Source organism: Polypterus senegalus, chromosome 9 (assembly GCF_016835505.1).
Source record: "Polypterus senegalus isolate Bchr_013 chromosome 9, ASM1683550v1, whole genome shotgun sequence".
Classification (NCBI taxonomy): domain Eukaryota; kingdom Metazoa; phylum Chordata; class Cladistia; order Polypteriformes; family Polypteridae; genus Polypterus; species Polypterus senegalus.
The window spans coordinates 57,254,118-57,326,206 of NC_053162.1; positions in this window are offsets into that span (position 1 = coordinate 57,254,118).

Sequence of the window (72,089 nt, forward strand, 5' to 3'; positions counted from 1 at the left end):
ATATATATATATAATATTAATATTACATCTGAATTATTAAACATATGTAATTATGTACACTGATTCAGAAAGACAGGTAAAGAGTAATTAGTTACCATGTTAATATGAATAGCACCCTCTGTATAATGTATAAAAGTTTTAAAATTTATTGAGGGAAAATTTCTAAAAGGTGAATTTACCTGTCCAGGGTTTAGAATTAAAATTTGTGTAGCTATTTAATTTCTTATGATCTCACATAACCTTATTTTTCAGCCCACTTAATCCAATACAATTTTATGAGGGGCCATGGCACTGGGCAGGGGAAAGGGAACAGCAGTGGCCTGGGCACCGGTCCTTTGAAGAGCTTGTTTCAGTCAGGCAGTCTAAACAACAGATACAATGATATGGATAAAGAAAACTATATTTCAATTTGAATAGAATACGTCTTTGAAAACAAAGACAACATCTTGGTAGCAATGTCTATTTATCATCTTGATTAAACAATGCTTTGGATTTTGTTGGTTTTTGAGAGATAATAACACCCATAATAATACAATTTTTCACAGCTGTGTGGCAGAACTGTTCATCCAAAAATAAAAATGTATTACATGAATGTGTGTAACATTATTAGGAGATACATATTTAAATGATCAAAGCAGTACAGAGAGCAGTTTAATGGACTGGCTACAATTTCTATATATTTACATTTATTTGCTTGGCTGATATTTCTGTCTAAACAACTTACAAAAGAGGACAATATAATCAAATAGCATCAGTCTGGGGACTGTTTGGAAACAAGTGGCACAGGACAAGGTTCCAAAACTAATTACAAAAAGTGAAGAGCTCAAAATAAAATATAAGCTACTTTCACTTTCCAAATTTACAAAAAGTGAACAGCTAGCATCACTTAGACAGAAATTCACCTAACATGAGAGTCTTCAAATGCTTCCTAAACACATTGAGGGAGTCAGAGTTTCAAATGGAGGTGGGTAGCTCATACTGCCAGTTAGAAGCTTCACAGGAAAAGAGTCTTAATTGAGATTTGATACCACGCAGAGGTAGCATCACCAGGCGCCATTCAATAGAAGGCCTGAGTGGTCGAGAAGGAGCATAGGACCTTATAGATGTCTCCATATTTATAGGTATAGACCCACTGACTACTCTGTAGGCAAGCATCAAGGATTTTTAATACATGCTGCTACAGAGAGTGTAGTACAGCGAACTGAGGGGTGGAGTGACATATTGTAGCCTTGGCTGGTTGAACACCAGATGCATGGTTGAATTTTAATTCATGTGCAGCAGCTTGATGACACATAGAGGTGTCCACCTGCCAGCAGAGAGTCCAGATGTGATAAGACCAGCGTGGAGTGGTGCTGCATACTCTGTTAGATACATTTTGATCTTGCAGATATTTTATAGAATGTACCTGCATGCCTGCAAGATTGTTATGACATGGTCAGTAAATGACAGCTGGTCATTGATCACCACCCCAAGGTTGTGTATAGACTTGGTGGTTGTTAGTTATAATAAAGAAGAGATATGGGGTGCTGAACAGACAGATGAGCTGGGATAACAAGCAGGTTTGTCTTTGCCAGGATGAGCTGGTATATGTGTTCCAACACCCAGATTGAAATATTACTGAGACATGTAGAGAATCTAGCTGATACCGCTGAGGGGAACAACAGTTATAGTTGTGTATAATGAGCATAGATAGCACTGATAAGAGAAACCACAAGACTAGACGAAAGTACCTAGAAATGTGTAGATGTTCGAGCACCCTGTGTTCACCTGGTATATCCTTGATGTCTCTCCACACCAAGACACACAGTAGGATCTGCCCAAGAGATATTATTCAAACCATCTGAGGGAAATCCCAGTGATGACAAGATCAAAAAGTGTGGCAAGTAGGATTTGGTGGTTGATAGTGTCAAAGGCAGAGGAGAGATCTAGTAGGATGAGCACAAATGACATGTTGGTAGCTCTGGCCTGCATTAACATATTGCCAATCGTGAGTAAAGCTGTCTCCATGCATTGGATGATTTAATGATTAGGATCAAGCAGTCTGCTCTGTAAAATGTTGCATAGAACATGAATTGGCACAAAATATTGAAACAGAAGTTACACTTGACATATTTTTAACCATGAACTTCCAAGGTTTACACTTTTGAAAGTTAAGCATATTAATGTATTAAGATTCATTAAGTATGTTGCCAGTCTGGTGTGTGTGGAATTTCTTTGTTATAGACATGAAGTTTTGTATCTGTTGGCACATGTGATAAAGAGAGAAGGTGCATTACTGTGGAATTTGTATTGGTGTAAGACGGGTGTATCACATCATCCCTAAAGCCTTGGAAATCTTACCAGGCTCAAACTTGTCACCATACGTGTCACACTTAATGGTTGTTATAAGGATAAGTGCATATTGCTACAGTATTTGCTGTGTGTGTCTGAAAAGATATTGTATATGGCTATTATATGTTAATGCCTAGAATTGTGCTTTGTTTAGAGTGTCAGAATGGCTTGCGCCAACACTGATCATGCCAATCCCAGTGGTTGTATTTCATCAAAAGACATAAAGGAGCATCTTCTGGTTCTTTGCCACATAATTAAATAACGGTATCCAGAATATATATAAAAAAGTTAACAAATGCATTATTACAAGTTGCTTCATATTTTTACTTGAAGAAATTACTTCAGTATATGCTTAAAGTGAATTAAAAATTGCAAAAAGTATATCTGCTTGTTGTAAGCAATAGAGTATCACCATGTTCTTATACATTTCTTATGAATGTGTCAGTTGATTGTTTCAAATAATGACTTAATTATCAATATATCAAATAATAGTATCTTTTTTGAATTCTAATTATTAAAGAATTTTATAAAAAATATAAAACTCAATTTACCCATAATATCTACTGAGTCTACTATTTGTTTTGCCCGGGTTGTTATTATTATCAGAGATCTATTGAGTAATAATAATGTTGAAGTCTATTTAAAGTGAGTTCATGAAATAAAAACGACAGAACTGTAACTGAATGTTTAGTACAGACTGATGCTTGGTAATTATACAATTGATCTAGTGTAATATAACTTAGACTTTTTATTAACGGTAGTCTAGATAGCAAATAGTATTTTTTTATTTGTGTTAGTATTAATATTTAATTAGAAAAGAAGATGTGTTCCATCAGTATGAAAAATGATACCTTAATTAATGTAATATACAGAAGAACATTCATTCACACTTGTGCATATGCTGACTAAAGTAATGTGGGGATCAAAGTTCTTGGAGTTAATGGGCATGAGCGTTGTTATCACTCATTAAACTATTGACAATGTAAATCAGTAATGATAAATTTACTAAACCTACCAGAAAGGCGATAGGTACCCACTGGTTCATTCACGTGGAACTAATAAATACAGATAATGCCTGTTCAGTGAAGTGATAACAAACTAATGAGATAAAGCTGTGTGCATCATGTAGAAGTCTTCTTTTCTAAAATTTTATTTGATTGTAGTTGAGACAATCTTTACAACCACAGAATTTCATGATTATTTTTTGAAGTGGAGGCCCTCATGTCAGCAAGATGAAAAGGCGAGATTACCTCATTACTTTCTCATTTCAAAGTGAGTAATTAAAATTTCAAAAGCATGACGGTTGTTTTCTGAATGCTTTGTTGCAATAGTTATTGTTATTTCTGAATTGTGCAATGGTACTTTGAACCAATTCCAGGACAGAGATGAACATTTACAGGCCCTTGTCCGCAATTTTCCGCCCCGATTAGTTACAATGAACTGCAACTTCATTCGGACATGTCAGCTAAAGTGCACAGACTTCCTGTCTAATTTTAGTCTGTGGTTTCTGTTAGAAAAATTGTATCAAATTAAATTTAAAATACAGGTATCCAAAAGAGCTCTTTATTTGTTTTAGATAGTCACATAATTTAGTATAATACTCCTCTTTTTATTTATCTAAATGTGAAAACTTGATTTTATTCAGGGCTACTTTTCAAATTTAATTACTTTCCCTATCTTATTATTAATCTTGAACCCAGAAAATATTTCATTTACCAATTTCATTATTATTAGACATATGTCTCCAAAGTATGTAGATAGTATATTAAAAATACTGGTTCCTCACTCATGCTAAGTTCTGGAAGAAAAAAAAATTCCCTTCCTAAAAATTTGACATTCTGACACAATGTCCCTACAGTTAGCCAAAATGTTACTAGACACATCTTAGATTTATTCGGTGTATAGATTGCTTCCATATGTGTATTCTGAGTACGCAAGTCAAGATAACCCAGTTACAAATAAATTGTTGGAACCTGAGTCCTAGAATAAGCTAAAAGAATGTTTCACAGTTGAAATAATACAAATAAAAAGTGCAATCCCTTTCAGTAGGCTTAAAAAACATTCTGTAAAGATTCAGAGTACTTCTAAACATTCACAATCAGAAGTCTTCATATGACAAAGAGGCTACTTAACCTTCATCTAATCAGTTTCCACAATACCTTAAATCTATCAAAGGATTAGTGCCATAAAAGAGCTTACGTTTCTCATCTGCATGGAACTAATTAGCCTCCTGCTATTCAATGCTAGCCTTGAATTAAGCAGTAATCTACTGAACACTGACAGAGATGTTTCAGGTCCTGGGTAGATGTTTACTATTATTTTTCGTAAGGAGTTGATGCTATTGCATGGCCTCAGACATTAATCCGGATTCATTTAATTTTAAAGTGTTCTCATTTAAAAGACAGAGTCATTGAAACTTTGTAACTGTTAGGTGCTAGCTGCCTTTTTCATTTTATTTTTGTACACCTTGACCTTTTTGAAGTTAATCTTCCTTCCTCCGAAAAAAGCAAAAAAACAAACTTTTCTTTAGAATCACAGTACTGTGCTTCATTTAGTCAGTAATGCAGTAACTGCTGTCACACACATCTGGCTGAGTTTATTTGCAGTATCTGCTGATCTGCTAATTAACTACTGATGACAAAAGTGTTCCAATCTCTTCTTTCATGTTTTTGTTTTAATTGAAATTCACTCTTTGAAACAATGATTATCTACTGCCCATTGAATAGACCACCCCAAGGCAAATAATACTTAGCAGGTGATAAGGAACAATCTGATATCCAATCAGTAAATAAATCTGTATACTTCCACAGATATTATCTTTAAAACCCACAAAAAACACTGACATCCAAGAAATAAGTCTTTGTGGTGCGTCATATGAGCATGAATAAAAACAGTTTAGATTAAGAATGTATAATGCTTCATTGTTAGGCCATCCACAGGGTGAATTGAAATTCTAAGTACTGCTCTCACCTATCACTCCTTATCTTTGCTTTTGTAATAGCTGACACTTTTATGATTAAGTAATTTGAATAATAAATGTTTGGTCATGATGACAATCCCCTCCTGTGCTTACCTAGAGACTATGGCTCTTTCATTCGTTAGTTTTCTGAAACTTTTCGCTCCATCTTAAATGCCGTAGATGACATTTACAGCGATTTTCAGTTGTGGCCTTTATTTATGCAATCTTTACGATTTGAAGGCAGTCAGTAGCACACTACTGTGAAACATATAATGTGACAAGCCCAGCAACTCAGTCTAAAAACTACACAACTTGCCCTGACAAAATTGAACTGGTTATATTTTGTCTTTAGTGATAGGAACAGGTGTGTGTGCTTGAGAGCTGACAACAATGAATGGTCAGCCAGAAGTGCAATGCATATAATGTATTTATATAAGGAATGCTAGGAAAGAACACTGCAGACATGATGTTTGCTCTGAGGGTGTTGATAGAGAAGTTTTGCAGTTCTGAATGAGGAAGTTGGGAGTGACAGAAAAGGTTGTAAGAGTAGTACAGGATATGTACAAGGGAAGTGAGAAAGTGGTGAGGTCTGTGGTAGGAGAGACAGATAAGTTTAAGGTTGAGGTTGGATTACATCAGGGATCAGTTCTGAGCCCTTTCTTATTTGCAATGGTGATGGACAGGTTGACAGAGGAGATTAGACAGGAAGCCCAAGGACTATGATGTTTACAGATGACATTGGGATCTGTAATTAGAGTAAGGAACATGTTGAGGATACCCTGAAGAGTTGGAGATATGCTCCTGAGAGAAGAGGAATGAAGGTCAGTAAGATCAAGACAGAATGAATGTGTGTGAATGACAGAGAATCCAGAGGAATGGTGAGGATGCAGGAAGTAGTGTTGGTGAAAGTGGATGAGTTTAAATACTCGGGTTCAACAGTACAGAGAAATGGGGAGTGTGGAAGACAGGTGAAGAAGAGAGTACAGGCAGGGTGGAATGGGTGGAGAAGAGAGTCAGAAGTGATTTGTGACAGATGGGTACCAGCAAGATTGAAAAGGAAGGGCCTACAAGACGGTAGTGAGACCAACTATGTTATATGGGTTAGAGACAGTGACACAGGCAAAAAGACAGGAGACAGAGCTGGAAGTGGTTTAGTTAAAGATGTTAAGATTTGCATTGGTTGTGATGAGGATGGGCAGGATTAAGAACAAGTACATTACTGTAGAGGATCAGCTCAGATTGGAAAGTTTGGAGACAAAGTCAGAGAGGCAAGATTGCATTGGTTTGGACCCATGCAGAGGAGAGATGCTGGGTCTATTGGGAGAATGGAGCTGCCAGGGAAGAGGAACAGATGAAGGCCTAAGAGGAGGTTTATGGATATGGTGAGAGAAGACATACAAGTGTTGAGTGCGATGAGCAAGATGCAGAGGACAGGAAGATATGGAAAAAGATGATCCACTGTGGCGACCCCTAACGGGAACAGCATGAAATAAGAAGAAAGATATAAGGAACACATTTATTTTGGACTTCACAAACAAAAGAGAACCTTGTTTGTCTCATGTTTGTATGTTTTACATACTACAGCAGAATGGAAATAGAAAAAAGGCGTAGAGACTCGTCATACTTGTTAAACCTCCGTAAAATGCCTTCTCCATCAGGCAGCACACTGCTAGCTGTCTGAAAAAGGGGCAACCAAGACTGTTCTGTAAGGTACAGCACACAGTTGTTAAATTAGAAATATCCAGCAGTTTTCATTGAATTAAATCTACATGGTCTTGTGACAAGATCAGCAAATATGGTCAGCAAGTCTGACATGCCCCATGACTAAAAGTTCATGGTAGTGCGCTGCCAACTGCCTCTGACTTGCTAAGATTTTGTAAATGATGGCTATGACCAAAATTGCTAAAAATGTTGTCTAATGTGACATGACCCTTAGGGTTGCAGCAGCAAAGTATATAATGTAGCCCAGGTATAACGTGCTATAATTGAGTAGCATTGAGTTCAAGGCAACAACCCTTTCCAATCTGCCAGTCAAATGCAGGGCACAGTCATACACTCACCTACATTGTTTCATTTATTATCTAAACCCACTTATGTAATTGAAACTGCTGAAAGAAGAAAAAAGGTGCAGTGAGAGTAACAATGTTAAAGCAGTTATGGTATCTGGAATACTATGACTATTCCCTGGACCATTATATTGTTACAAGTTAATTACAATCAGATGCATTACACTAATAAACAATATGCGGTTAGTTTCAGTGTATTTATAAAGCCGCGGCAGGAATGTGGCTCTAAGAAATAAAGTTAAACCACACAGTAACAGTAGCACTGCTTTGACACTGGGTGCCGTCAGTCTGCAAAACCGAGTGGAGAACTTGCATACGACATGGTATGAAGTACCGTGGAAAAGTGTGTGGCTTTACGCCAAGTGTAGGTTTTATACATTGCGATTTGAACGTGGAAAAGTTCTTACGCAACATTTCTGTGCGTACGCACCGTTTATACATGAGGCCCCAGGTCTGTGTATGTTCATCTATTTGTGTCCAGGTTTTTATAGCTTGTATGTTTGCTGCCCAGTAATAAAACTGAAAGTTAGGTAGAGCCATGCCACCTTCTGCCTTCGGTCTTTGTAGTGTCGCTCTGTTTTGAGTTCCAAATAAATGAGGTTATTGTTGAATCTAATTGCTTAAAAAATTATTTATTGATGTATATTGGAATGTTTTGAAATAAAAAAAGAAGCTCAGGAAGAATATTCATCTTAACAATGTTAATTCTTCCAGCTAGAGTGAGATGAAGGGTTGATCATCTATGCAAGTCTTGCTTAATTTTTTCCATGCAGATGGCAAAATTTTGTTGATAAAGAATTTTATATTTACTTGTGATGTTTACCCCTAGGTATTTAAACTGATCTGCAATGATTAAAGGGAAGGTGTCCAATCTAATATTGTATGCTTGAGAATTCACTGGAAAGAGTATACTTTTATGTGCAAACTTAACCCAGACAGTGACCTAGCCCAGGATTTGAAGCCAGTAGCTGTGAGGCAATAGTGTTAAATTCTACAAAACTGCAAACTAAATATTTACATTACATTGAATGCTTTTTTCACTTTAAAAAAGCTGGAGAACTTACATTTACAGAAAAGTTGATGGCTACTAAATCAACAGCAGTGGAGCAGGTGACTGTAATTTAAATTAAAATCAGATTTGAAAAAAGTTAAATTGGTTAATTAAATCAATTAATTATTTGATGAGTTGAATTCATTGCTCTCTAAATCCAGACAGTGCACAAAGTGCTTCAGAAGGCTAACTGGATAATGAATTGAGCCAGCTTAGTCACCGTTACTCTGTGAATGTCTGATAGAGGCATAGCCCCGTGCACACCCTATGTTATGTTATTTAAGTTTAACTTGTCAGACGTTCTTTGTAATTTAAGTCTAATTTTATATGACTACTAGGCTGACCCACTTTTTAAGGCGACCGACATTTAAATTGACCACTTCATAAGGCAATTCAATATGTAGATCAATTTGATATTTTATACAAACTCATTAATTTGGTTATATTGCATTTGAGCGGTATTACTTTAATACTCGTAGTTTCTGTTATTTTTGTGATGAAATTTAAACTTTTTTCTATATTGAGGTTGCCCTTTTGAACCCCCCTGATATTTACTACGCAGTGAGGCATTTGTACTCCTTCAACATTAATTATTTCCAGACATAATTTTGTCTATTTTTCCAGCGCATCGCGCACAAAAGCAAGGGAACGATGGGAGCACCAGAACTCTGCTCACATCATGTCACTTCGTACCGCAAGCTGCAAGTAGTAAGTCTGTGATAAGCGGAATACCGCTACGCTTTCCACTCATGGGACGGAAGGCTAATCCCTTTTATATAGTAAGAAAGAAGAAGAAGATATCGCACAGTCTGGATTAGAAAATCATCTTTTACCTGGAAAAACGAAACTACAAATCCCATCGTGCTTTGCAAAATGGACGGGGCGTGTGTGAAACTCTGTGCCTGTGTAGCACTCATGGGACGGAAGGACAATCCTGACCACTTTTATATAGAAGGATTTTATGTTTAAAAATGAAATAAACATGCTGCATATAGTTAATATCATGTTCTTGATTTATCCACTAGAGCCTTTCCTGTTAATACCAGGGAAGATACACATAAACTTTGGATGGGACAGTAATCTATCACAAGCCTATTTCAAATCTGTTATGGTAAAATAATAGTCTTTTCAAGTGACGTTCTTTGCCATTTCTAATACAATATTGTAAAGTTTGTGCTTCCCACAGTTAGTAAGGCTCGCCATTACATAGTAGCTTAGGTTCAAGAAGAGACATCTAACTATTAAAGCAACACACAAACTATTTTTAAAAAATTGGTTATATTGCATCTATTATACTATAACATTTTTACACAGATTTAAAGTAGTGATGATCACCTTTTAAATATGAAAATTTTAAATGAAACAACTATCATCTAAAAATGAAAAAAATATATACATTTAAACAAAAAAATGTAGTCCATCTACCTTGCTAGTACTAAAATATCAGCTGAAATTTTATCTCATGCATATGAAGTGTCACATACAGTTTATGACTAGAGCTTCCAAAGAACTGCCTGCCCTCCACTCACTGCAGCATTTTCCTCCAATTAGTATCTCAATGTGCTCCTGAAATCCAGGGCTAGACTTGCCATAAAGTAAATCAATATCTAAAAAGAAAATCGAAATCCATAATTGCAAAACCCAACTGAATTTGTTTCAATCCTATCCCAAAAGTTCCTAGTAATTTGCAGCACAGGAAAATGGCCACTATTCTTTTCAAGGGTCAAGCAAACACTGAAGCACATGCATTACTCACAGAACTCCACATGTAACCTTATAATGTATATTTAACATAAATTTTAATAACACTCTTAACAAATATTCAAAACTAATTACAAATAATAAGTGAAAATCATAATTAAAAAATAAAATATGCTTTTATATTATTATCATTTTAATTTTATGTCACATATATTCTTATTAACAAATGCATAACTAACATTCAGAACATAGATAGATAGATAGATAGATAGATAGATAGATAGATAGATAGATAGATAGATAGATAGTGTGAGACGAGCCCCAGACACAGACAGACGGACAATGTTTGGTCTCCCAACACACACATATTTATTTACACTATTTACAGTTTAGTTTGTGCACAACCCAGTGCCTCTGCACCAATCCCCAAAAGTCCAGGCCTCTCTCTCCAGTGCTTTTCTTCAGGCTGCCTCCACTCCTCTCTCACAAGACTCCTGTCCACTTCCGCCCGACTCCAGTCATGTTTTATAATCACCAGATGTGCTCCAGGTGTTTCCTGACAATCTTCCACCGACACACCCCAGTGTGCTGGAAGTGCCGGCTGCATCCCCAGAAGCACTCCGGGTGTCCCTGCTCTTCTTTCCCACAGCACTTCCGGGTGTGGATGAAGTGCTGAGGTCCAGGGCTGTCCAGGCACTAGGGCACCCCCTGGCGGTGACCACGGGTCCCCACAGGGTTGAGCTTCAAAGCTCTGTACCCGTGGTCCCCATAGCAACCAGGGTGGCTGCCCCCACGTGTTCTGAGATGGGTGCACGCCCTCTTCTGGTCCTCCAAGGCGTCCCGGCCGGGTCATCGCCCCAGGCATCTGCCACAATAGATAGATAGATAGATAGATAGATAGATAGATAGATAGATAGATAGATAGATAGATAGATAGATAGATAGATAGATAGATAGATAGATAGTACTTTATTTGTTGCTTTTTAAAGGTTGGGAGCATATACTGATTACAGCCCATTGCTGCACGTGCCACATGACGAACCACCCAGACTGGAGCCCAAGTGCAGCCAAACAAATGGTGACACCTCAGCACCGCACTGGAACAGGTAAGGTTTTTCACAGTGGCTGGAGTGCCAATCCTGCCACCAACCCCTAAGTTTTTCCTAAAAGTTGGAGGACTTGCTTGCAGGCCTGGATGCAGGTTAATGTCATACCCAGTACGATGCAACTGCACATTAAAGGCATTGCTCAAGGGCCTACTCTGACGTTTAAGGAATTTGAACTGGCAACCTTCTGAATGCCAATGCAGATCCCAAGCCTCAGGATTCGAACCAGCAACCTTCAGATTGCCAGCATAGATTTCAAGCCTCAGAGACAGACAGCAATAACAATTTCCATTAAACATCCATAAGAATTACAAAAGAGAAGAAAAAATCCTTCTGACTTGGCTAAAGTAAGCAGTCACAGTCACAGTGAGGCTTTAAAAAGGTGTATTGGCACAGGTATGAAGGAGCTGCAATGGTATATCTTGACAAATGTCTGCTGAATAATTTGTTGGATAAAATTACCTAATGATAGTGTGTCATAGAGATAATGTGCAACATATGTCAAAATAGCCATCAGTTTTGTCTATAATAACCAAGTGTCTGAACTTTAGCCCAACAAAGGACACACATTTAAAATAATTCAGTGCTCAAATAATAAAAAGAAAAACAAAAAACATTTATCACTATTGTTACAATTTCAACCTTGGTTCTGCCCCTAAACAATTTGTTGAATCTCCTTTGATTTAGGTAACGTCTATTCTCCTATTTACCCCTAGATCTTCACTGCTCATTAAACCCTTTCATTATGTCCTACTCACACATAATACTGTGGTTACTTCACTCTGAATGCTCACATTTCAAAGGTATTTGAGCTAAAAATGGAGCAACGTCACGCTCCAATGATATTTCCTACAGCACAGCTTGTTGGAGTGGTGTAAAACACTATTTATTTTTTATTTTATATGAATTATACGCTGCTGGTAGCCATGCACTGGCTGGGAATGAGTGAAAATGGGTGTGTATATACATTTTTCCTGTAGTAGATAGGCACCCCTCCTGGGTTTTTTGTTACTTTGATATGCTCAAATCAGCATAAAATCCAACCAGAGTTGGATTAAGTGAGATCAGAAAAATAAATGGATACGTGTAAGTTTGACCTGTGATGAATTGTCATTGTTTAAGGATTATTTCCTGCTTTGGATCCTATGCTGGTGGATTCCAGGTCTATATCAGCCTGTGATTAATGGATAACTCTTAAAAACTGAAGCAGATACTTAACCTAATAAATAATTAAAGTCTCATTCTATAAGAGTTAAATGAAAATTTGTAATGTAGTCTGTGAGTAGGATAAATATTAAGTACGCTGTCATATTTTCACTATAAAGCTCCATGGGAATACTTTACAAAGCCTCATATAGATTCGAGATATTCGACATGGTGCTAATTGCATATTTTAGTGCAATGTCGGTTGTTTTTTTTTTGAAAAGCCAATATAGAATGCCGGTGGTTTATGTTGTTTTGAAGACCAAAGCTTTCAGATTTCATATTTTTATTTTCAGCTGCAAGTGTCTATTACCTGGAATCTATGTTCCTTGTTTTGAATGAGTGTTGGTGCATTTTAATTTAATAAATTTTACACTTAACATGATATCTTCTAGTTCTAGAATTGTTTCTTGCGTTATGTTTGGCTAAATATTAATTCGGTCATATCTTTATTTCAATTAGCTGCTCACATTTTAAAACCAGTACGACACCTGGTAGGATTCTTGGTTTGGAGTTTTTCCATATGAGAATTTTCCTAACTTAATAGAGTCCTGTGGATATAAGGTGCAACATTCTGTAAAGATTTTAATATGTCTAGAATGTGGTGGTAAAATATGTCAAAAAGGATAATTATCAGAATTTAGCAGTTGTCTCTCACAATGTTAAAAGAATGTCTTTTCTTTCATTTGAAAAGCATTTGGCAACTAGAAAAATGTTAAATCAGCCTCCTTTACTGGTATAACTCTGGACATTATTACTCTCATATAGCGAACCCCTATTACTAATAAAATTCCATTGCTTTTTGAGATTTTAACTTAATTATGCAAAATGAACAATAACACTAAAATGTCTAATCAGCTACAGAGAATATAATCTAAATGTGGGATTCTTTTTGTATGCAAGCTAAATCTTTTAGCAAAAACCCTTTAGTGTAATTGATGGGAGTTCCAGAAATGTTTGTAAATACGAGATCTAAATAAAAAAAAAGTAATAAGAAAATCGTAATAATTCATTATTAAATTGTATGCAAACTATATGTGTGAATATTCAGAATATTGTCTTTAAATATAAAGGAGTACATGTTTCTTAATTCATTTACTTCTGTAAGAAATGAAAATTGCAGTACAATTGGAGACTGTTGAAAGATTATTATATAAATGTGATTCTGCCTTGTGTATGAGTGCCAAAAATGTGTTTTTTGACATTTTTCGGAAAGAAGCATATAGACTTATTTTGTGTATTTATTTTTCACTCCCTCAGCACTTTTCATCTCACTCATCAGCTGTGGTTGGGGTGAGAAATGGGAGAAGAAGAGATTAATGTATATTGAGGCTAAATTAGGGATTGTGGATATTTTCAATCTTAACAATGCGTTTGGTGCACTTTTCTGACTCAGATGACTTCTAGGTTTTTGCCACTTGTTTCCTGGTACTGGCTGTTGCCTCCTTGACATACTAAACATGACTTTTTTTTTTAATATTATTATTGTGTATATAAAGATGAGCTTTACCCAAGCCTACTTGATAACTGTTCATCCAGGCAGAAACTCTGTTAACACACTAGCGTTTTTGTGAAAATTAACCCAGACTTTGGACTAAGATATTATTTAATTAAGTACATCATCAAGCACCAAACTCAAGATCACACCTTTCGTTCTATGTAACCCAAAATTAAGTCTTTGCAGTTTTTTCTCTTTGGAAATACTTACTGTAGAAAATATCACAAATGGGGAAATGGTGGAAGACAATAGGCATGAATACAAACAATGTTCAGTAGATTGGATATTACTAATAGAATTTGATCTGCAACCTACTTTATCAACAGTAGCATGCAGACTAGCAGAAAGCATGATTTATCAGTTTATTTTTAATTTGATTCACATGCAGTTTGAATTGATGTTCCAGCATTAGGAGCTCAGTCCAATTCAGGCTTGAGTTGGATAATATTTTAGGGTAAAGTTTAATTTTTTTTTATGGACTGAATTCATACAATGTTGCAATGTGGTCTTGCATGGTGTAAATTTTAGGATATCCTCCTTCCTCCGAGAAACTTTATACTCAATCCTACTGCACCTCCAACAAAATGCTCTTCACTCTCTGACAAAATGGCATATTTTTTGAAGAGCTAAAAATAGTAAAGGTAAAAAGTAAAGTAAAGGTTAAGCTGTTTGCATGTAAAGCCATGAGGCCTGTACGTGGTTAACCCAGCAGAACAGTACAGACACCAGTTTTCTAATGTGGTACTGTTTGAACCTTAAGCAGCAATGGCCTAATATGTCAAGTTCCAAGTTAGCTAGATGTCTCTTAGGTACTGTATATTTTAAGAGAATATAATCAGGTGAATGATTGTTTGAGAGCCCCTCTTATATTATAGGTTAAATTAGCGAATATTTCTTTAATTTAAACTAGAAAAAAAAAAGAAAACCCTGCTTTTCAGATGAAATGAATAAACACAGAAACTTCTGTGCAAACATGATTACTCCCCTACAAATGAAATCAGAAATAATTTGCAATTAAAGCAGTGTTTCCCAAAGTATGGCACAAAGTTCTACAGGGGAGGCATGAGATATGAGGATGACAGAGGTGAAAAAAATACAAGGAGCAATAAACAATCTGTGCGTTGCCGGGCTACTGCCATAAAGTACTTTACTGCCAAAATCAAACAGAAAAGCTATGTGAAGTCAGTGAAAGGGCAGTAGGCAGATAAAGGCAGAACAAGGATCAATTTTTGACAGCAGTGAAAAGAAAAACAAATAATGTAACGATATAGGCAGTGGAGTCAGGTGGAGATGGAAAACCAAACATTAGAAAATATGACGACATGTACCTTGCTCTAGCAGTTCTATAGTGGTTCAGGAGTAGAGACCAATGGGAACACTGGCAACAGACAGATTCAAGCCTAACAAATTAAGAAGGCATAATGAGATACTGTATGCAACTCATATGAACAAGCAACTTGATTTTTTTCAGAGGAAACTTGAGTAATACTGTACACTGCACACCCACACCTACATTTGTGAACACTAAAGATTAAATGGCTTCACATCAAGTCACTTACAATGTAACACATATGATAGCAGAAGAGTCAGTAGTACAGTTTCAAAAATGATTGATAAGGTGGACAGCCACAAAACTATAAGCTAATCGTCTTTCTAGCATTGTTGCATGAAGATGTATAGGTGGCCTATCAAATGATCTGAAGGAACAGTTCAATATCAAAAAATGGTAAACACTTGACTCTGCTCACAGTAGTAAAGGCTACTTACTGATTGCTTATATTTGTTGTCGGTGCAAAGTCCTGTAGTGGAAATTAGCTGTGGCCAAAAGTGAAATTAACACTAAAATTATTACAGCCTACGAATAAACTAGTAGATCCGTCCCACCTTAAATTGCTTCTCACCTCTCCGTCAGCGTGTTTTTTCCTTTAAATGTGTTGATAAGCAGCAAGCAGTCTGCTATCACATCCCCAACCGGTGCACAGTTTTCTCAGCTCAAGTCTGTTTACCTGCGTGTCAGTTGCTTGGAGTTGTATAGAGTGAGAAGTCAAGCAAAATGACACCTTTTATAAATACTATATCGTTATTTGGAACACATGCATTTCATGTGTGTTCTGTGTTTACAACAGTCTATGTACAGTAAACACATCGTTAAAACAGAAACGTTTTCATGTTTTATTAATAATTAACAAAATGTAGACATGAAGTGTATAATGTGTTAAGCTTGATTTCCAAATATCAAATAAACACTTTCACAAAAGGTACAAATATAACAGAACAAGTGCACTTCTAATCAAAAATATAACTGCAGAAAAAAAACACACGTTAGGGTGCGACATTGACACGCATGTACAGTATTATGACTGTTTCGGTGGCACAATGGTATCAGCAGTTGCTTGGTAATCAAAAATTCACAGGTTTGATCCCCGGAGAGTTCGTTTTGAGAAGTGAGCTGCTTTTATTATTACTATTTTAGAATAAAAACATACATTTTAAAGTGGAGAAGGACAAACAAACTGTGATTGCATTCACTACACTTTTGGCATCCAGACTTATTCTGCTAAACTGGAAGAACCCAAACTCTCCTCTTTTAAGTCAGTGGGAAACCAATGTTTTATACCATTTGAAACTAGAAAAAATCAAATACTCAGTTAGAGGATCTGTACAGATTTTTTTCAAAGCATGGCAGGATCTAATCAGTAATATTTTAAAATAAGCTCTTAAAGCACAGAGGAAGAAATTATTTCTGTATTTCTGTGTTTTCACCATTCATCTCTATTGGCTTATCAAACTTATTAATTTAGGTATGTCTACAAGCCTTAAATTTTACGCTGTTTGCCATGCTCTCTCTCTCAGTGGTGGGGGTTGACTTGTTCTTAATTTTATTTTTTGTAAAAATTGATTGATTTGTATGGAATGATTGTAATAAAATTAATAAAATAAAAAAAAAAAAACTTCACGGGTTTGATCCCCAGCGAGTCTGTTTTGAGAAGTGAGCTGCTTTTATTATTACTATTTTAGAATAAAAGCATACATTTTATTTCAGTCGGTCTGTAACAGCCGGTGTAAATGTATGATACTTGTAAAGGTTAGCTTTTTTTTTATTTTTTTATTATTTTTAATATTTTTTTCTCCAGCCTTTGGAGTTTTTTTTTTTGTTGTTTTTTCTGTCCACCCTGGCCATCGGACCTTACTCTTATTCTATGTTAATTAATGTTGACTTATGTTTATCTTTTATTGTGTCTTCTATTTCTCTATTCATTTTGTAAAGCACTTTGAGCTACATTTTTTTTGTATGAATATGTGCTATATAAATAAATGTTGATTGATTGATTGATTAAGTTTCATTCTCTCAGTCACGTTCACGATCTTACCCTACCAACATCTGACTCTGCTGTTTTCACATAAAGACGAGCTATAGCTCAGCAGTCTGTAGGAAGTAAGTAAGTAAATAAATCCAAATAAACAACATTCGATCTGGCTTTTATGTGAGTAACATATAAGTGTTGATGTATAAGTATAACAAAACAAATGCACTTTTATTTAAGACTATAACTGAAGAAAAAAGAAAGTCATAAGTACACTGCAGAGCTTCCTGTGTTTGAGCGATACGGGCATGCTCAAAAAATATACATGTAATGCCACAAAAAGTGCACGCAAACACTTCAGTTCGCAACCATTGGTACAAGAATGCAGTCTGTGTGCACTTTTCATGGCATTACACGTGTATTTTTTGAGCATGCCCGTGCCGCTTGTTCTGTTATATTTGTACCTTTTGTGAAAGTGTTTCTTTGATATTTGGACTTAAAGCTTCACATATTATAAACTTCATCTCTACATTTTGTCAATTATTACTAAAACATGAAAAAGTTTATTTTTTAACAATGTGTTTACATAGATCGTTGTAGACACGGAACACACATGAAATGCATGTGTTCCAAATAACGATATAGTATTTATAAAAGGTGTGATTTTGCTTGACTTCTCACTCTATACATCTCCAAGCAATTGACATGGAGGTAAACAGACTTGAGTTGAGAAAACTGTGGCGGATCAACGAGTTTTTTTTGTAGGCTCTGGTAATTCTAGTGTTAAATAGAAAGAATGTTTGGGCATCTAATCTCTGGGAAACTGGGCTGGGCTACAGGAACCTGTCAAAAGAGATACATCAAATGCTCTTTGGATACATTGCATTGTGTATTGAGAAACTCTATCATCAAAGCAGTTCAAAAATGTTTTGCCCAATGTCATTACCATGGTCCATATTTAACAGATGTCATTTAACCTCCTCTGTTAGCTCTGGCTCTTTTTTAGGCAGAGTGTACATACCCATTCATACCTTTCACCCAACTTGCATACTTTGCCTTGCAACAAGGTGGCTTTACACAGCCTTTTTGGTTGGAGCACTGATGTCATATTAACCATGTGCCACCACCAACTGATCTGACTGTAGAAGTGAGTCCCCGGTATCCTTTTTCAAGATGAGCTTGAAGTAGATTGTGGATGCTAGGGGTCACTGTTGCCCTGTGAAACCCAACAGACAGACGTTCAGGACACATGTATAAAAGCACCAAGTATAATTTTTAATTCTTTCCTTAAATAAAATGCAGAAAGCACCACAATTCACAGATAACAATAATCACAACAATAATCCTCCACTCCCAGCAGCTCCGTCACACACTCTCCCAACTCTGTCTCCGCTTGCTGAGTCTCAATCAGTCCTTTATATATTGCTTGACCCGGAAGTACTGTGGGCTTCCGTCCTCGTGACTCTGAAGTACTTCCGGGTTGTAGGAAAAGTAGGAGTCCCCAGGTCCTTTATAAGCTCCCCCTGGTGGCACCCACGCCACCAACAGGGCTGAGGTATCCAGGGGTACAGTTACTGTCCAGGGGAGCTGCCACCTAGTGTCCTGGGGGAGGCAGTGTCCTGGAAAGGCTTTCCTTCTCCACTCTTTCAGTTCTGGGACGTCCCGGCCAAATTGAGCTGCCGGCCATCTATCACAAGATTTATTTAGAACCATCATGAAAGTCATAACTTTGTAATTTTTTCCTATCTAACCATTTAGATTAAAATGACAAGTGTAAAACTATCATGAGCACCCCACTCTGGACAACATATCCCTTTGATTCATTGATTTACACAAACAGCCCTACAATACCTAGGTCATAATCCTAGGAGAGGAGAAGTTTACAATTGCCAATGAATAATGTGTATTCCTACAGATATGTGTACATGTTTGTTTATTTATTCCTATTCCTATTTTTTATTTTTTATCTTCTATTAACTAATTAACCTGTTTTGTATATTTTCTTTGAAGCTACTTTTACAGTTTTTTTGTAATGCACTCCAATTAGTATTCAAGGTGTAAAGTGAATTATTATTATATTTAAGGGAAAGAGTTGATTTTGTTTTTAAGCTGTATTAATGAGCCCTCCTGTAGCTTGGGCTGATGCTGATATTCTTTCTATAGTATAAACTTAATTCTATGTTTATTTATTATGATATATTTGTTCATGTTTTACAATTGAACAGTCAAAAAAGTAATATTTCATGAATACTAATTGTGCTTAGAAAATCCTATAGGATATCCTAAACTAATCCTGTTTACATTATCCTAGGTGGGATTCTTACAATTAAAATTTGTGTAATATATGTAATCCAAATATTGGCAATGAAAGCACAATAGCTTTGCAGTATGTTTGTATAAACTGTAACAAGAAGGATCATGAATATTGCATGTTTCCTACTTTCCTATTGTTTACTAATCATGTAAGTAAGCCATATTACTTTCTGCTTTTAAAACAGGAAGGCTAAGTGATATCAAGTAGTATAGTATTCGCAGGGTGGCCTTTTAGCTTTATATCATTACATTCAGTTTATAAAGTGTATCTTGTAAACAGATAAAGCTAGAAACAAAATAGTTATAATACAGAACAGTAATCCAAGTCAGTTTCTGCTGTCCTCTATGGTAAAATAATGTACCACAAAAATGAAGCCAAGTAAGAGCAAATGAAGTGCATCTTTCTTATACCGGATGCATATTTAACATTTTTGCTAGATTTTGAATGCAGCCAGCACTCTAACAAATTTTTCAGTTGTGGAACAGAAGAATGTAACAAGAACTTGTAATTATTGTAAATCAGAACTTGCTGTACCTAATCTAAAATATTTATATATTTGTGGTTGAGTGAGGTACATCACAGGATCCAAAATAAATTTTGGGGTGCCCGGCCCTTTAATAATGGTGCCAACTATAACAGAAATAGCACTCGGTGGTGCAAAACAAATAAAGCATAAGACTGGCGCACCTTCTTCATCAATGGGTCACATCGAGGGTACAGCTCTGTCCTAGGCTGAGTCTACGTTTGAATGAGATGACACCTTCTGGGAGCATCTCAGATTTATATTATTTAATGATGAAATTGGCTCCTATGGGTGTGTTTCTAGGGATAGGCTAGCCTGTCCAAGTTAAGGTGGTTCCATTGTGCCACTAATCAGATATGTCACAATGACACCTTTTAAAGAATGTATTTAATTTACTTTTTGTTTCCTTAACTTTAGTACAATATATATATATATATATATATATATATATATATATATATATATATATATATATATATATATATATATATATATATATATATATATATATATATATATATATAAATGTGCTTGTAGGCAAAATGTTCACCCACCCTCTAAAACATATACATTTTCTTGTCAGCAAAAGCGTGTCTGACTTTGTTTTTTGTTTTTTAATGCAAAAAAGAACAGACACACAGATTTTTGGCATTGTATTATTCTGTACTGCTATATTCTTTCTGGTAAAGTAATGTGTCATAAAAAGGAAGCAGTAAAGACACTAGACACATAAGACTAAATGAAGTGCATCTATCCTGCACGGAATGCATGTTTCAAATATTTTTGCTAGAACTTTGTTGCAGCCAGTTCTGTCGTAAACTTTCAAAACCACATGAAGTTTATGTGCCTTCAGGGGGAAAAAATGTTGAAATAACATTAATAAAATTATTTTGAGAGTATTGTGTTCAACATTTAAAATATTTAATATAATTATTTTTAGAATTTTTTCATTTAATATCTTGAAGACTTGAGGGCCAAGATGATGTTTTATTTAATAAGTCCTAATCACATTTACAGTAATAAAACAATATGGTAAAGTACCTTTGTTCAATGTCCCAGAAGCTTCTCGGCAAAGATAGCTAAACAGGACTCATGTTACTAATTGTGTTCGTATGTTCTGTATGGTGAGTTCTTAATCTAATACAGCATTTTCCTTGTTAGAATTGAAACAATTTGATATACAAGAATATACTGAAAGTGAACTCACAAAATATAGATTAATTAAAACTCTTCACTCATTCTGAATGATACTGTATTTCACAGTTTCTGTCTACTTTATAATACTTATGGAACAGAATGTAATCATTTAAGACATGTAGTATATGCTCTGAATTTTTCTTTACAATAAATTAATTAGTATAGAGAGAAGCTAAATAGCCTCCTCCTATTTATGTTCTTCCATGTCCTTACACTGTGAACACTTTACAAAACAAGTTATTATAATCCCCACAAAGACTACAGTCAAGTCATGTATTCATTAATTTGCTGTGTATTCTTGCATTTGCTCTCTTGAGGTAGTCATAGTAATATGAAGACAACAAAAACATGGTTGTGCTGCTACACGGTTTGTATGCTGCCGGTTGCACACATAATGTAAGCACTTCCCTGAGTGGTGTGTAATGGTTCTTTTTGTTAATTTACTATTTTTAATTCTAAAAAATAACTAGTTTTATAGATGTTATCCATCATCCAGTATTACATCAGTATTTCATAACATAACATGAATGTTTATCAGCAAGATAATGCTTTCCTCTCCCTCACACTTTAAATTCTCTTCTCTGATGCTTCACTTTAGTTAGCTTTGTTTTCTCTTCATTTACCTTTAATGGCGAAACCATTATGTCCTCAGGTCTTGGTGCTCCAACCTTCATTTAGAAGAAGTGTACAAACATAAAATCACTAAGGTTTTAGGGGGCTAAACAAACTATGCCATTTCCATAAACAGTAACATCGCAGTTTGGGAAAGCTCATAGATACATACAGGCTTTTGAGCAATAACATTCTAGACTAGATGTCAGCTATATTCAAAGAACTGCTTGAAGTGAAAATTAAGGTTTGTCTTATAGGCAGAAGGGACCTATGGAACTAGAAGCTGCAATACATGGCTGGCTAGCCATTGGTGCAGCATAAGAAATGTAGCAGTGTTATGCTTTATTAGATTATCCTTAATTTATATATTTATATAGCACATTTAGCAAAATTGAGAACCATAAACCACTGCTGGGGTTAAGAACAATTCCACAAATTAATACTTTGAGCAGAAACAAATATGAATAATAGCTGCTATAGTTTAATCCACATGGAGAAATAAGTATGTTGAATTTTTTTTTATTATTATTATTGTTTATAAATTAAATATTTAATAAAATAATTTAATGTAGTTACATTTGGATGTATTAATACACAGTAATGCTTTGTTTCTTTCTCTACCTGGCGGTTAGTTTATTTGCATCATTTTTTGTTTAACCTAGTATGGATTACTTGTCCATCAAACTAAATTTATCTTCATTTTCATGTGCTTATATTTATCTGCCAAATCTATGAAAACAATTGTCTTCTAAAACCATAAGCTAAGATCCTAGCACTTTCATTTTAGTTAAAGGCAATAACACCCACATAGTTCAGTCCAAACAGTCTAATTCATAATTATTTTCATAAGATTACTGATAATCTCATCTAAGCCGGTTGCCAAGTGCATTAAGACACCCAGTTAAACTGTTTTTATTATTATTTTGTGCTTTTTATATCCACAATATCCTTTAAGAAGATGCCTTACGACTGATCCGTCAATTTGTGTATAATACAACAGCAGGATTTTATGGCTGATGCTTGCAAAACATAAAAAAGGAACTGGGGATTTAGGCTTGTGTGCCACTGAAGGGGTCATAAAAAGTTAGACAGGAATTACTCAGCAAATGGCATGATTACAGTACTGAGTGTATTCACTTTTCCATCTTTCCACCCCACCCTGTTGATGTTCTTTTGAGTGCAGATTCAAATATGCCAAGATTTATGGTCTTCTTCTGTTAGGACTGTATTAATTTGAGTTCTTACTATCCAGATTTATTTTCATATACAGTAGTATAGTATACCATATAAGTATAGGATTCTTTTCCTCCCTTACTTGAAAAAAGAAACTCTGCACACTTCCACACAAAGTAAATTAGATTTTTCCCAGTTTTAGATAATAAAAAATATAATTTTCCTATTGAGATATGGAAGGTGCATTAGGATTCTTCTAATTGAGCAGAAGTAGTCAACACACTGACAATGTAATGTAGATTATAATGGTCAGATTATTACTAGATAAATTCATCATGAATAACTTGAAAAATTTCTGTTAAAGAATTTGCAGTAATTGTAAATCCTATGTTTTCTAATAGATTCGAAAATCTTTTCCCAAATGAGCTTCAGATTTGGGCAGTCTAAAACCACAGAGAGTCCAGAACTACCCAGCATCATTTACAATAGAGGTGCAAACAAATTTTTGAATGAAAAATTTTCTACTTTCTTGACTCACTTGTTATTGGTTAATTTAACAAATGTGTTTGATATTAGGTCAAATGTAAGACAAGTTAACTCATGTTTCTTCCTCAGGCATTTTTAAAATTCTGTGATTTAATGTTTTTTTGGTCATCATCACAAAAAAAAGCCAGATTTTCTCTGCAAATTAAGCACAAACCGCAACATTTCTTTAGTTAAGATAATTTGAAAATCCCATGTACTTTACCTTTTATAGGTTTTTCATTACTCTTTAAAGTGGGTGAACACTCTTTCATATGTGACTCTCCTGAATCCCTTACAATAATCTTTTTATATGTCATTGGCATTTCTTTTTCTCACATAACTATTTTTTAAATGTTACTTTGAAACCTCATTAATCTTTTTGTAAATAAGAAGTACGCAAATAATACTTTACATTTTACAGTTAAACATTTATTTTGAATGGTTAGGTGGTATAGTCATTAATAAAACAGTCTTCTGCTTCTTAAACATATCCCTTCAAACACATCTTAGATATATTTTTTCTCCTTTATCTCAGCTCTTGATCCTAACATAGTGCTAAAACATATTTTTAAATACTTCTTTGGCAACCTGAAAGCATCATTCTATTCCAAATCATATTTCAGTTCACCTGAGGCATTGAGTTACTGTACAAAAAATTGAAGCAAGTGAAAAAGTTTTATATCAAGCCATTACAGCTTGTTTTTCTTATTATAAGGTTTATTGACTTATCAAGATATTTGTATGTAAGTTTACTTTAAGAAATGTCAAATAAAATAACAATTTTATTTAGCAAAAAAAAAGGCCAATGGGTTAAACAAAACACTTAAAAGATTTTTTAAATTCTCTGATGTATGTAACGTGTGTTTTGAACATCCAGATAAATTGTCATTTGATATTCACTCATCTGTTGTCTGAAACTGCCAAATACAATTTAGATTGTGGATAATCACTCTATCCCAGTACTATCAGGATCAAGATAGAAATTAACAATGTGAAATGCTCCAGTACATTGCAGGACACATTCAATCACACACAATAAAAACATTTAGATTCCTTTTTAAATTACATTTCACATATTTGGAAATTTAGTGGAAAACTGGAGTATCTGGAGAAAAACCCAAACAGACACAGAGAGAGCAAGAAAATGATCAAGCAGTGATCAAGCCAAAATTTAGACTTGAATCCCTATAGCATTCTAGACTTTTGACAGCTGATTTGTTAAATATATGCTGTAAATGAAATGATTTTAACTGAAAATACAAATATCAAAAATATACATTTCAGGAATAAAATTTAACACAAGACAAACAAGGTTCAAAGATAGATATTAATAAAGCTGTTTGTTTTGGACAAATCTCACATCTTTTATTTTAAAATACATTCTTGTTCTGGACAATAGTGGAAATATTGTAAATTGAAAGTTATACTAAGATTATTAAGAGAAGACTGATAGTACAAAAGGTATGGTGGTGTGGAGTTACAGATTTTCAAAAAATATATCCATTGAAGCTATGTGACTATTTAATTTAAAATACTTGTGTTAAGATGATAATTTGAAAAGTAACTTTGAGCATGGCAAACATTCAAGTGGAATTATTATATTACTTATTAGAAAAATGGTTTTGTCATACTCAGCAAAGTTACGTTTTTAGCGTCTTTGTTCAATGCCTTTGTTTGCTAAGATATAAATTATAAATCAATGACAACCACCTTGGGCAACATTAAGGATGGACCACAATATTTATATCATAGTAGATGTACTTATAATCAATTTTTAAATGTCTTATTAATCAATGACCAAGGCCTCTTAAATAGTATATGCATGTAACATATTGTTCTGAGTGGTTGTAACTGTTTATATAATGTCCATCCATCCATCCATTTTCTAACCCGCTGAATCCGAATACAGGGGTCTGCTGGAGCCAATCCCAGCCAACACAGGGCACAAGGCAGGAACCAATCCTGGGCAGGGTGCCAACCTACCGCAGGACACACACAAACCCCAATTTAGAATTGCCAATCCACCTAACCTGCATGTCTTCGGATCGTGGGAGGAAACCAGAGCTCCCGGAGGAAACCCACACAGACGCAGGGAGAACATGCAAACTCCACACAGGGAGGACCCGGGAAGTGAACCCAGGTCTCCTAACTGCGAGGCAGCAGCGCTACCACTGCGCCACCCTGTTTATATAATGTGTGAAATAAATATGTATCTTATGCATATGGCTTCCATCAAAACACATTAGAAAAGAAATAGTAATCATTGACAGGTGGGGACCCAATATAGTACTCATACTAAGCCAGCAGCCTTGAAGTTTTGGACTGTCAGTGATGCTGGCTTTCTTCAGGCCCCTTCTTCAAATTAGTGACAAGCACCCAAGGAAAAAAGACTGCCAACCACCAAATGGGAGGTTTCTATTCTAGTATTCCTTATGGGATACACAAGTTGTGTTTATGTGGACCTGCTCCAGAAACTGGGCAACAATCCAGTAAACGCCTTCATTTAAGTTCATGCTCCTGAACATATCAGTTAGCTTCAGCCGAATACAACTGTCAATTCTAACTCAAGAGGAAAGAAATAGTATATTTAAAAATGGATAAAAACAAAAATCAATAAATGTTTTTCTTTGTCACAGAATAGCAAATTTAATAACTAGTATTTTATTGCTAGTACAATGTATATTTTCATTATTTCTTTCATTCTTCCCTTCACTAGTGTTTCAAGTTTTACTGATGTCATTGAAGCTAAAATGTTGTGTCTTCAGAATAAGATTTTTTCAAACTTTTTTTTTTCTTTTTCTTAGTTTGCAATTCAGGAGTTGAAATGTGAATGTTTATTATGCAGGTTAGGGAAATGCATAGCTGGATCAATACATTGTAGTGTTAATATTCATGGCTGTCTCACATCTTATGTCTTCAATATAAAGGTCACTCAGAAAAAAAAAAAAATGAAGTCTCCAAACATGTTGGCCTACTTTTTTTTCTACATCTTGTGACATTCCTTGTATCTTTTATCGGTCCATGGACCAGAATCCAAAGATTAATGGGGTGGTATTAGTCAGCTGAGAAATTATCCATTCTTCTATTTTCTGAACACACGAACGTAATCCCACAGAAGTTTGGTTAGAAGTAGAATATAGAATTATATAGTTTCTTCCACAAGTGTAAAAACTTATCCAATTGTAAATATGGTTCCAGATTGCTTTGCTTGTGCCCTGTAATGAGCAGGTATTCAAACCAGTGACTGTTACTGGTAGTGTGATAAGTCAGAGTCTCTGGATTTATTGTGAGTGGTGATAGGACCAGGAGATAATAATATGAACCAGATTCATAGTCAATGCCAGGCAAGGTTAAAACCAGGGGATCAAAAATATATCAATCGACCAAAGCTCTGGGGCAAAGCAAAAATCAAAGGCAAAAGAAATATAGAATACATTAAAACCAAAACTAATGTACTGTAGCACTTGGCCTACTTAGAAATGAAAACAACTAACACTAAATGTTGTTGATTATTTTTTATCCAACTGAAGGATAATGTCGACTCACTCTGTGGCTGTATTGATACAGAAACCTCCAGTTACATCACAAGAATGATGATCATACTCACATAAACCATAACTAATGTGATGAAATAATAAATGCTAAATAAATTCAAATTATTCCCAAACAAGTTCCAAACAATAAAAACCACAAAGAAATTATGTGTGTTGTGACATGTGAGTCCCTATCTTGCACCCCAAAACACAAGGCTGAGTCTCAGTACTTTAGCAAAACCAATTTTATACAGCTTGAAATAAGAACAGCATGGTTATTTATTGTAACGGGATCTACCACTCTCCTAAACACAGACCTAGCAATCAGGAAGGGTCATGGCCAGGTTAGTGGCCAAGTAATACTGTTCCTGCATTTATAATGTTCCTTCCATCATTGATCGACAGCAAGTTCTTATAGCATGACCACGATCAACTCGGATCTGATTTAGCTGCAAGCCACTGCAGCGTTGGGAGTCCGCGGTTGCCCTGGCAACTGATAAACTGTCTTCCACAGACACGGTGATCACGCTTTGGAACGCTCTTTGGTGTGTCATCCCATTGGGAGGAGTCCCAAAACAGTTTAGAAACCCTACAGTGTTATGACAGAGCTTGACAGGAAATGATAACTGGTTATCATAAAAAATATTAGCTTGGTTGCCAGATTTTAGTAAAGCAGAACACAATGCCAATTAAAATCGGCAATGTGCTAGGGCAGGGGCCCTTAATCCCAGTCCTGGAGAGCCGCAGTGGTTGCAGGTTTTTGTTTTGACCTGGTTGCTTAATTAGAAAGCAATTCTTGCCAATAAAGCACTAACAAGCTATGAAATTAAATTAACCATATCCTAGATTTTCTTTCCCTGTCTATCATGCAAATGATTTGAAGGCTAAAATGGATGAGTAATTCTCAGTCCTTCACTTTTTTCTCTTGATTTTTCTTCCAAGTATTTAATTAAACCCAATAGTGCAGATAAATACACACAGGTGTAAATGTAAATAAGCTAAATGGAGAAATGCTGCTCTCTCTTGTCATCTGCATGTTATTGATAATAAGGAACAAATTAAAACAGCTGTTTAAGACAAAATTAAGCAATAAGGGCTCAAAATCACTAAAGTGAAGCAGAAGTGTTACTTTAGCAATAAGTGCTTTTTATTAAGCAACTGGGTTGGAGCAAAAACCTGCAGCCACTGCGGCTCTCCAGGACCGTGATTGAGGACCCCTGTGCTAGGGCCATGAATATCCTCACTGCCTTAGTTAGTACAACTAGTATCTTTACTGACAAGAAAACATGAGAGGTCTACTATGACTGCACTAGTTTATGTGCTTTAGTGGCTTAATTTTTGAATGGCTTGTGGTCAGGTGAGGGCTTCTTTGCGTGTGTCTTCATTTTCTCAGTGAAACCTTTGATTGAGCCACAAGGGTGGAGAGTTGAATATTGTCCCATCATGTTTAAAACATTGATGAAGTCATTTTGAACAAGTAGGTAAGTGAGAAGTCAAGATCAGAAAACACAACAATCAAAAATATTGTAGTAAATGTAAAACCAAATGATCACAGATTGGCAAGCAATAAAAGACGGACACTGGTATCCAAAAATTGATCCAAAAAGGCTGGCAATTAGCAAAACTGCACAACTAGACTAAAACTCTTCAAAAAGAAAATAGACTATGTTCCAGCAAATACACCTTGTCAAATGCCCCCTTTTTTTCCTTTACCCCTTTTTTCACATAACTGTTGGACAATAAGAACTGCCAAGCAACAACTAAAAACAGGTTTTAAATTCATCAAGAAAGGCAGGGCAAGCAGCAGAGACCAGACCCTATTCTGACTCTTGATTTTTACTGGCAAAGCATTAATAATGATGTCCTGTCATTATTACGGAGATGTTGTCTAATATTGGAAAAAAATACTATGTAATATATGTTAGGTACTTTTCTCTCCACTTCAAAAAGCAGGCATAGATAAATTCAAGAGAGCATTATAAATAATTCAGAGGAAAAAGACAAAGGACTGGTGTCCCACTGAGAAAACCCCATTTAATATTCATGTTTCTGAAGGTAAAATAAAATAAGGGTACAAAAATGATCACAATCCTAACAGCATGTTCATCTAATCTTACACACAGGAAAACTAAGGACAACCAGTGCATATAACAGTAAGCAGTCATCTTTGTAAGGAGTGTGACAATTTAAAATAATGCACATAAAATTACCAATAATAAAATCCAAATGTTGTGTGCCAAATTATCAGTTTAGAGAGGCCCCCAAGATAGTGCTATGAGGGTGTTATTACATAACTCTTCTGGAGTACCAGTTCTTCTGTAATGCTGTAACAATTAAGAGATTCCAGAGCAAAAATGAACTTGCAGACCACATTAACAAAGATTACATCAAGCCTTTATTATGGCATGACATCATGAAATGGTGTATTGGTTTCTGTTAGCTATAGTGACATTAAATGAGTTAAATTAAATTGAATCGTACTGTGACTAGGGCTCAAAGTAAGAGTAATAAACTTGAGAGTTTTATTTTTTTCTACGCTTCTGTGTAAAAACTAGTAATGGTTGCTTTTTAAAGCAGTATCCTATTAGTTAAAACAGATTATCTTATCTTTTACTGATCTTTAGTTAGTTCTTAGCTTTATTAGGGAGCCTGTTTAGTAGCTGTGAGTTGGGAATGAGGACCACAAATTTGCACCTGCAGTTCTCGCCAGTCACCCCATTGTGTTACCCAGAGCCGGTCAATTATCATGCCCCCCTACAGATTATATACAAACCTTAAAGCCAAGAGTTAAACATGAGAAACTGAATTGTGACATAGAATTAAACTGGCTAAGCATACTGTAATATATATGTAGATCAGTTAAATGCTAAGGTAATTTTCAGCATGATTTAAGTTAATTATCATTTCACGGATGTTTGAATATCTAGGCCTGATGAAGTATCTCAGAGTCTGCTGAATATCAACATCATGGACATTTTTAATTCAGTTGCCCCTTTGAAATCTGTAATGTTTCTAAGATTCTGTAGTTGCTTGTCCCCAAATATAATTAGAAGCCACTTGTGCTCAAATTAGAAGCTAATATAGCTCAAATGTTTTATATTATATGTAGGTTTGAAGTAACTGTAGTGCATTAGATAGAATTATTTTAATTTTGTATTCAGTCAGTCTTGTCATTGGTAGTTTATAATATTGGAGCGGGTATCTTTAATAAGATGGTTTTTGGTTTTCACTTATCATCTCTATTCATTTAAATTAGAAATAATATCTCCGTCATTAGCAAATCACTACTCACAATTTGGTGGAAACAAAAAACATTCCTTTTAAATAAAGACATGAAACTGCTTGCGATTTCACTGTAGATGTACAAGGTTTATAGACAAGTTGTAATGTGCTGTATCTAGGTCTCTTCAGTGACTTCCAAGGTGTTGAATGCTTTTTGATAAACAAAAGGCATGAAATGATTCCAGTGCAATACATACTCAATAAGATGAAGGATTTCCAAGCAAATCAGTATTGTGATGGCGTGGGAAAGCATTGCTACCTACTTCCACCTCGTGGTAGACTTATGATAGAGCAGCACTGAGCCATTTGAAGTAAATAATGATAACCACTTTCGTCTCTAAGGGATGCATGTTGTTCATAGAACGTCAGGATACTATATGTTCACAGGCTTAACAACTGCACATATTTGTGTCTTTTTGCCTTTCTAATTCCTCCTATGAGATGTTATGATAATGCAAAAGAATAAAATGTGGCTAGTGTTAAAATGACAAATATGAACAGCACGCATGTATTTTTCTTGCTGCTTCCTATGCATTTGGGAATTATGTTTGTTTTGATAAATATATCTGTGCTAGCTTATATGTGCAGGATCTTTTTATAGCATTATTGATGAAAAAGACTATTCAAAGAAGAGGGAAAAAGTGATTGAAATTTCAGGCTGTGGTGTATCTTATGAGGCAACTGGATACATAAAGGGTTTTTTTTACCTCCAGTCTTTTTCATATCCATGACATACATTTGGGTAGTTTTCAAAGCATAAACCATATGCTATTTCTGACCAAATGTGGCATTTTTCATTGTGTAGTTGTACTCAGGCACTGTAAGTTAATGCCATGTTCGGAGTTTTTTTTACTAATTTCTGGCAGTACTTAATGAGATACGGTATTGGCAGCTAGTTTCTTACTCTAGTTTCAGATGGTGCTTTTCGTGATTCAAGCTTCTTTAACATGTAAATTAAGTAAAAGTGTCCCTGGTGCAGATCATTAACAGAAAGCACATATTTGAAAACCTGCTGTGCTAACCTTGAGAGGTATTGTGGTGTGCAATGTACTGTGGATTAGAGTGCACATAAAAATCATGTGCAATCTGACAGAAAAACTGTAAAAGGTGTTGTGGGTCAGACATGAAGCAAAGAGCTGGTTAAATGCCTCATTAAAATCTAGTTGGAATGACTACTTTGACAATAGATTTTATCAAAAAAATGAGAGAAAGTGGTTTCAGATAAGCAGTGGGTAGATGCATCAAATTTTAATAAACAGTTACCTCAAAATATACATGAAGCTCTGTTGAGTCTTTGTCATCTTTTATGCTGTAATACTGTATAAATGATAAAGCATCTGAAAGGAGTAAAAAAATGGCAACTTGAAAGTAGGAATAAAAAAAACAGCCTTAGATTCTTGCAATATCTTTAGAAACAGTCAAACATCTAGTTATTTGTGTTTTACCCTGATCCATCATGACTGTGGATCTACCTTAGCATGGGAATATAACTACCTCTGATGTTGAATATAGGAACCTGATTCAGTAAAAAAGAAAGCAGGAGTACAAGCCATCCCGAAATTGAGCCCAGAGAGTGACTGCTTATGCTAAATACTCAACTTGATATGCACATCACAACAATATTTTGTCATCATTTAATTCAGTTGGAATCCCAATTAATTTTACTGAATCAGCCCGCAATCTAGGAGTTATCTTTGACTCTAGCATGTCATTTAAAGCGCATATTACAAAGTCGTCCAAAACATGTTTTTTCCATCTTAAAAATGTTAGGAAATTAAGGTGCTTTCTAAATAAACAGGATTCTGAGAAATTAATTCATGTATTTATTTCTAGTAGGACTGCAATGCAGAGTTCACTGGCTGTTCAAACTGTTCTCTATACAGTCTCCAGTTAATCCAAACTGCGGCTGCAAGAATTATTACAAGAACAAGAAAATATGAACACATAACTCCAGTTCTTAAATTCTTACACTGGCTCCCGGTTAATTTTAGGGCAGATTTCAAAATCCTCCTTTTAACAAATAAAGCATTAAATGGCCAAAGTCTGGCTTACTTGTCTGAACTTATCATGACTTACAAACCTGAGCGTACATTAAGATCTCAAGATGCATGCTTATGATTCAAAGGATTAATAAAATAACAGTGGGAGGTCGAGCTTTTAGTTACAGGGCCCCTAAACTGTGAAATGGTCTGCCTGCTACTATAAGAGATGCCCCTTCGGTCTCAGCCTTTAAATCCCGGCTGAAGACTCACTACTTTAGTTTAGCATATCCTGACTAGAGCTGCTGATTAACTGTACAGACTGCATCTCTGTTGTTAGTCATTAGCACTAAAACATAAGTAACATGATAGTTATAATTTGATACTAACCTTCACCTATTCTGTTTCTCCTCTCGGTACTCAAATGTGGCACTTGGTGCCACGGCCCACCTGCCAAGTTGTTTGCCTGCCTAAGGTAAAGTCATCCCTGATGGAGGATCACAGGAATCGTGGGAAAGAGGGATCCTTTCATTGGATTGGCTGACCCAGCACTGTTTCAGCCGTGGAATGGCCAAACGGAGGAGGCATCTTGATGGATGAGGCATCCAGGACTCTAAAAATATCAAATCTTATTATGTGATATCATCTACTGTTAAATTCTGCTCCGTACTTCTAAAATTTTTATTTTTATACTGTATCGAGGATTTGTTCTGTTCTGTGTATTGTATTGTATTGTATTGACCCCCTTCTTTTGACACCCACTGCACGCCCAACCTACCTGGAAAGGGGTCTCTCTTTGAACTGCCTTTCCTGAGGTTTCTTCCATTTTTCCCTACAAGGTTTTTTAGGCAGTTTTTCCTTGTCTTCTTAGAGAGTCAAGGCTGGGGGGCTGTCAAGGGGCAGGGCCTGTTAAAGCCCATTGCGACACTTCCTATGTGATTTTGGGCTATACAAAAATAAACTGTATTGTATTGTATTGTACATTCTGCCAGTTGCTGGTACAAATCACCTCTGCCATGTTTCATTTAAAGTCTTTCAAAAGTGGATCAAGTAAAGATTTCCTTCTGCTTTTGCACCTTTTCTCCTTTCACTTAAAAATGAAGTACAGACTTCAGGTAAGATTTAAGGTTTATTTCAGATCTTGATGTAAGAGGTGACGGAGCTCTCCTCTGTTTCTTTAGGCCTCGTGGAGATGTGCTAAGTTGTTCCTGAAAATATGTAGTAATTAATGTGACTCTGACTTTGTTTCAAAGACAAACTTTGTTCAGTGTCACAGAAGGACAAACTACTTTTGTGCATTTGGTCAATATTACCTACGCAAAATTTCATTACAATAGCGTTGCATGTCAAATACAGTGACATTCTATGACGTGACCTCATGTTTAATTCCGCTGTCTGCCACTTTATTTATATCTAGAAATATTTTTTTTTTACAGCTGGCATTTCACTTGCAGCAGGCTCTACTTTCAGGATGTATCATGTAAAGGAAGGACAAAGTATGTGCAAAATTATTGGGTCTCCATTTAACTGACAGTTTTTTTAAGCTAAAAAGTAACAAAAGATGGCTGAAAGTGACACAGCAGTATCCTCGTTGTCAGCATATCAGGAAAATGAAAACCATGGGCTCTGTGTCTGGTGTGTCAGGGGTGTGAGGAGCTGTATGCCCCCTGGTGGTCACCCCCTGACTCAACAGACACAGAGCCCAAGTCCAGTACACAAAAGACATTTATTATATGTGTGGAAGTGCTTTTCCCTCACTCCACATAGCAGCACAGTTCAAATCACCAGGCACAAATACACAATCCTTTCTCCTCTTATCTCTCTTTTTCTCCATTCGCCTCCAATCCTCCACTGGCAAGCTTTGTCTGTCTTCCTCCCGACTCTGGCTCATCTGAATGGAGTGAGGCAGCCCCATTTATAGAACACCCAGAAGTGCTCCAAGTGTTCCATAATCTCCTTTCGACCACATTCTGGGTGTGGCAGCAGCCATACAGAGAAGAGCTCAGCCATTCTCCTTGCCCATCCTGGCGGTGGCCATGGGCCCCAGAAAGGCTGAGCTTCCATGCTCCAAACCCATGGCATCGTAGCTGCCCCCAATCCTTCTGTTACAACAGCATCCCAGCTGTCCATTACAGTATATATGAATGAGAGTTTCACATTCAGAGTTTTAATAAATTTACAAACCTTTCTTAAAAAATTATTTCACTTTGTCACTATGGGTTATTAGGTGAATATCTACAACATAATAAAGTTTGCAGAAAGTGAAGGTGTTTGAATGCTTCCTGAATCCATGATATGTGGTTCCATTAAATGCAAACATGTGCTATTTCCTGAAAACACACAATTAATGTAATCAAACTTAAAAAAAATCAAAGCACACCATGTACACGGATTATAACTATCTTCCTCTTCTTTACAATTGCTACTGTAACCAGGATGGGGCTCCTTAACAGACTACTTTTTCATGCTCCTGTAGCTGAATATTGAATATAGTATTAGAACATCATATCCTTCTCAAACCAGTGTAATACAATTAAATGTTACAGAGACCTGGGGGCTCATGTATAACGCTGTGCGTAGAACTCACACTATAACATGGCGTAAGCACAAAAGTGGGAATGTGTGTACACACAGAAAAATCCAGATGCATAAATCTGTGCGTATGCACATTCCCGCTACATAAATCCCGGTCAGCGTGAAAAGTAACGCATGTGTACGAACATGCTGTACCGCCCCGTCTCCTCCCAGAATTACGCCTCTTTGAATATGTAGATCAATATAAATAGCCCTTAAGCTCAGCATTCTGTGAAGAGACAATGGCAAAACCATGAGGAAAAATAGAACAATTTCAGTGAATTCCAAGTGGAGGCAAGGAAAAACGTACTATTTGTTGGTTTAATAATGGTATAAACAAGAAAAGGAAGTTGATCGAGTGACACAGCGTGTCAGAGAAACTCGAAAGCTCATGTTCACAAAGTCACATAGTGCCCAAAATATAAAAGAAGTTGTCAGATATCAAATTTGCCATGAAAACCCGAGTCGTAGCCCACTGTCTGAGTTTCATATGAAAGCTTATTAGGGTACAGAATAAAAAAATAGGCACACAGTGGGAAAAAAGCACGAAATATCAACTTTAATCTCGAAATTTCCACTTTAATCACGTATTTTATTTTGTCATTAAAGTAGAACATCATAAACTTCACCTAAAATCATTTAATAGTTTCTCAAATCCCATTGTAAATAAAGTAGCACTTTAAATGCTTTGTTTTGTATTTGATCTTCTATGTCCTCTATGTGTGTGAATCACTACGTGCTTCTTAAACTGGCTTTCTCTTCCTCCGACAGGACACAGAATCCATTACATTCGTAATATTACAGCTGTCTGAATACAGTAATTAAAATACTGAGATGTATACTTGATATAATTTTCATGATGATAGGAGTTAAAGCATGTTATTAAACATGGGAACATGTTGGCGTAATGATTGTGTGTGACCTTTGATGAAATAATTTATTGCATCAGTACTGTCTCTTTCAAATGTACTAACCCTCAATTCCTGTCCTTCCTTTTCTTTCTCCAAATACCCAATCGCCACACAATCAGCTCTGTATTAGACATTAAGCCATCTGAAAGCCTATAACGCCGATTCTTCAAAACGTTTAAGGATCATTGAAATATCTTTGTGGTACATGTTTAATTATTCTGTCCTTCACGCCAGTCCCAGTGAAGCATACAGTACAGTATACAGGCAGGAACAATCCATGAACGGAGCGCCAGATCCTTGCTAACGCAGCGACACCGTGTCGTTTAATTATTAACAATACAGATTATTTAAATGAAGTTAAAGTTTTATCTGTATAATATAATAAACATATTTTGCTGCATTTCATCTTTAAAATGATATTGTCATCATATGTAAATTCGCACTTTATAAAGTGGCCAGGTTGTGCAATATTATAACTGTAGTGCAAGTTTACAGTGAGGTGATTGCACTTATAGTACAAACAATTCTACAAGGAGCACTTGATGGAGTGATTGATTGCGTTTAGAGCTCTTGGGATGAAACTCTTTCTGAACCGCGAGGTCCGTACAGGAAAGGTTTTGAAGCGTTTGCCATGTGAGAAGCAGTTCAAATAGGAAGCATGGCTGAGGCAGCGTGTGGTTGATGCTGTATACCAATAATTCTCTTCTGATCAGCTGCTCTGAGTGGTGCAGTGAGAGTAATACGGAAAAAGATGATCCGCTGTGGCAACCCCTAACGGGAGCAGCTGAAAGAAGAAAAAGAAGGTGCAGTGAGAGTAACAACACTAAAGCAGCTATATATTTGGAATAGTTTGACCATTCTGTGGACCATTATATTGTTACAGGTTAATTACAATCAGATGCATTAAACTAATAAACAATATGCGGTTAATTTCAGTGTATTTATAAAGCCGCATCAGGGATGTGGATCTGAAAAAGAAAGGGTAACCGCAGAGGAACAATAGCACTGCTTTGACGCTGGGTGCCGCCAGTCTGCAAAACCGAGCGGAGAACTTGCTACGCCAGGGTATGACGTACTATGGAAATGTGTGTAGCTTTACGGCAAGTTTAGGTTTTATACATCGCAATTTGAATGCGGAAACGTTCTTACGCAACATTTCTGTGCATACGTACCATTTAAACATGAGGCCCCTCGAGCTTGTCTCAGCAGCACAGGCATTAAGCAGGAAGTAGTCCAGGACAGAGCACCATTCTATGATAGTACTTTATTGCAATTGTATTTTTTAAAACTGGACATTTAATCTGTTGCTGTTATAGTTTACTTGATATTTATTTTTTGTTGTCTATTTATGTAACACAAATTGCACATTTTACAGAACAATCACATACAATCATGAACAATATGTAATGTGCCTTTTTAAAATTTTTTAAATAATAAATTAGAAAGGTGTTGCTTTAAATGCAGTTGTTGAATTACATTTTCAAGTGATATAAATTAATCTCTTTGTTTCCATTTTTGGATGCCTCTCAAATTTCATTAAGTCACTGCTTTAAAACCATTTGGGACAGGGTGCAGGCCTTTTCTGCATTCAGTGTAGTCTTAACACGAGTAACCTTGCAGTGTGTCACAAAGTAAGTAAATAAATAAATAAGTCAGATAAAATAAAAGAGTAATTCAGTGTGGCAGCTATAGTTTTTTTTTTTTTTAATGAGAAGGACCAGCTGTGGGGTGGAGTAGGCAGATTCATTCCAGCTTTCTGAAACTGCTCTTCCCGTCTAATCCACTATCTCTGTGGCTTAGGGCTTTGATACATTCATTGCTCAGCAGTTTATTGTCTACATCTCTGCTGCTTTTGTGTGAAACAAGAGAGCTCTTTTCAAGTATTTTTTCTTTGCCTGCTCTTCAGCCTTGTTGTGTGTCTATTTAAAGAAATCAATATCCCACAATTAAATGGGCTTCTTCAATCCTGCACTCTATTTGTCTCTAAGCTTGTGAGCACAGTTAATCATCCTTTTGTCTGAGTAAAACTAAAAGCATTCAAGTCAATGGGGTGACCCTCCTGTTACTAACAGTTACTTAACTTATGTCAGAGGCAGTCTAATTGCTAACTTGTAATGCTATGTAACTGTTTAGGCCAAATTTAATGAAAACATACCTTGTGTCCCAATCTATACTAAAAAAATGAATGCAGATTTGTGTGTCAGGGGTAAGTGAACAATGACATTAGCATATGACCTTTTTAAAGTATAAATGTCAGTCTGCATGAAATATTGTAATCCATTTGTTATAAGTAACTACTGGTTTAGAGAAGAGCATAATTCTTCACAGGAGTATTGGACACAAGAAAGGATTCAGCTTTGGACAGAATGCCAGTATGAAGCGTGGAACACTCACATGGACCCACTTTATTCTTTTACTCTCATCATTGAATGTTTAAAGGTAGTAATACATTATATTACTTAAACCATTTGCATCATGAAACATTTCTCCTTAGTATTCCAAATTGTTCCCTTTTCTTACTGAATAAAATAATGTATTAGGTAGCAATGAGCAGGACAGAAACATCGAAGGTCTAAATTTGCTCTGAGGGTTGTTCTGCATGTAAGAAAAGCCATCGCATTTCCTAGAAAAGGTGGGTACTGACATCCAGCAAATGCCTTTTACCCAGTGGTAAGGAGGCAGCCCTTATAGACCCTAAAGCTCAATTAAATAAAATTTGTAAATGGATGAATATATTGCCATTTTTGTCTTGTCTTGTGTGAAAATAAAGAATTACACATACAGTATACAGTGTGTGTGTGGGGGGTGAATAAAAAAAGCAAATGTCTCAAGTTTTCCATTTTTCCCTTTGTCCTTTTGCTCAATAGATTCTGAACACAAAAGTGTCAGTCATCACTGTCTGTTGGTCAGGTCGTTTCTGACATTGAGTTTTTCACATCTTTAATCTGCTTCATCTATTTTTAGTCTTTGATCACCTACTGAGTGCCAAATAGGAAATAAGCATGTCACCACAGTCCAACTGTTTTCCATCAAAGTCTGTAGAGGAGACCAATTTACGACTCAGCATTATTCTTTCCTTTGGCAGTATGCAAAATGTAAAAGTTGACATATGTGTTGTCACCAGCACTGAGATGCTCAATGTTCTTATTGTGATGAATTAGTAGGATTAATTGGTTCAAGATCCTTGATTTTTTTCAATGTAGAATCTACAGAAGACACAACTAGTTGCAACTAACCAGTGTGGATATAAAAATTTTATATCTGAAATAGGGAACTGAGTAGTAATAGCTTTTTTTAATCATTTAATTGTATAAAGATTTTCTTTATTAATTCTTAGATTGATCTTTCTTTAAGGGAAGTGGTACAGTGACACTGTGGGACTCACAGCTCCAGAGTTCTGGGTTCGAATCTGAGCCTTGTCTGTGTATGTCTTCCTCTGGTCACTCTGATTTTGGCCCCGCATCCTGAAGAAATATTTTTTCAGTTTCCTGTCAAGTCTAAATTGCCCCAGCATGAGTGAGTCTGGATGGGTATTTGAATGTGCCCTGTGATGGACTGGCATCCTGTCAGAAGAAGGCTTCTCTTTTATACTTAATGCTGTCAGGATATGTTCCCCCCCAATGAGCCTATGATTCAGTTAAACAAACTGTGGAATTCATTTTTTGACAAGTTATATAAAACATAATCCATTCCAATTATATCTTTTAAACAATTTGGGTTTTTTTTCTTCTTCACATTTCTCTTACCCAGAAATGTTTTCCTTTCCATTTTAATAACCAACATAAAAAAGAAGTCACAAAGGAAAACATTTGGGTTTGTTTATTTTGTTAATTAGTTGGTCTCACCTCCATTGAGTAAGTATTTTGTTGTTTGTGTTTCAAAAAATAAATTGCATCTCCAAACCTCAACATACCTGATAGTATGGGGTTCTTCTGTAGTTCAGCAAAATGAGACAGTGAACTAGTAGGGCAACTTGTCCTGACTGGGAAATGTTTCAATCACAAAAAGAGCAATGAGGTCCCAAGGACATCACAAAGAATGGTTCAGCTGAAAGATGGCACCAAGGGGTATTGGTGAATGGTTTGCCATGCTGAGCCTGATCCTGAATATATTTTAAAAAAAGCAGGAAATGTCAAATTGTCTATCTCAGATTACAGAAGAATGCTTCTTTTGAAAGTGACTTTTCAAATACTGTCACTGACACTTTAGTAAATATAATGTTGAATTGTCCTATAGGAGTAATTTGTTTTTCAGATTTTTTCAGATTACTTTTCCTGTATTTTTTTAACAGTAGTCGTCTATTGTCGAATGCAGAATTAATCTCTATTTTGCAAGTACAGGGGGTCCTCGGGTTAAAATGTCTCAACATACAACGTTTCGATTTAACAACGCTCACTCCCATAAAAACAGTAAAAAATTGAGACGCGAGAAGGAATAAAGCTAAGGATTTTTTTTTTACACTCATTTTTTTTGTTACTACACTACAGTGTACAGTACAGTATTTATGTCCTTTTCCTTTTTCTATGGCTTTGTTGTGTTTTTTATGTTCTAGATTATGATTTTGCAAATGTGTTATGATAGCTAAGTGACTTATCTATGTGTTTCAACTCACACCAAAATTCGGGTTACATCACTGTTGTAGGAACGGAATTGTGTCATAACCCGAAGACTCCCTGTAACTGCAAAAAATGTGTTTGAGGCAAGTTACGTTTCTTAGAGTGTTGTTCATGTGAGAGCTTTGATAGCATGCCATGTGCCAGGATATGTCAATCGAGGTGGTGATGAGAGCATGAAATGCCTATATCAAGCCTATGAATCATTGGTATTAGTAAACTGTAGCTTACTTCATGTGAAATTATTTTCTAGGTCTTTGCTTATTTTTATTTTTTCATAAGTAGGAAGGGTTAGTGACTCTGACACAGCTCTTCTTGCTTATTTGTAGGCTTTTTAAGCAATTTCTAATTTGGCCATTGTAATTTAGTGCAAATAAGAGAATTAAATGTTGCATTATGGCTTTTAAAATTCTAGTACCAACATTACTTGCATACAGAAAATTATCTTTACCTTCATGCCTAACCTATTATGACAATTTTAGCAACAGTTTTAGAGTTTGTCTTCACAGTTCTTAAACATTTTATGTAATTACATGCAGTTGTTTTCCTTAGCTGATTTGCTTATTGCTAGCTGCTAAGTACATCACTGATTTCTATTTTTTTCAGCATATTGAATCTGATCTACATCCAGGAATGGCGTGGCTACGCCTAGATTCCTTCCTGATCGTTCCATGTATACTGTGTTTTTACTTTTTTTTTTACTTTTTACCATCTTTCATACCCATACAATTATGGGTTGACTAGTTTATGACAATGACAATGCTTCGGGATATTGGAAAAGAAGTTTGATATTGGGCTTCTGAACTTTTTTAAACCTGATCAATCGTGGCCAGCTGGGATACTCCAGAGTGCAGACGAGGGCAAAGGATGCAGCCACGAGGCCCCATGGCGACTAACAAAGAAATTCCAGGGGACCAGGCTGGAGTCCAAAGCAGACTGAGGAAATATGCCTGTCACCCTACACTGCCCATCATTCTGCTCATGAACGTACAGTCACTGGACAACAAGCTGGACAATCTCAGAGCAAGAGTAACTTTGCAAAAGGACATGAGGGACTGCAACATTCTTTGCTTTGCTCACATGGACAGGACATGGCTGACTTCCCAGTGCCGGATCTCCTCCTTTTCCGTTTTCCGCATGGGCAGAACAGCAGAGGCTAACAAATATAAAGGTGGAGGAGTCTGTTTCATGGTGAATGGCAGATGTTGCGAGTTTCTTTTCTTTCTCATTACTTTTCACCTCATCTGGAATAAATAACGGTCAAGTGCCATCCATTTTACCTACCTCATGAGTTCAGCTTAGTTATTACCATGGTAGTCCATATCCCACGTCATGCAGACACAGGTATTGCTTTGTCTGAACTACATGATGTGCTTAATGCAACCCAAAACAAACACCAGAACACAGAGATCATTGTGGTGGGAAACTTTAATAAAGCAACCCTCAGACAAGTTGTGACGAATCTCTAACAACACATTACATATACAACCAGAGGAGCTAACACACTGGATCACTGTTACACGGCATACAAGCAGGACCACAAAGCTGTTTCACTACCGGCATTCAAGAGATCAAATCATAATGCTGTTTTCCTAATGGCAGAATATAAACAAAAGTTTTGTCAGAGAGAAATAAAGCACTGATCTAAACAATCAGAAGCCACGCTACAGTACGCACTTAATGACGTAAACTGAGACATGTTTCAGTTATGTGCAGACGATTTCAATGAGTTTGCAGAAGTAGTCATCAGCTTTGTTAGTATGTTTGAAAATGACATTATCCCCACGGTAACAAAGACTTTTGCTAACCAAAAACCGTGGGTTGATAGAACTATTCATAAGGCAGTGAACGCCCATACCACTGCTTATAAGGCAGGACTCAGCACCGGCAATATGAGCGCTTACAAAGCTACTTTATATGGCATACGACGAGCTGCCAAGCACACAAAACACCAGTACTGGGAGCATGTGGAGTTGTTCTTCCATCAGGGCAACATGCACTGAATGTGGCACGGACTGTGCACAATTACGGACTTTAAAAGCAGATCCAACATGGCTGCAGGCACCATCTCTGTGTTTGTCAATGAACTTAAATGTGTTTTATGCCCATTTTGAGGCTAATTATCCTAATGTTAGTGACAACCACAGCCTGTTGATGGAGCGCAGTGAGGTCATCACAATTGCAAAATGCGCTGTTTGCAGGGTACTGCAGTGGGTCAACATCAGGAAAACACCAGAACCAGACAGCATCTCTTGGCGCCTGATGCACTGACCAGCTGACTGGAGTCTTCACTTCCATCTTCAATGAGTCTCTGGCTCAATCTCTGGTCCCTACATGCTTTAAAAGGTCCACTATTGTCCAGGTACCAAAGAACAACAAGCCCTCATGCCTGAATGACTACCAAACTGTTGCACTGACATTGATAGTCATGAAGGCTTTTGAGAGGTTCATTAAAGTCTTAATTTTAATATCCATCTCCAGCTCCACAGACCCACTCCAGCAGATCAACAGAGGATGCCATCTCCCATGTCCTGCATACCACCCTCAGCAATATGGATATGAAGCACAGGAACTATGTGAGATTGCAGATCATTGATTACAGTTCAGTTTTAAATACAGCTGTCCCCCATAGATTGTTCACCAAGATGAGAGACCTGAGACGGAATAACCACCTGTGTACCTGGGTTTTCTACTTTCTCATAGGGAGACCACAGGTGGTGAGAATTGATGGTTGTGCCTTCAGCATCATCACACTCAATACAGGAGCTCCACAAGGCTCTACGTCCTCTACACTCAAGACTGCATGACCACACACACCTCCAGCTCCATCGTTAAATTTGGTGATGACACAATGGTGCTGGGCTTCATCTCTAACAATAATAAGACAGTATACATGGAGGAAGTGAAGAATCTGGTATTGTAGTGACAGAAGAACTGCCTCCAACTGAGTGTCATCAAAACCAAGGAATTGGTGGTTCAGTAAAAGACAGCAGTGGTCCTACACCCATCCCAACATCTATGGGATCACAGTGGAGAAGGTGAGCAGCTTCAGATATCTGGGTATTCACATCACAGAGGATTTGATATGGACTGATCATTTTCAAGTCCAATCCAAAAATGTGAGGCAGCATCTTTCCCATTTTAGACAATTGAGGAAGTTTTGGGTTTCTCCAGTGATCCTAAGTACTTTTTACTCTGGTGGTGTAAAAAGTGTCTTGACTCAGAACATCATCTCCTGGTTTAGGAACAGCTGTGTACAGTGATCCGGGCGGTGGAACACTGCGCCAGATCTGATCTACCATCTCTGCAGGATATTTATACCAGGAGATGCAGGACCAGATCAGCTAGGATCATTAGAGACTCATCTCACCTCAGTAACTGTCTGTTTTACCTGATGAAATCAGGTAAATGGTTTAGGAGTATTATGGCCAGAACAGAAACACTCAGGAGGAGCTTCTATCCACAGGCTGTAAGACATGCCACCACAATTTTTTTCAAATGTTCATTAACACAAACTGGATTCTCCACCTCAATGTTTCTCAGCTGCCGCCATGCCATTTAAGTTTATTTTAACCAGCAAACTAGCACACTGCACTTTACAATACATAAATATTAATTCTGTTTTATTTGTACTCATCTCAGATTTTGCTTTAAAAATGTAATGCTTTGGATACATACTTTTTTCCTATATTATTGTATCACTTTAGCTGCATTTCCTTTCGTTAATTTAAAGTTCTTCTTTTTTATTTTTATTTTAAGTTTAATTTAACTTAAATTATCTATTTGTTAACTTATTTCACTGTCTCATGGGCCAATTTAGGGCACATTTCACTAAATGTTGTACTTGTTTAACTGTTTATGTGACAAATAAGAAATTTTGAAGTTGAACTTGAACATTATTAACTTTGTGATACACAGTTTCTGTGGAAGGTTCTGGTTCATTTTCTTTTCTTTGAGCATCATAATTGCTTGCTGTTCATTCAGTTCTGTAGTTTTCATTTTGTTTTTGTCCAATTGGGTTTAAAAGGAAACAGCAAAGGCTAAGTCCAAAAATGCATAATTTCACCTCTTTTGTGTATGATACATCATAAATAAACATTTTTTTCAATAAAAAATAAGGTGGAGATTAGAACACAAAAAGTGAGGTTATTCGAAAACAGTAATTTACACATGCACAGAAATAAAAGGCGACCTTGTGTGATTGTGTGTCATGGTCATCTTCTCATTCAAAATCCAAATTGCTTGAGTATACAGGAAAAGCAGTAATTTTGACATCACTGTTCCAATCTGTCTGGAGGGCACTGCATGTTTATTTCTCCTTATACTATACTGTCTTGTTTCTGTCATTTAGACACTTGATAATGTACATGCCCTTCACAGAAGATGATAGTTAAGTGTTTTTTCTATTCTTCTTCCCAGACTGACACCACCTTTAAGAAAATTCCTATGACACACTACAGATTCCCACAACCTTTATCTCTGAAGTGCCTGAAAAATGCATGCAACAGTTAAACCACACATTAATCACTTTGATCTCCTGCTGCAGCTTTTTTTGCTCATAATGGTAGACACCATGCAAAAATGTGTTATAAATAACATTGAGAAGGCTCCTGAAATGTGAGTCATGTTCATAGTGTGCTTTTTTTTGTTTTTAGTGTTTTATACTTCTTTGTAGTCATCTACAAAAAATTTCCACAGTGCTTGAGTGGTTGCTTCAAAAATAGGAAGCAAAAATTTAAAAAGCAGCATAATTTTAAATAAAAAGACCACTATATACATTAATCTGTTTTCAAAACATTATTGGGGAATTGGAGTCAACCCCAAAATTCATGGTAGGCAGACATGAGCCAGTCATGAATAGGCATCCCATCTATCAAACTGCATTTACTCACATCACACAGACTCTAACTCTCTCTTTACCCTAACCTACATACCATTAGGATGGAGTGTATGATATCAGAGGACAAGAACAAAACCTACACAAATATTTCAAGACATGAAACCTCCACACAGACAAAAGCCAGGCCAGGAATCATAAAAGGATTTTGGTGTAGAGTGGCAGCTGTATCAATAACTGCAGTATATGGCTCAGTGGTAGTGCTGCTGCTTTGCATTAAGGAGACTGTGGATGATTGTGGGTTTGCTTCCTGGTTTCTCCCTGTGTGGATAGTGTTTTGAGTACTGAGAAAAGCGCTATATAAACGTAATGAATTATATACTGTATATATATATATATACACTCACCTAAAGTATTTTCAGGAACACCATACTAATACTGTGTTTGACCCCCTTTCGCCTTCAGAACTGCCTTAATTCTATGTGTCATTGATTCAACAAGGTGCTGAAAGCATTCTTTAGAAATGTTGGCCCATATTGATAGGATAGCATCTTGCAGTTGATGGAGATTTGTGGGATGCACATTCAGGGCATGAAGCTCCCGTTCCACCACATCCCAAAGATGCTCTATTGGGTTGAGATCTGGTGACTGTGGGGGCCGTTTTATTACAGTGAACTCATTGTCATGTTCAAGAAACCAATTTGAAATGATTCGAGCTTTGTGACATGGTGCATTATCCTGCTGGATGTAGCCATTAGAGGATGGGTACATGGTGGTCATGAAGGGATGGACATGGTCAGAAACAATGCTCAGGTAGCCCGTGGCATTTAAACGATGCCCATTTGGCATTAAGGGGCCTAAAGTGTGCCAAGAAAACATCCCCCACACCATTACACCATCACCACCAGCCTGCACAGTGGTAACAAGGCATGATGGATCCATGTTCTCATTCTTTTTACGCCAAATTCTGACTCTACCATTTGAATGTCTCAACAGAAATCGAGACTCATCAGACCAGGCAACATTTTTCCAGTCTTCAGCTGTCCAATTTTGGTGAGCTCGTGCAAATTGTAGCCTCTTTTTCCTATTTGTAGTGGAGATTAGTGGTAACCAGTGGGGTCTTCTGCTGTTGTAGCCCATCCGCCTCAAGGTTGTGCGTATTGTGGCTTCACAAATGCTTTGCTGCATACCTCGGTTGTAACGAGTGGTTATTTCAGTCAAAGTTGCTCTTCTATCAGCTTGAATCAGTCGGCCCATTCTCCTCTGACCTCTAGCATCAACAAGGCATTTTAGCCCACAGGACTGCCGCATACTGGATGTTTTCCTTTTCACACCATTCTTTGTAAACCCTAGAAATGGTTGTGCGTGAAAATCCCAGTAACTGAGCAGATTGTGAAATACTCAGACCGCCCGTCTGGCACCAACAACCATGCCACGCTCAAAATTGCTTAAATCACCTTTCTTTCCCATTCTGACATTCAGTTTGGAGTTCAGGAGATTGTCTTGACCAGGACCACACCCCTAAATGCATTGAAGCAACTGCCATGTGATTGGTTGATTAGATAATTGCATTAATGAGAAATTGAACAGGTGTTCCTAATAATCCTTTAGGTGAGTATATATATATATATATATATATATATATATATAGTGAAACCTGGCCCCGGCACAGACAGACGGACAACATTGTTTCACCACACACCATTTATTTTCACCAATATTATTTACAGTTCGTGCTCACGTGCACCCCCAGTGCCTTCTCGCACCGAATTCCCCAAAGTCCAGGCCCACAGTCTCTTGTGCCTTCCTGGCCGCCTCCAGTCCTTCCTCTTGCTCAGTCCACTTCCACCCGACTTCCACACACCGACTGGAGGCGGCCCTAAATAATGCCCCGGATGAGCCCCAGGTGCTTCCGCCATCTGTTCCTTGGCCACGCCCCAGCGTGGCGGAAGTGTCGGCTGCCTTCCTGGTAGCTCTCCGGGCGCCACATAAAGTCTTCCCCCGGCACTTCCTGGTGTGGCGGAAGTGTCGGCTCCGGGATAATTAGGCATTGGGGCGCCGCCTGGCGGTGGCCACGGGTCCCTGCAGGGCTGGGCTTCCATGCCCTGTACCCGAGGCCCCCTGAACCAGGACGGACGCCCCCACTCTGTCTGGAGGAGGCACTCGCCCTCCTCACGTCCTCAAGGTGTCCCGGCCGGGCTCCAGCCCCAGCCGCGACCGTCACGGGATAAACCGGCATCGGAGCGCCGCCTGGCGGTGACCACGGGCCCCTACAGGGCTGGGCTTCCATGCCCTGTACCCGTGGTCCCCAACAGAACCAGGACGGACGCACCCTCGCGGTGTGGAGGAGGCACAAGCCCTCCTCTCGTCCTCCAAGCGTCCCGGCTGGGCTCCAGCTCCGGCGGCGACTGCATGGGATCAACCGGCATCGGGGCGCCGCCTGGCGGTAACCACGGGCCCCTACAGGGTAGGGCTTCCATGCCCTCAACCCGTGGCTCCCAACAAAACCAGGACGGACGCCCCCTCGCGGTGTGGAGGAGGCACAAGCCCTTCTCTCGTCGTACAATATATATACACTCACATACTGCATTGTTTAAATTCATATCACTTAAGATGCACTTGTCCTTCATTGCAACTATCCATACATCCTGCTAAATCTTCCATTCATCACCATTCAGTCCAACCCTGCTGCACTGCAGCATGGACAATTTCTTCAAACACTGTAGTCCTCTCAATAGTGATTGTCAGACTAAGAACATCCTGGATTTTTAAATCATTACAGTTCCTGCAGTATTCACAGGAAGTTTACTACCTACTTTTACTACCTGGTTGATGATCCAAGTGTGAATGTAGTGGTAGCTTCAATGGTTTGGGTAACAGAGGGGAAACACTGGGCTGTCTTACTCCCTTAAGGCTAACATTATTCTACCATTATCAGTCCAATCATGTTTTCATTCTGTTACAAGGCTTTACTGCAAGCAGGATATTTGAATCTGCTCAGCCTGCTACAGAGTCAGCAGATGGAAATTTCTTCATTTAGTGGAGCAAAAGTGGTTAGAGGAGGAGCTTTACATTGTACTTTTTTTAAGTCCCCTTCCAAATGTCAGCCTTCAAATGCAAACACATTGAAACTATTCTGAAACGTCACCTATCTAAGTATGCTGTCTAAGTCACCACAACCATCTTTCAAAAATTATTAGCAGCTTGCTTAACCTTTCGCAGTTTTAATCAAGATTTTAATTCTAGCAACTTGTCTTTTATCTTACTTTCAGCAGTAATGACATACGTGTGAAGGTTATGTTGACTCAACAATTTAGAAGAATAAAGGGGAATTTGGAAGAATAGAGAAGGGCTTTGGAAGTGAGAGGATTGAAAGTAAATAGAAAAAATACAGAATATTTCAGGTTTAATGATGATCAGGATTCAGAAGTTAGCCTACAGGGAGAGCTATTGAAAAGAGTGGATAATTTAAGTATCTAGGATTAGTGGTAGCCCAAGATGGAGAACTATAGTAGAAGCAAAGATAACCCACAGACTACAATGTGGATGGAAAATTGGAAGAAGGTATCTGGAGTATTCTGTGATCAAAGAATTAAAGTGAAAGTTAAAGGTAAGGTTTTTAAGAGAGTGGTAAGACCAGTAAAGGTGTATGGAGCTAAGGCATGGCCAGTAAAGGCAGCAAAGAAGAAGATGTTGTATGTGATAGAAATGAGAATGTTGAGATGGACGTACGGAATTAAAAAAAAAATGACAGAATAAGAAATGAGACAATCAGAGGTACAATAAAACTGGTACAGATCCCAAAGAAAGTAGAGGAAAGTAGGTTGAAGTGTGTAACAGTCGGCTGGGACCCTTGCCTAGCCAGCACGCCCGGAGAATGGAAGGACCGGGAGAGGAGCAGTATCTCCCCTGAGACATGAGATGGCAGCCACCCTGGTTGGTGTCGTGGCCACAGGAGCATAGCTTAGAAGCTTAACCCTGTGGGGGCTCGTGGCCACCACCAGGGGGTGCCTGGACAGTATCGGAGCCCTGGAATGCAGCACTTCCGCCACATATGGAAGTGCTGCCAGAAGTTAATGGAAGAGCACATCTGGGTGGAGTATAAAAGAGGCTGCCTCACTTCATTTGAGGAGCTGGAGTCGGGAGGTAGAGGGCTGAGCTTGTGGGAGAGGAGTGGAAGCTACAGAAAGAGAGAGGGAAAGGTCAAGAAAAGATTAAAGAAAGGACTAAGTCCTGATTGCTAGGTATTGTGCTTTGTGTGCTGTAGAAAGCAGAAAGGAAAATAAAAAGCATATGTTCTGAAACTTCTGTGGTCTGTCTGTCTGTGTCTGGGCTCATTTTTCCACAAGTTGTATGAGAATTTAATGAGAAAAGACAATATATATGTGGGCAATATAGTGATAGAAGTTGAAGAAGATGTGAAGGAAAAAGGTCTGACTGGTGAGGAGGTGTAGGACCAAGCTGTATGGAGAATGTTGATCAGTCAAACTGATCCCATGAAAAAGTGGGAAAAGATGAAGAGGAAAAAGAAGAATAAAGACCAGTTATTCCTTTGTTCCTTCTTCCTTGCCACAGGGCACCAAGTTACAGTATGCTGAATGTTCAGGTTGTATTATAGTCCCTCTACCTAACTAATGTTGCTCCTCAGCTAACCTTTGTCCAAATATTAAAAATGAAAACACTTCTCTGTAATGAATGTGCTTTGACTTAAAGCAGTTAAAATCAATGCTGGATTTATTCACACGAATCTTTAACATAGTAAAATCACATACTTTATTTACATTTGTAAGGTACAGTATAAATGAAGCTAAATAGAGATATAGGCTTTGTATTGTATGCTTTGAATTTGTTAAGTGTAGTCTTTGTCCTTGTTCTACATCTTATATTAAATTCTAAATCCACCAGCTTGTTTGCGTTACACCTCTTATTCAGTCCATTTAACCCTGCTTGTTATCTAATGCAACTGTCTATTAATCAGCAATACAGGGAATTAAGGCTGTGAACTTGGACCCGGACACAGACAGACGGACATCGTTGGCTCCACCACACACTGTTTATTTACAATAATTATTTACAAGATTTACGTGCACTACAAGACCCCAGTGCCTTCTGCACCGATTCCCCAAAGTCCAGGGCTCACAGTTCCTGTGCCTTTCTTTCCTGGCCGCCTCCAGTCCTCTCTCCAGCTCTGTCCACTTCCACCCGACATCCACTGCTGACTGGAGGCGGCCCTTTATAGGAACCGGATGGGCTCCAGCTGCTTCCCGGCAATCTCCCGCGGACACACCCCCGTGTGGCGGAAGTGCCGGCTGCGCACCCGGAAGCCGTCCGGGTGTCCCCTGTCGTCTTCCCCTTCTGGGATATTCAGGCACTGGGGCGCCGCCTGGCGATGGCCACAGGTCCCTACAGGGTTGGGCTTCCAAGCCCTCTACCCGAGGCCTCCAGTATAACCAGGACGGACGCCCCCTCTCGGTCTGGAGGAGGCACAAGCCCGAGCCCGGCCGGGGACCACACGGGATATACCGGCATCAGGGCGCCGCCTGGCAGTGGCCACGGGTCCCTACAGGACTGGGCTTCCAAGCCCTTTACCCGAGGCCCCCAACATAACCAGGACGGACGCCCCCTCTCAGTCTGGAGGAGGCACAAGCCCTCCTCTGGTCCTCCTTGGCATCCCGGCCGGGGACCACAAGGCATATCTTAATTTTATTTTTAGAAAAGCCTGAAAACTAAGAATTACCTTGCTTTATCAATGTTGAGGTGAAGATAAAAAGTGACATTTGGCATAAAGATAAAAAGTGATTATTGACATGACTCCATTAACTCGGGCATTATTTTAAAATCTGATTTACATCTGCTTGCTCCTTAAATTATTTTAAAGCAATGCATGGTCAGAAAATTAAAATGTTAATTAGGCCGTCTGACAATTATGCCACTCACTCTTGCTCAGTTCTCCAATATGTCTGAATATGCAGTATCTATCATGGGCCAGTCTTGACGGCATATTATAATATTTTGTATTTTCAGAAATGTATTATTTCCTCTTAACCTGAAAAATATTTTATGACATGTTATGATAAATGTGGCAATTATTTGTGTGTCTGGAGAGTCATAAATAATAACAAAAATTCTTATGTTGATCTTACTTCATTTGTAAAAAAAAAATGTAAAGGATTATTATGAATGCTTTAGGCAGCCTTTATGTATGTATTAGGAACACTACATAGAGCAATGTTGAGCTAGAATAAGTCTCACATACCCTTCATTGAGATAAACATACTTTCACACAGAGGTTCTTTGAAATTTACTTTATACACCTGTTGGTAATGTGTTTTTTTATGACCTGTTGTTAAAAGAGCCATTGTCTTCATGTTCTCATACCTTTTCATTGGATAAAGACACTTTGCTTACACTCTGGGGCAAAATCAGCCTCCCTTAACTGTGCAGCTTGGCACCCTTCTTAAACTTCAATGGAAATGTTTTCATTCTTTAGTAATCTTCAAAAGAGCAAGTTTTCAGGAAAAGAATGGTTTAAGACTCATGTTCCTCATGGCCTGAAATAAATCCTTAAAATGCAGAAAGGTTTTGACTGCTTGTAACTCCCAGGATTTGTATAAAACCAACAAAGTAGAAACGAGACATTTTGTATGCAGCTCAGCAAGATAATCAGTGATAAAAGAGAAATGTGTTATTTAGAGTGCATTTTATTGTACTGCCACATCTCAGTGGAAAAATGCATAGCTTTAGAGAAGTGAAGCCTGATTAACCAATAAAAGGGAATATCAAGCAGTTCTTCTCTTGTTTAGAAACTGAAATACATTTCTTTAAATGTGAAAGAAGTGAAAATGATCATGAAATAAAATGATGGATTTAGAACTACTAATGTTAAATACTTTACTTCTTTTAATAACATGTGGCTTTTGATTATTCATATTTAGTTGGCTTCATAATACATAAAGTAAATTAGATTAAAGTCCAAATGTGACATATTTAACAGAAAAACAATCTACTTTGCACCATTAAATCCTGCATGTTTATAAAGGACAGTTGTATTTAGAGGATAACATATGTCTTGCACCCAGACATGGATGCTTTGTGAAGTTAAGGGCTCCTCACACACTGGGGCTCCTGCCTAGGCCTTTTGTAAATTTTGCCAAAGTAAGAAACTGCAATTTAATACCCATTTGTTTCCACTCAGACCTGTCTTCTGTCACATTTTTCTTTGTGTCTGTTGACAAAGAATGCCTACAAGCTCCTTCTTATCACTCCTGGAGATTTGGGTTTCCCTCTTATCTTGGAGGAAATAAGTCAATGGTCCTAATGAAATCTGTACATAATACCTTGAGTGCTACACTCCACTGCTGTGAGGAGAAAGGGATTGGGAATAAGGCTATGGCCATTGTTGGGATCCTTGTAAGGAGAACTTAGGTTCTAGGAATTTATGGGATTCAAGGCATTTCTATTGTATAGATAAATTATTCCTAGGAAAACTCCTGTCACCCAACCCACCTTTGTGACATCCAGCCTGCATCATGGAGTTCTGTACATTGCTTAGTGCAAAGCTAATTTCCTTCTTTCCTTGTTTAAGCAGGTGGACACAAGATGTTGCATTTCAAGGTAAAAAGTGTATTTGTGTATAACAGTGCTATAGAGTTGTAACAAAGCTACTGCAAGTATTTTCAGAAAGTCAATTTAGGTAGTGTACCGTATATATAGCTTTAAATACATACTTTTAGATATATGCATTGGTTGAGATACATTGGTTGCGATATATACATTGTGGCGAGCGGCTAGGGTTGATACCTAGCAAAGACACCCGGAAGGACCGGAGGAGTGATTACGCCTCCTCCAGACCACGAGGGGGTGAACACCCTGGTGGCTATGGAGACCATGGGAAAGGAGCATGGAAACTGAACCCTATAGGGGCCCGTGGTCACCGCCAGGCGCCCAGATGCCTGAGGAGGCCTCGCCCTCAGCTTTTCCGCCACACCCGGAAGTACTGGGGAAGGCACCTGGGGTGCACATCCGGGAGTGGATATCAAGGAAGGCACCTGGGGGCACATCCGGGTGGATATAAAAGGGGCCGCCTCCATTAGATGGATAGAGTCGGGTGGAAGAAGGACAGAGCTCGGAGGAGAGGAGTGGAGGCAGAACTGATAAGAAAGGCATTGATAAGAGGCCTGGACTTTTTGGGTGTTTTGTTTCGGGTTACTGGGTTGTGTGCACTGTAAATATTGTGCAGATGAATAAACGTGTGTTGGTTGGTGAACTATTGGTGTCTGCCTATCTTTGTCCGGGCAGCTTCCACAGTAGTATAAAAGTAATTGCAACCTAGCACTAATTTTAAAATGCATTTCAATTGCTCTTGTGTATGCCTCCACACAAGACCATATCATACTGTCCCATGGTTTCTCCTATCAGCACTATGCCAATGATTTGAAGCTCTATAAGTTGTTCCCACCAGAGGACCACACATGTCTCAGTAATTGGGGCTTGGTAAAGGTGTGTACACATGAAAAATTACAATTCGGATGAAACATGTGCCATGTATTCTTTGTATTATATGGCAGGTACTGTATCACATATCTATGATCTGCTTATCGCAACTGAGAGGATGTGGTGGGTGTTTGCCGACTGGCAGAACAACCACAAAAATTACCTGGCAAATAACCATAATCATATTTCAATTCATACCAATGAATATATATATATATATATATAGTGATTCAGACTATGAATGCCATGAATGTAATTACCTCGATCTACATGCTGTCAAATAAACGAACATAAAGAGGCTTTGCCACTGACGTCTGAGGTTCGATCCCCGACAGGGGGTGCAGTGAGAGTGTACACTCACACATGTTGCGTACTGTTTGCGTTATTTGACAGTAAAACTATGCAACATCCATCCATCCATTATCCAACCCGCTATATCCTAACTACAGGGTCACGGGGGCCTGCTGGAGCCAATCCCAGCCAACACAGGGCGCAAGCAGGAAACAAACCCTGGGCAGGGCGCCAGCACACCACAGACTATGCAACATATATATATATATATATATATATATATATATATATATATATATATATATATATATATATATATATACACAGTGGGTATATAAAAGAATTACCCCCTTCGAAATATTCCCATTTTTTTGCTTTACAGCCTTAAATGAAATCACACAAACCAATACTTTTTCCAGCTTTACTTGCTCAATGCAATCTATAACATCCAAGTGAAAGATATAACAGCTACAGTTCAGAAGAATTTTAAAAAATACAAAACAAAAAATACTAAGATTAATAAAGCAAAAAAAATATTTTGAAGGGTTGATTCTTTTTTATACCCACTGTATACAGTATATATATGTATGTGTGTATGTATGTATGCATGTGTGTGTGTGTTCCCCCAAACTTCTATTGGGCAGCTACAGTGGAACCTCGGTTCACGAACATCTCGGCTCACATACAACTCGGTTCACAACCAAAAAGTTTGCCAAACTTTTGCCTCGGTTTACGACCACACACTCGGTATACGAACAAAGCCAGTTTCCCTTTCAGTTTGTGCGCACCTATGATTTCCGCACATGTTGCATTATTCTCAGTCAGACGTGCCTGCCTGCTGCTGAGAGAGAGAGAGAGAGATAGAGCTAGCCACGTGCTTGCCTGCCTGCTGCTGAGGGGGAGGGGAAGGTTGCTATACGTGCCTGCCTGCCTGCCTGCCTACCTACCTACCTGCCTGCTACTGACAGGGGGGGAGGGGGGTACAGCAGAAAGAGAGCGAGCCGGGTGCCTGCCTGGCTGGTTCATTTAAGCAGAGCCGCTCCCTGTTCATTGTTCTCAGTCAGACGTGTGTACTTTACTTGCGCTCTTTTTGTGCTCTACAGTATTTCGTGTGCTTTTGCAGCTAACTATGGCTTCTAAGCAAGTGAAGAGTGGTGAGAAGAAAGTTTTAAAGAAATTTGAAATCGAAGTAAAGAAAGAAATTATTGAAAAGTTTGAGCGTGGCGTTCGTGTAACTGATCTTGCCGGCGAGTACAAGAAGTCAAAATCTACGATTTCGACTATTCTAAAGCAGAAACAATCTATTAAAGCAGCTGATATTGCAAAAGGAGTTACAGCATTAACCAGGCAGAGGCTTCAAGTGCTGGAAGAGGCGGAAAAACTGTTTACCAGTTTACTCATTTACCAATTTGAGAACCCTCGTGCTTTCAAGCAGCACAATGTAAACAAAGCCAGACTGCCAGTAATGAGGAGGGCAAACACGAAGGGTTGGGTCACAAGGACTTTGTTTTTGGAATGGCTGCATGAGGCTTTCGCTCCCACCAGCTAAACAGCTGAAAAAAAACAGAAACCCAAGAAATCACAAGAGAGAAAACACCTGAAGGAAAACATCCCTCCATTGTGGAGCCAGACTCTTCCTCCTCACTTCATGCCAGAACTCGACTCATGCAAGGTTAGTTTTCTTGGTGGTTTTTGTATTACGGATTTTTCAAAAGTTAATTTTTCAGTTCGTAGCGTGAATTGTTGCAATGTTACTTTTCTCTTTTTTGAAATGTTCGCTTTTTTCCCTGTGCTTAAAACTCATTAAAGTGTTTACAGATGGAGTTGTTCATAGCACGATTTGTTGCAATGTTACTTTTCGCTTTTTTCAAATGTTCCTTTATTCCGCTGTGCTTAAAACCCATTTTAAAAAAAGTGTTTACAGCGATCGGGCTGTAAGGCTAAAATAGCATGATCTTGTTACTTTTTTGGTTGCTTGTGGTTGGTTTTTAAATAAATTTCGGATTTGTTCAAATATTCCCCTCTGTTCAGAGAGAGAGAGAGAGACCGAGTGAGCAAGCGAGCGCAGAGAGAGAGCGAGCGCGTGCTGCTGATAGAGGGGGGTGTTTATGCTACACAGAAAGAGAGAAAGAGAGAGAGAGAGCCTACTTGTGTAGCTGAGCAGGGAGCCTGGGTGTTTTGTGTCAGTGTTATTCAAAGTTTTTACATTAGTTTACAATTACACTGTGCATTCTATGGTGTAATTAACTATATTTGTGCTTAATCTTTACATATATTTACATACAGTTCGTACGGTCTGGAATGGATTAATTGTATTTACATACAATCCTATGGGGGAAATTGCTTCGGTTCACGACCAACTCGAGTTTTGGAATGAATTATGGTCGTGAACCGAGGTTCCACTGTATATGGGACTTGGTATTGGTATTACTTTGCCCGGTTGGGTTCCAGGGATGCTGCCAAGGTAGCTGCAGAGCCCTACTTTAGGCATCCACCACACCTGAGAGTAATTCCAGACCTCCCTAATGAGCTCCTGGAATACTCCTAGGTGCTGCTTAAAAGGACCCAGCTCCCTCACAGAGACAAGCCAAAGTTGGGAGGAAGTGGACTAAGCTTGCCTGTATGCAGTAACTTGTTCCTGAGACAGACAGGCAGAGAAGTCACTAGATATATAAATAAACAGGAAAGGCACATGTACTGAAAGAAAAAAAAGATCAACATGTGCCTTGATCCTGCTGCAAAATGCACATGTACAGAAAGAAAAAAAAGATCAACATGTGCGTTGTTCCTGCAGCACTGAATAAGCTCACATGCTCTAACACCTCCCCTCCTGCCATCTGACTCTAAGTAACAGCGCAAGTACAGACACAAACCAAGTGTAAATAGTGTAACAAAGGCGCTATATAGGCACCTGACCCGACACAGATGGACACGGAGGAACGTATAAACAGCACAAAAACTTTATTAGTTTTCTTCGGCTGTGGGACACGTCTTCCCCGTGCCACACAGCCCAAACACAGTCCCAAAAGCACCAAACACAAACAATTCTCCACCTCACTCCACCACTCCTCCCAGACAAGCTTTGTCTCCTTCCTCCCAACTCTGGCTCATCGAGTGGTGGTGGCTGGGCCCTTTTATAGCACACCTGGAAGCGTTCCAGGTGATTAACCACCTTGTCCTAATTGCACTTCCGGGTGGGACTGAAGACTCGTCCAGCCGGGCTGTGGGAAGCAGACATCCCCACCTAGCAGCCACCCTGGGCCCCAACCAAGCTGTGGAGGACTCCATCTCCCATGGAGCCCTGCGGGCGGTTGGGGAATCACCGTCGGCCAGGGAGGCTGCCACCAAGCGTCCCGGGGGAGGTACTAGACTGCCCATGTCGGCTCCCCCGGAACATAAGCAGCAGGGGTATCCCTGCCGGGCATGGGACCCAGCTGTCCTTCACAATAGATAGATAGAATGATACTTTATTAATCCCAAGGGGAAATTCACATAATCCAGAAGCAGTATACTGATACAAAAAACAATATTAAATTAAAGAGTAATAAAAATGCATGTAAAAGCAGACAATAACTTTGAATAATGTTACCATTTACTCCCCCGGGTGGAATTGAAGAGTCGCATAGTGTGGGAGAGGAACGATCTCCTAAGTTTGTCAGTGAAGCAGGACAGTGACAGCAGTCTGTCTCTGAAGCTACTCCTCTGCCTGGAGATGGCACTGTTCAGTGGATGCAGTGAATTCTCCATGATTGACAGGAGTTTGCTTAGCGCCTGTCGCTCTGCTACAGATGTTAAACTATCCAGCTTCATTCCTACAATAGAGCCTGCCTTCCTAACAAGTTTGTCCAGGCGTGAAACGTCCTTCATCTTTATGCTGCCTCCCCAGCACACTACCGCGTAGAAGAGGGCACTCGCCACAACCGTCTGGTAGAACATCTGCAGCATCTTATTGCAGATGTTGAAGGACGCCAGCCTTCTAAGGAAGTATAGTCGGCTCTGACCTTTCTTACACAGAGCATCAGTATTGGCAGTCCAGTCCAATTTGTCATCCAGCTGCACTCCCAGGTATTTATAGGTCTGTACCCTCTGCACACAGTCTCCTCTGATGATCACGGGGTCCATGAGGGGCCTGGGCCTCCTAAAATCCACCACCAGTTCCTTGATCTTGCTGGTGTTCAGGTGTAAGTGTTTGTGTCGCAGCATTTAACAAAGTCTTTGATTAGCTTCCAATACTCCTCCTCCTGCCTACTACTGGTGCAGCCCACAATAGCAGTGTCGTCAGCGAACTTTTGCACGTGGCAGGACTCCAAATCGTATTGGAAGTCTGATTTATATAGGCTGAACAGGACCGGAGCATGTACAGTCCCCTGCAGTGCTCCTGTGTTGCTGACCACAATGTCAGACCTGCAGTTCCCGAGACGCACATACTGAGGTCTGTCAGTAAGATAGTCCACGATCCATGCCACCAGGTGTGAGGCTACTCCCATCTCTGTCAGCTTGTCTCTAAGGAGCAGAGGTTGGGTGGTGTTGAAGGCGCTAGGGAAGTCCAAAAACATAATTCTTACAGCACCATTGCCTCTGTCCAAGTGGGAGTGGGATAGGTGTAGCATATAGATGATGGCATCCTCCACTCCCACCTTCTCCTGGTATGCGAACTGCAGAGGGTCAAGGCGTGGCGGACCTGTGGCCTCAGGTGGTGAAGCAGCAGCCGCTCCATGGTCTTCATCACATGTGACGTCAGAGCAACAGGCCGGAAGTCATTCAGCTCACTAGGACGTGATACCTTTGGGACTGGGGTGATACAAGATGTTTTCCAAAGCCTCTGGACTCTCCCCTGTTCCATGCTCAGGTTGAAGATGTGCTGTAGAAGACTCCCCGGTTCCTGCGCACAGGCCTTCAGCAGTCATGGCAATACTCCATCTGGACCCGCTGCTTTGCTGGCACGAAGTCTCCTCAGCTCTCTGCTCACCTGCGCTGCTGTAATTGTGGGTGGGTATGTCTCTCCTATATTGGTATCAGCAGAAGGATGGTTGGAGGATGCAGTACTCTGAGGTGAGAGTGGGTTAGGGTGGTCAAATCTGTTAAAGAAATTGTTCATTTGGTTTGCTCTCTCCACGTCTCTCTCGATGGTATGTATGTGTGTACTGTATAATATTAACAAAAAGAGGAAAAACGGCAAATATAGGAGAGAGTGGGGATCGAACCGGAATAACCTCTCTGATCACCCTTGACACTGTGACCAAACCCGGGGTTATAGCCTGAGAGCGCCCCTATCATCTTCCCGAGGCAAAGAAGGCTGAAGTGGAACTTGAAATCAAGTGCATGCTGGCCTTAGGAGTCATAGAGGAGAGTTATAGTTCCTGGTCCAGCCCAATAGTCTTGGTGACTAAGGCCGACGGGAGTTGGAGGTTTTGCAATGACTTCCGTTGACTTAATCAGGTCTCCCAATTTGACGCTTATCCTATTCCTTGAGTGGATGACCTCCTTGAGAGGCTTGGACAGGCAGAATACTTGACCACACTTGACATGACCAAGGGGTACTGGCAGGTTCCTTTAACGGACTCCACGAAGGTCAAGACTGCGTTTAGCACCCCCTAGTGGACACTGGCAGTATTGTGTCCATCCATTCGGTTTACACAGGGCTCCTGCGACTTTTCAACGTCTGGTGGACAAAGTGCTTATACAAAACGTGGAAGGAACACCTGCAGCACGTCCGAGCTGTATTACGGGCACTGGGTGAGGACAGTCTTCAGATCAATCCTAAAAAATGTTTTTTTGGGTTGGAAAAAGCCAAATATTTAGACTACCTGGTGGGTCATGGTACTGTGAAGCCACAGTGGTCCAAAGTAGATGCCATTTTGAAATGGCCCCATCCGCGAACCAAGCAGCAGGTCCAAGCATTTCTCATTTTAGCCGGGTACTACTGCCAGTTTGTGCCTCGCTTTTTGGAGAGAGCAGCACCCTTGACTAATTTAACAAAGAAGAGGGCCCCCAATACTGTGGTATGGACTGATGTGACAGCAGCTGCATTCAGTGACTTAAAACGGGTCCTGACATCAGCACCTGTTTTGAAAGCACCTAACTTTGCCCTTCCTTTCATTCTCCAGATGGATGCTTCGGACACAGGCCTAGGAGCAGTGCTGAGCCAAAGCATCGATGGTGCTGAACACCCCATCATGTTTCTGAGCCGTAAACTGCTGGATCGGGAGACCAGTTATGGAAAGAGAGGCTCTGGCGATCTGGTGGGCGATTACAAAATTGATGTTCTACCTCCTTCATTGGGAGTTTACACTTGTTACGGACCATACACCTTTACATTGGATGGCCCTACACAAGGAGTCCAACCCTCGGATCACTAGGTGGTTCCTTGATCTGCAGCCTTATAAGTTCTCGCTTGTTCATCGAAAGGGCTCTCTCCACACCAAAGCTGATGCTCTCTCTCGCCTTCACGACAGGTCTGGGCTGAGGGGCAGGGGGGTCCTGTCACACATGCGTGTTTAGGGGATAACCAAAGGGCCTGAATAAATATAGTTCCACGCCGGACCAGGGGGTGGCGAAGTGCACTAATTCTCTCTTTCAGTTCCTTGCAGCCCTTTTCTGGGGCAGCCAACGTTGTCACTTCCGGTTCCAGTCCTGATGACATCACTTCCCCTGTGAGGGTTTAAAAGCCACCATCTTATGATGATCCTGAGTTCTGTTTTGGACTTGATTGTGTGAACATGTCTTTGTATTTGGACAGATTTAACAGCTGGGAAATATTATACAGGTGGCTGCCCCAAACCTTCCCAATGTCTCTGGGCTTTTCTTGTTACAATATACTGTATATATATATATATATATATATATATATATATATATATATATATATATATATATATATATATATATATATATATATATATATATATATATATATATATATATAAAGCCTGCATTGGACGCTCAGCTCTCCAAACCTGACACAGACACACAAAGGACACAAGTTCAGCCGCACACGTTTTTTGCTTCTCTTTTGGGAAACGCTTCCCAATTTGTTTCCCACTAAATGCAGCACAGTACAAACACAATACACAATCTTTTTCTTCTCCTTGTCTCTGTCTTTCTCTTTCCTTCCGCCTCTACTCCTCCTTGCAGGCTTTGTCCCCTTCCCCCCAACTTAGGCTCTGGAGCAATGGTGATGGGCTTCTTTTATGCTGCACGTGGGAGCACTTCTTAGCGTGATCCAGAAATACTTCCAGGTGAGGCGGAAGACCAACATAGTAAGACTCTGCAGCACCCCCTGGCAGCACCTACAGAATCCAACAGGGCTGCGCCAAACTCCATCTTCCATGTTGACCTGTGGTAGTCAAAGGCACTGCTGCAACCAAGGGGGGACTGCTATCTAGTGCTCTGGGGGAGATATTACCCTGTATGTGCTCTCTCCCCCAGACCTTCCATTATGAAGGCATCCCGGCCTGCATCATGTTTGAGTCAGTCAGTCGGTCATTGTCCAACCCGCTATATCCTAACACCGGGTCACAGGGGGTCTGCTGGAGCCAATCCCAGCCAACACAGGGCACAAGACAGGAAACACACCTGCCCACACACCCACACACCATGCAAACTCCACACAGGGAGGACCTGGGAAGCAAACCCAGGTCTCCTTACTGCAATGCAGCAGTGCTACCAATGTGCCACCGTGCCGCCCCTCATGTTTCAGTACCTGCCAAATAATGCAAAAAGTACACAACACATGTTTCGCCCTAATTGGGGCTCGTCAGTTTGATAACTTGTATCACCAGATGACAGAGCCACCATCCAATCATTTCAGTTGCTACTGTATACCACGCTCCTCCTAATAGCCCTGTTTGTCTTCCTTCACTGAGATTTTTATAATCATAGATTCATCCGTACCATTCACCGTCTGGATTTTTTCATTAAAAGTCTTTGTTTGCACAATTTATCTGAGATATGTTCCCATATATAATTATGAGCATTTAGGCTTTAATAAACATTTTTTGTGAATTTTGAAATATTTGGTATGAATTTTCTTTTCTGATTACAAATAAACATTACATTTCAGGCCCAATTTACTATTTGTTACAACCTGTTCTTTTTCTTAAAGAGTGCCCTAAACTCCTGAGTTCTAGACCCTGTCTTCTGTTTGAATCTATATTTTCTTTCACTTTGTGAATGGTCGCTATATACCATGCCTGCCTTTTTACTTTAAAAATGACATATTATATCAGAATATTGATTTCAGTTTTTGTTTTTGTTATTTATATAGTATGGACACTATTGTGCCAAAATAAGACACCAAAATATGACATTGGTTTTCTGAATTGATAAAAAGCACATAGGAGCAAAATCCCAACAGAGTGTTTATAATTCATACCACAGCACTGAAGAGAATGCCATTGTATTATAAAAGATTTTGTGCTTGCAATCTGAAGTAGTTTATATTCAGCAGCTTAAATGAAAAAATTAATAAATTAATAAATGGATACATACTTCATTCATGCATACTATTAATCATTCCTTTTTTTATGAAATCTCTGCTCTCACTTCATCAAAATGCTTTCAGAAATTACCAAAACGACAGAATATTTGTTGGATAAAAATACTAAGCCATTGTCTTCTTAACATGTTGCCTTTAATGAGCAAATTTTAATCAGATTTATGATAAGGGATTATTTGTTCTTCATGTACACAAAGAAAATCAAGTCTTAACACAACAGACATGCCTTTGAGGTTTGAAAAGATTCTGAAATAACCTTTATTTAAAACGTTTTCACATTGCTGCAGTAAAGCAGGTTAATTTTCTTCCCCACTTTCATTTCCATCCTGAGTAGTTTACATGTTGTCCCCGTGTACATGAGGGTTTTCTTCCATTTCACAGGTTTTCTGTCTCATAGACACACACGTTTGGTTTTTTGATTGCTCCAAACAGGCCCAGTGCGTGTGAGTGAGCACTGTAAAGGATGTCACTGTGATGCTGCTGGGATAGTCCACTGGATCGAGGAGTTTTAGAAATGGACATATTTTTCAAAATTAAGAATAATTTTAAAGCCAATTTATTACATTACAGTTGAATAAGTACATGTTGAATAAATAAATAATAGTTGAATAAATAAATTACATGATAATAAAACTGGTTGTCACTTTTTGATTTCTTCCTCAATAATTTTATGTTTTCCATTATAAAAGTATTCATATTCTAAAAAAGTTTTCAGCTGTTGCTGGATTACAAATGATGCACAACTTGTTCCAGTCTGTATTTTTATGGTAAACTCATACGCTGAAGAAAAAAACAATTTAAAGACAAAATTTCTTTTTTTCTGCAGATATCTTAAAGTGAAAAACTGAAAACTGCTGCCTCCGCTTGCATAGTATGCAGACCCTTGTGCTATGGTAGCTGTATATTTCCAAATATCAAGGGATATAAAAGGACTTAGCAACCATACAAAAATGTGACTGCTGATGGAAGGGCCAAATATTTGCTTGAAAGACACCCACCTTAAGTGACTGAAGGTTAACGGAAGGTATATTTACCTATGTATCAAGAGAAGTGAAATCTGTGCATTCAGTGCAAGTATATAACCCATCTCCCAACAGATAGTGCTGTTTTGTAAAAATTATAGAAGTAGTAAACTCACCTCTGTTATTTACAATACCTATGAAAACTATCACCCCCTTGTAAGTTTTTGCTCATTTTATTGTCATACAACATTAAATCATCGTGCAGTGATCAACAAAAAGTGACCCTGTAATGTCAAACTGACACATATGACATCTCAGTTTTCCAGGAGGCACATGGGAGACTCTGGAGTCTGCAAGTACAAAGTTCTGTGGCCTGATAAGAACAAAACTGGGCTTATGGCACTCAGCATGAACTCTGTGGTTGAACACTGCACATTATCAAAAACACAGCATCCTTACAGTGAAGGTGGTGGCAGCATCATGCTGTGGGGATGCTTCACTACTGCATGCCCAGGAATCCCAAAGCACCTCAGGAATGGCCTAAAAACAGCAATGTAAATGTCTTGGAGTAGCCGAGTCAGAGTCTAGATGATCTCAGTCCAAATAAAAATTTTTATCTGGACTTGAGAAAATGCTGTTCACTTACAATCTCCACAGAACCTTGCAGAGCTTGAGAGATTTATCAAAAAAGAAAGGGATACAAATTGAATGTTTTGATGTGTAAAGCAGATAGAGAAATAAGGTGCATCTGCTGAACCTAACTACTAAAATACTTAAGCAATCAATTGTTTTAAGTTTGATATGGGTAATTAATTTAGATCATTTTGAAGAGAGGTCTGTTTTCACTACTACATTAAGGAGTCTTTTTCTGTTGATTAATATCAAAAAAGCCAAATTAAATCCACAATGTTTCAATGTTGTATAATAATAAAATGTAAAAACATCCAATGGAGTGTGTAATTTTCATAGGCACTGTAACATATTGTTAAAATATTATATAGTAAACTCAACTTAGTTATTTTATATTCTAGAAAAATATTTATTTTAGGAGTACTATATGTGAAATTTTCTTTTTGGCTGGTGCTGCTCTGTTGCTTAGAGAGGCCCTGGAACCCTGTTGTGTTCAAGAAATGCCTTTGCTAATGTATGCTGTAGGACAGACTGGCATTATCCATTTTGCCAGGCTGGAACCCAAGTGCTGGCTTACCAAGCCACGGCCTAACACTCTTAACATCAGTCTTTTTTCACTCAGTATCCCTTTGGAATGCAGCCTCTGTGCCTTATCTGAACAGATGATTGATACAAGACCTTGTAACATCGCAGGGACATTTCTGTAGGCATGACCTGGAAACCCAAGTTCTGAACAAAGGATCATAAATAAAGGATGAGTAACATTGTTGGACAGAACTTTGCACCAGTGGTCAACTAAGAGAATGTAAGACTCCAACTAATTGCTTTCCTCTATCAGCTCACTGCTTTTTCTGGCTGTAACTTCTGTTATAATGCAGAGACTTTGTCATGGAAAATCTTTGCTCTATCTTCAAAGAAGGCAGTCACAGAGCCTAGATGAGAATGCAGAACATTTTTTATTTACATAGAATTATGCACAAAAGTCTTAGTTCATGGGGTGAGGGATCAGTTAAACAATTCATCTGCATTTATACTTTCTTCTAGTTACATCACCATTATTCTGAACACCGCTTCTCTAAGAGGGGTGTTTTGTTGATCTTAGCACCACTTCATAGGAGGGATGCATGAGCTTTCCCATCAGTTTTTTCCCACTTTCCAGAGGGGTGTTCATTACTCATTTACATCATTCTAAACTTAGAAAATTACATTGGTAGCTTCTTTAAGATGAGGCAGAGACTTAAGGTTTAAGTTATATTTAGTTAATCCATGAGTTACATTCATCCTTTTCCCTATATTTATTCTGTTTTATATATATATATGTGTATATATATATATATATATATATATATATATATATATATATATATATATATATATATATATATATATATATATATATATGTGGTATGCGGCTCGGGGTGGTACCTAGCCGGGATGCCCAAGAGGACCAGAGGAGGGCTTACGCCTCCTCCAGACCACGTGGGGCGACCGCTCTGGTTGTATTGGGGACCGTCAGGGGGCACCCCAATGCCTGGAGAGCCCTGGACCTCAGCACTTCCGCTACACCCGGAAGTGCTGGGGGGAAGAGTATCGGGGACACCCGGAGTGCTTCCGGGTACACAGCCGGTGCTTCCGCCTCACAGAGGAGTGCTGGTGGAAGATTACTGGAGGACACCTGCAGCACATCCGGGTAGATATAAAAGGGGCCGCCTCTCTCCACTCGAGGCTGGAAGTGGACAGAGCTTGGGAGGAGAGGCAGGAGGCGGCCTGAAGAAAGGACAAGGCATTAACGAAGAGGCCTGGACTTTTGGGCTGATTGGTGCTGAGGCACTGGGTTGTACACTTAATTGTAAATATTTTGTAAATAAATGCGTGTGTTGGGTGACAAAATGATATCCGTCTGTCTGTGTCCGGGTCACATCCCACAGCGGCGTACTCGGCAGGATGCTCCGCCTGGTTTAAGGCGGGGACCTGCATTAAAAAATCATTCTGTGGATGGCCCGGCGCAGCAGTGGAGCCCACACACGTGCCGTGGGAACGGCACATGCACAACCCTGTGGGAGTGACTGACCCCACGGTCCGCCACCGAGGGCTCCTCGCTGGAGGCACCCGGGACGGCATGTCGTCAAGGGAGGCAACGCCAAGGACATCTCCTCAGACAGACAGGACCCGGGAGGTAAGTTCCCTGCTTGCCGGCAACAGGCCCTGGAGGGCCGCGAGTGTTTTGGGTGTTGTAGGCAGGAGCTGCCCGGATCCGTGTCGGTGGCAGGTGCATGTCGATCCACGGCACTTCATTGATAGCAGCGACAGCAGGGATTATATTGTCAATCATGTTACGTTATTATTAAAATATTTCCTTTTATTTTTACTTTTCTGCTGCCAAGCGCAGGTATTTTGCTATATATATATATATTTCTTTGTTAAAGAAGTAATGAAAAAGAAAAGGAAACATTTTGAAAATAATGTAACATGATTGTCAATGTACTGTAATTGTTTTGGCATTGTTGTGAGTGATGAGCGTTGCTGTCATATATATATATATATATATATATACACACACACATATAAACATATATATATACATATCCATACATATCTACATATACACACATACATTTACATACACACACATATATACACACAAATACATATATATATACATACACACATATATATATAAACATATATATACATACATATCTACATATACTGCTCAAAAGAATTAAAGGAACACTTTTTAATCAGAGTATAGCATAAAGTCAGTGAAATTTATGGGATATTAATCTGGTCAGTTAAGTAGCAGAGGGGGTTGTTAATCAGTTTCAGCTGCTGTGGTGTTAATGAAATTAACAACAGATGCACTAGAGGGGCAACAATGAGATGACCCCAAAACAGGAATGGTTTAACAGGTGGAGGCCACTGACATTTTTCCCTCCTCATCTTTTCTGACTGTTTCTTCACTAGTTTTGCATTTGGCTACAGTCAGTGTCACTACTGGTAGCATGAGGCATACCTGGACCCTACAGAGGTTGCACAGGTAGTCCAACTTCTCCAGGATGGCACATCAATACGTGTCATTGCCAGAAGGTTTGCTGTGTCTCCCTGCACAGTCTCAAGGGCATGGAGGAGATTCTAGGAGACAAGCAGTTACTCTAGGAGAGCTGGAGAGGGCCATAGAAGGTCCATAACCCATCAGCAGGACCAGTATCTGCTCCTTTGGGCAAAGAGGAACAGGATAAGCACTGCCAGAGCCCTACAAAATGACCTCCAGCAGGCCACTGGTGTGAATGTCTCTGACCAAACAACCAGAAAGACTTCATGAGGGTGACCCAAGGGCCCCATGTCCTCTAATGGGCCCTGAGCTCACTGCCCAGCAGCATGCAGCTCGATTGGCATTCGCCATAGAATACCAGAATTGGCAGATGCACCACTGGTGCCCTGTGCTTTTTACAGATGAGAGCAGGTTCACCCTGAGCACGTGACAGAAGTGAAAGGGTCTGGAGAAGCCATGGAGAACATTATGCTGCCTGTAACATCATTCAGCATGAGCAGTTTGGTGGTGGGTTAATGATTGTCTGGGGAGGCATATCCATGGAGGGTCACACAGACCGCTACAGGCTTGACAAAGGCACCTTGGCTGCCATTAGGTATCAGGATGAAATCCTTGGACCCATTGTCAGACCCTATGCTGGTACAGTGGCTCCTGGTGCACGACAATTCCTGGCCTCATGTGGTGAGAGTATGCAGGCAGTTCCTGGAGGATGAAGGAATTGATACCATTGACTGGCCACCACACTTTCCTGACCTAAATCCAATAGAACACCTCTGGGACATTATGTTTTGGTCCATCCAATGCCACCAGGTTGCACCTCAGACTGTCCAGGAGCTCAGTGATGCCCTGGTCCAGATCTGGGAGGAGATCCCCCACAACACCATCTGTCATCTCATTAGAAGCATGCACCCATGTTGTCAGGCATGTATACAAGAACACAGGGCCATACAAAGTGCTGCGTACAATTTTGAGTTGCTGCAATTTAATTTTGGCAAAATGGACTAGCCTGCCACATAATTTTTTCACTCTGATTTTAGGGGAGTCTTTGAATTCAGGGCTCTGTAGGTTGATCATTTTCTCTGTAGGTTGATCATTTTCATTTCTATCAAACGATGTGGCATCCTTTCATTCCTAACACATTACCCAGTCTATATCAGTATAGATATCCAGGAGGATTTCTTTTTCCCATTGAGATCTGATGTGTTTTCAAATTGTTCCTTTAATTTTTTTGAGCAGTTTATATACATATATACACACACACACATATAAACATATATACATACATATCTACATATATACATATACACACACACACACATACATATATATATATATATATATATATATATATATATATATATATATATATTGTGAGCTGGAGGGCTGATCGCACCCCAAATAGAGACAGACGCCCTGGGAAAACCACAAACCCTGAAACACTGACTACCACCGTCACATTGCTCCTTATCCTTGCACTATAACGCGTAATACAAGCCTCGCGGTACTCCGCCGACTTATAAGCCTTGCAGCCTGTCAGTTTGGAATTGATTGTTTGCTTTTATCTCTCTCTGCTCCTAGCGGAACTGTCATCTCTGACTTGTCATGGAGCACGTTTAAGCTCATGTGTTTGCGTGTCTGAATAAAAATCCTTCTTTTTCTACGACCTTCTGTGTCTCTGTGCAAATCTGTGACCCAAGCGTGACAAGTGGTACCAGGAGTGGTTGCACAGATGGATGCCGCCGAAGACTTATTTCAGAGTCTAAAACTTATGCACTTAAAGACTGGAAACTAAACATGGATGACCCAATCCGTGCGCAAATTCAAGATTTGATACATAAAGTGCACTGTTGGTTTGAAGGAGATGTGATGGAAACAGTTGTCGTGAATATATTACTGGCGGCATACCTGAAGTTCTTCGAGATGAATTTCTACGTCATGATATTAAATCATTAACGATTATGTCCAGACGATTAGAGGGTTCACAGTCCGCTTGGAGAAAGAGCGGTGGATTTCGTGCTTCGCAACCTGTGAACGAACGTCCAGGACATTCTCGCCGCTGATCGACAAGCTGCAGGACCTGAAAATCTAATGGGGTCAGGTAGGACCCGGAAATCCAGTCGTAGATGGGGCGCCTGTTTCTGGGGAGACAGCGGCAACAGCGGCGAGGAAACCGTGGACACTACAGAGCACGCCGACGTGGGCGTCGCAGAGGATATTTCGAAACGGAGCCGACCGTAGATGTTTCCGGTGTGATCAACTCGGCCATTTGGCAAGAGAATGTCGCTTGTCTCCAGCTCATTCAATGGAGATTGGACTGGCCGAGATTTGTTGCTCAACTATTACATATCCGGATGGAAAAGATGGCTTGTTGATCCCGGTGAAATTGGGGGGCAGAGAAATCTCAGCATTGTTAGACTCGGAAGTGACCTTTGTATTGTGAGACGAGACTGTCTTAATGAACAATGCCTTAGAGACTGTGAGACTGTAAAAATACGCTGTGTACATGGTGATGTTAAAGATTATCAGACTTTACTTCTTCCTTTAACTTATAGGGTCGCCACTTTAAGGTTTGGTCTGCCGTTTCAGACTCGTGCCCTTGGCCATTACTCATAGGACGGAGAAATGCCCTTTTTCGAAACTGATTAATAAATGTAAGGGACCAGTAGTCCAGTCCACTAATGAACTTAGTGGGAGGGGAGAAGAAGAAGAAGACAAAGAACTGGTAGCGGCCGGGGAAAATCAATAGAGCCCAACTTAGATATTGAACCCGATCTCTCCAGCGAGACGGAGGAGGTCACCCCCGACAATCTTCCAGAATGGGCTGGTCCTTCTACATCTTCCCAGATTGCAAACGGACACAAACCGAGCGTTAACGAACAATCAGATTTTGTGCGTTTGCAGCATACTGATAGCTCATTAGAATATGCATTTAAACATGTCTAATGACTCTTATTACCAAGACTGCCCCAGAAAAGGACGGTTGCCTTTTCAGAGTGATCTCAGATCATTTGCAACTGGTGGTACCTGAAGCACATAGGGAAACTGTTTTGCATCTGGCACATTCACACCATCTTGGGGGCACCTCCCACTAGAGACCGGTTATCAAAACGATTTTATTGGCTTAATATGGGAAAAGATGTTGAACGATTTTGTACTTCATGTCCAGACTGCCAGATCGTCTCTGCTTATTGGATGCCCATATTGGAAGTTCCCTTTCAGCGTGTGGGATTAGATATTGTGGGACCATTACCTAAGACTAAGGATGGGTACCAATATTTGCTGGTGTTGGTTGATTATGACACGATATCCAGAAATGATTGCGCTGAAAAGGCCAACTCTTCGGCTGTAGCCAAAGCACTATGTGAAACTTTTACTCGTATTGGTATCCCTAGAGAAATCTTAACTGATCAGGCACACCTTTCACTTCTCGCGTGATGAAACAATTGTGTGACAGCTTTGCTATTAAGAAATTGAGTACTACTGTTTACCATCCTCAAACGAATGGTTTAACCGAGCGATTTAACAAAACATTGAAACAGATGATCAGGCGAGTTGCTCATAATGATCCCACAACATGGAACACTGTCCTACCTTTTGTTTTGTACGCGGTGCGAGAATCACCACAGACATCCACTGGCTTGAGTCCCTTCGAGTTGTTATTCGGCAGGCATCCTGGATGTGGTGCGTGAGGAATGGATAGGAAACGAGAGAGCAGCTCAAGGTCGAAGCTTTGCAGATCGACTAATTTCGTTGCAAGACAGAATTTCTATGCTTTCCTCTATTGCTGTGGAACACCAACAACGAGAACAGGAAACTCAGAAGCGTCTTTACGATAGGCGCAGCAAGCTCCGTGAGTTCAAACCTGGCGATCGTGTTTTGGTACTGGTTCCCTCGGATCCACACAAATTCTTAGCTAAATGGCAGGGCCCGCCATTATTGAGGAGCGTATGAGTCCGTAAATTACAAGGTTAGAATACCAGGCGGCGCAAACCTTTCCAGATTTTACACATTAACCTCTTGAAGGAATGGCACGACCGACAAGAGGTTAACACTTCCTTGGCTGCTGTTTCTCAGACCGATGTTACCATTGGTAACGATCTTACTGACACGCAAAAGACAGAACTGTTATCTTTGATAGAACGGAACACTGATGTCTTTTCAGATTTACCAGGCAAGACTAACATTACAAAACATAAAATTACCACTGCACCTGATGTTCGTACAGATGCGGCCGTTCGGATACGGAGCGCGAAATATTGTGCGAAGAGGTAAAAAGATGCTGACACTGGGTGTAATTCGTGAAAGTAAAGTGACTGGTGCAGCCCAGTCGTATTAGTCCCAAAGCAAGGCGGTTCGGTTCGGTTCTGTATCGATTTCAGACGCTTGAATAAGGTCTCTAAATTGATGCTTATCCCATGCCCGTGTCGATGAACTGTTGGAAAAACTGGGTCAGGCGAGCTATATCTCCACGCTAGATCTCACGAAAGGCTATTGGCAGGTGCCTTTAGAGGCTAGCAGTTGTGAGAAAACGGCATTTGCGACTCCTGACGGACTCTATGAATTTACAAGACTCCGTTTGGTCTTCACGGGCACCTCTAACTTTTCAGCGTATGATGGATCAGATCCTACGTCCTCACTCTGAATATGCTGGGGCATACCTTGGCGATGTCGTGATTTTTAGCAATGATTGGAAAACACACTTAGAGCGGCTTCAAGCCGTTCTTGAAAGCTTGAGACAGGCTGGCCTTACTGCTAACCCTAAGAAATGTAAACTAGGCATGTCCGAGACTCATTACTTAGGCTATTCTATGGGCAAGGGTTTACTTAGGCCACAATTAAGGAAAATAGAAGAAATGCTTGTTTACCCGAGA